The 59,908-nt window shown below is 39.1% G+C and overlaps 1 protein-coding gene across 1 annotated transcript; it reads left to right on the forward strand.

Moving 5' to 3' along the window:
* Positions 1 to 27,509: 27,509 nt before the first annotated feature.
* zhx2a (zinc fingers and homeoboxes 2a) lies at positions 27,510 to 58,563 on the forward strand. Its single transcript, XM_087805598.1, has 12 exons — positions 27,510 to 27,769; positions 46,708 to 47,123; positions 48,136 to 48,798; positions 50,266 to 50,478; positions 51,380 to 51,838; positions 52,537 to 52,621; positions 52,727 to 52,912; positions 54,535 to 54,923; positions 56,020 to 56,254; positions 56,313 to 56,451; positions 56,524 to 56,640; positions 57,748 to 58,563. Exons 2-11 carry the CDS (start codon positions 47,031 to 47,033, stop codon positions 56,636 to 56,638), a joined length of 2,577 nt encoding a protein of 858 aa, XP_087661724.1. The 5' UTR covers positions 27,510 to 27,769; positions 46,708 to 47,030; the 3' UTR covers positions 56,639 to 56,640; positions 57,748 to 58,563.
* The last annotated feature ends 1,345 nt before the right edge of the window (positions 58,564 to 59,908 follow it).

A 59,908-nucleotide genomic window follows, 5' to 3' on the forward strand; every position in this document is an offset into this window, starting at 1 on the left:
AACAAATAGAAACGTCTTAAGATGTTTCTTAAAGGAGTCAGTAGACTCCATCAAGCGCAAAGAGAGAGGAAGATTGTTCCAAAGCTTAGGAGCAACAGCCTGAAAAGATTTCTCTCCTCTGGTCCTGAGCCGTGTGCGTGGAACCATAAGTAGATTCTGATCCACAGACCTCAGAGACCGAGCTGGGGTGTAAGGCTGGATCAGATCAGTGATGTAAGGAGGAGCCTGACCATGAATAGCTCTGAAAGTAAGAACCAGAATTTTAAAGTTGATCCTGAAAGAAACTGGAAGCCAGTGAAGAGTTTTAAGGATCGGAGAAATGTGAGTTCTCCTACTTGAGCGGGTCAGAATTCTCGCTGCAGAGTTCTGAATCAACTGCAGACGAGACAGCTCCTTCTTGTTAAGACATGAAAACAAACTGTTACAATAGTCCAGACGAGAAGAAACAAACGCATGGATTACAAGCTCCAGATCATGTTGTGACACAGGAAACAGTTTCTGGTCAGTTTTCTGCAGTGTTGAACAAGAGACATGTCTTTATCAAATACAACACCCAGGTTTCTCAGGCTCAGTTTGACAGACTGACCTAAGTCACCCAAGTACTGACTCAGCCCTGGAATCTTATCATCAGGAGCAATCACCAGAGTTTCAGTTTTGTCCACATTAAGCTGTAAAGTGTTTTCACTCAGCCATTGTTTGATTTCTAGCAAACAATTGACTAAGCTGTTCAGCCTTTGGGGCTCAGTTGGGTCAAAAGAGCAGTAGAGCTGGATGTCATCAGCAAAAATGTGATAAGAAACATCTGGAAATCTCTGAATGATTTTACCAAGGGGAATCAAGTACAGCAAAAACAATAAATGACCCAGAACAGAACCTTGAGGGACTCCACACAACAGATCTGCCGATTCAGACCTCATTTGATTGGCAGATACACTAAAACTGCGCCCAGAAAGGTAAGATGAGAACCATTCTAACACAGACCCAGACAGTCCCACTTCATCCCTTAGTCTTCTCAGCAGGATCTGGTGATCAACTGTAAGTTGTGAAGAGATGAACACAGATGCTGAAACCAAAACTTTTTCAAAACAAGGTAGAGATAATTAGCTCATTAATCAATGCATCAAGCTTTTATCGGTGATTAGTCGACGAAGGTCATGGACCGCTCACACTGACACGGGTAAGGACGTTGGCCCCTGCATCCCATTCACCCACAAAGACATGTCTCTAGTGAAACACTGCAAAAAACTGACCAAAAACTGAAAACAGTTGAATTTTCCCTTCAACCGAGGGAAATCTCTAAACTCAGGAAAATGGTGTCACAACATGATCTGGATCTTATAAACCATGCATTTATGTCGTTTAGACTATTGTAACAGATTATTTTGTGTCTAAACAAGTAGGATCTGTCTCGCCTACAGTCGGTACAAAACTCTGCAGCAAGAATTCTGAGCCGCTCTAGTAAAAGAACACACATTTCTCCGATCCTTAAAATTCTTCACTGGCTGCAAGTTTCTTTCAGGATCATTTTCAAATTCTGGTTCTTACTTTCAGATCTATTCATGGTCAGACCTTCCATCAGTGATCTGATCCACTAAAAACTACTAACAACTAAACAACTAAAAAGACTGTTAACAGAAGTAGTCTTGCTCCCTGGTATACTCAGGAAACACGTAAATTAAAACAGGTTTCTAGACGACTAGAGAAGAAATGGCGTTCATCAAAACATAATGAATTCTACCAGGACTGGCAGGATAAGTTAAAAATATACAAGGCATCTCTTCGGAAAGCCAGAGCCAGCTACTACTCATCACTTATAGAAGCAAATAAGAATAACCCCAAGTTCTTATTCAGTACTGTTGCCAGGCTGACACGGAGCCATCAGTCCATTGAGCAGTCCATCCCTTCTCATCTTAGTAGCAATGACTTTATGAACTTTTTTAATGAAAAAATTGTAACTATTAGAGGAAAGATTCAAGACCTCCTAGATTCGTCTAATACAACCAGTGCAGCCTCACCGGTCACAGACACTATGACTGATACATACTTTGACTCCTTTCTACCAGTGAGTCCTCGACAGCTGTCCCAGGTTGTTTCCTCCTCAAAGTCCACAACATGTCTTCTCGATCCTATTCCCGAATGGCTACTTAAAGAACTGTTCCCCTTACTTAGCACTTTCATACTTGACATTATTAACTTGTCAATAACATCCGGCTATGTGCCTCAGATTTTTAAAGTTGCAGTAATTAAACCTCTGCTTAAAAAACCCACTCTCGATCCAGAGGTCCTCACTAACTACAGGCCTATCTCTAATCTAGTATTCATTTCAAAACTTCTGGAGAAAGTGGTAACGAGTCAGCTCTGTGATTATCTCCAGGACAATGATCAATTTGAGCTGTTTCAGTATGGTTTTAGGGAACACCACAGCACAGAGACCGCCCTGGTAAAAGTAAGTAACGACCTACTGATGGCCTCTGATCAGGGCCATGTTTCAGTTCTTGTTCTTCTAGATCTCAGTGCTGCATTTGACACTGTCGACCACCAAATCCTTCTACAGAGGCTAGAAAACCATTTAGGCATTCGTGGAACTGCTCTTAACTGGTTTAAATCTTACCTGTCGGATAGAACGCGCTATGTACATGTCAACCACCTCTCATCGACACACACTAAGGTCAGCGATGGTGTCCCACAAGGTTCTGTTCTTGGTCCATTACTATTCACAATCTATATGCTCCCACTAGGGGACTTGATTAGAAGACACTCTATACATTTTCACTGTTATGCTGATGACACCCAACTTTACTTGTCCATGAAGCCAGATGAAAGAAATCAGCTAACACAATTACAGTCCTGTATCACAGATATCAAGTCATGGATGACCAAAAACTTCCTCCTACTGAACTCGGAAAAGACTGAGGTTTTACTAGTTGGTCCGCAACATCTCAGACAATCATTAACTAATGATCTAGCTTTACAAAATGGACTTGGTCCTGCTACTAGCACCACTGTAAAGAATCTGGGTGTATGCTTTGACGAGGACTTCATTTAACTCACACATAAAACAAATCTCACGGACTGCTTACTTCCACCTTCGTAACATTTCAAAAATTAGGCACTTCCTTCCTTTAGATGCTGCTGAGAAGCTCATCCATGCTTTTGTTACCTCCAGGCTGGACTATTGTAACTCTCTTCTGTCAGGCTGTTCTAAAAAGTCTCTCAGAACTCTTCAGCTCATTCAGAACTCTGCAGCTTGTGTCCTGACTAAGACTAAGAGGCGCGAACACATTTCCCCTGTACTGTCTTCCCTACATTGGCTTCCTGTAGAATTTAGAATACAATTTAAAATCCTTCTCCTAACCTATAAAGCCTTACATGGTCTAGCACCAACATACATTAAAGATTTAATCCAAACTTACCAACCCTCAAGGACCTTACGATCCCTAAACTCTGATCTACTAGTTATAGCACAAATCTCTAAATGTAGATTCGGAGCCAGGGCCTTCAGTTTTCAAGCCCCTCTGCTGTGGAACAAACTACCGGCTTCAGTCCGGAGGGCAGACACCCTCTCTATGTTTAAAAATAATCTTAAAACCTTACTTTTCGATAAAGCCTATAATTAACTTGACTGTTTATCTCTAGCTGTCATAACTAACAAAACTGTTTATCTTAGCTGCTATAGGCTGAGAATGCTGGAGGAGTTTTAGTTTTAGTTTTAGTACATGTGATGGGCGGGGCCTCTGCACCTTAGAGACCGTGGACCGCCCATGGAATACTGCTGGCCCCCCAAACCTCATGACATGGCGGAGGTGAGCTGCGGCTGTTGGGGATGGTCTACAGTTCAAAGATTGGGGGCCGTTCCCGGACGGCTGCAGCCCCATTGCCCTCGCCCTGCCCGCACAACCGTGGCCCCCCTGTGACCCGGGGGATCTGGGCCGGTGCCTGGCCATTGCTCCCCCGGGCTCATGCGGTGGCACTCGACCCGGCTACTGGCCGTGTCCGCAGGGTATTGGGGTGGGGCTCCGCCGCCGCTGCTGTGGTGGATCCCTATCTCCTTGACTCGGTCCCCTGCTATGGACTTGGTGGCAGCCTGACGGTCTGGGGGTCCTCCGTGGCCCGGCCTGGCCCCGGGGCTCTATCCCCTGACTGGTTCTTCTGGCTGCCCCTCTGCCCCGGTGCCTGCGCCTGGTGCCTCCCCCTCTCTGCTTCCTCGGTCGTCCTCGCCTGTGCTTGCCCTCTCGCGCCCCCGGTGGTGGTCTGCCTTCTCGCTGGTGTTTGGGGTCGGCTCTGGTGGTTATCTCGCCTGCCGGGTCCTGGTCTCCCGCGGGTTCCTGCCGCGGCTTGGGCCCGTCACCGGAGTCTGTATACCTGTGTATTGTATACATTTGTCCCAAACCCACACCTTTTTATTTCTCTCCCGGAGCCCCAGGGATCCACCTCCAGAGCTGCTGCTGATCCAGGGATCCACCTCCAGAGCTGCTGCTGATCCAGGATATTCACCACGTCATCAGATCCCGAGTTCTCTCCAGCACCCCCATGGACCCTCTTACACTCTCCTCTTTTCTCTCACTATATCCTCCCTCACTCCTCTCCTTATCCATCTGTCTACCCCCCCATCCTTCCTCCCAGCCGGTCAAAGCGGCAGGCCGTCAACAATGAGTCTGGTTCCGCTCGAGGTTTCTGCCTTCTAAAAGGACGTTTTTCCTCGCCATTGCTCACTGTACAGCTCACTGTACAGTGTTTTGTTTCTTGCTCTTTGTTGAATTGCTTGGATCTATTTTTCCTTAATCAACTGTAGTCTTATTTCAACTGTATAGTGTCTTGAGATAACTTTGTTATGATAAGACACTTTAAATAAAATTGAATTGAATTGAATTGAAATCCAGACTTACACCCCAGCTCGGGCTCTGAGGTAAGGTAAGGTAAGGTAAAACTTTATTGGCTCTGAGGACTGTGGATCAGAATCTACTGATGGTTCCTGAACACGCTTCCAGACCAGAGGAGAGACATCCTTCCAGACTGTTGCTCCTGAGCTTTGGAAAGATCTTCCTCTCCGTCATTAATTGATGGAGTCAATAAAACTGCCGTTCTTTTCCAGGAAAAGCTGCTTTTAAGACCTTTAAGGAAATGGTCTTGAGACCAGAACTCAAGCCACTTAAACACTTTAGTCAGCTACTACTTATCTTTATGTTTTTTTAAAAAAAAAGTAATTTATCTATCTGTATGTCTGCCTTTCTGTCCAACTTTCAAGCTCTTTATCTGTCTCTTCTCAAGCGATGACGGGGATGTGGTCCAAACCCAGAAGTGCTGTTGCAACGGTGAACGCTCTGATTGGATGGGTAAACTTAATTGGCAGAAGATTTCATTGTATCTTTGATAATTGGATTCATGTCAACTGTGTTCCAGAGTTGTACTGATTCTTAGCTCTATGTCTTTCTGACGAATCTGATTCCTTTCTACGAGAAGTTTCTGTCGTGCCGAGGGTTTTATTCATGTTGAAAATGCTTGTAAAAAAGGACATTAAAGTAATTGTTTAAACTTCACTCATTTTCTACTCACCCTCACGTCGACTAATGTTGGGATTATTTTCAGAGTAATCTGTTCTTTTGAGGAGTTGTATACAAAAGTGTTTGTTCATTTTAATGTAGCGACTGGAGCTCAGTTGTCTTCGTCTTCATCTTCGTCCAAAAAGACACTTAAAAACATCAAAATACCTCCAAACTGCTTGTCTGTAACGTTCCTCTTGGATTGAAGCCTTGACATGAGAATAATTGTTCAAATAATTAAATAAATCTATATTTTACGCTCGTTTGTGGCAGAAGTTTAAATAATAACAAGCGCTATAGACCGAAAGTAGTCCATATAGTCTACTGTCTACACTGGAAGCGCTTGCGATAGTTCCCCGGAGTACTTCCAAAAAATACAGAGGCTTAAAGTTCAACTAAAGTGTGTATGTGTGTTGTTGTGATGTGTGACTCTATTGTATCATCACTTTGTACAAAACTCTCTTTTCATTGAAATATGGCTATTAGGAAATTATCTTAAGCTCCGCCCACTGAAAAAACTTTTTTTATCTGTAGATGAAATCTTGTTGACCATAACCACACCCACTCTGCTGTGATTGGTCAAGCATGGAGGTTCGTCACGCAGCGTCATCAATCCTTGAAGTCTCCACCTCCAAGGGACTCGTTGTATAATCAAAGCGTGATTACAGCTGGCTGGAGGAGTGAAGCCATTATTACATCATAATGGACTCTCGTAACCTCTCGTTCGTCCAGATTTCAGAGCAACTTTATAAAGTAATAAGTGTAAAACACGGTCATGATGAGGAACTAACTGCATCTTGAAGAACATTCACTACATGTCAGGAGAGTTGAAGTTTAACAGTAGTTGCTCTCTAATGATGATAGTCATTAATTGTCTGTGAATGAGTGGATGAAACAATTGTGTTTGGACCCGAGGTACATTTTTGAAATTTATATTCCAGTCTTCCAGTATCTTGAAAGAGTTCAAGCTTCACTCTGGAAGGCAACACAGAGATGATAGTGAAAATACCTTTTACCACAGTGATATCATGTTTCACTGCTCTTAGAAAAACTCACAAGTCAAGATGGAATAAAATAAATCAAAAAGAGAAAGAGATTCTTTTTATTTCAAAAGAACTTCTTGTTCATATCAGATTCCATCTCTGGATGAATATACTTGATGTGTATCGTTTCATACTTGCATGAATGGAACTTGATATGTGGTACGTGCCAGTCGTCTCTCGTTATCCTCAAGCCTTCATCACTGTTCGTGTCGGTAAAACTCGTCATCACTTGATTTCGTCACAACGACTGCCTTGAGATTATTGTACTTTGGCTCCCTCGCTCCCTCACCACACACTTCTCTAAGCGGGTTGTGTACACATTGCGGTTAAGTGTGTGTGTCACCATCATGTCGCTGGTGAAGGTTTGTGTTATTGCACAAATTCGTCACCATTAGAGTAAAATATACATCCAGGGTGGAGAGAGACTTTTAAAACACTGGAATGTGTTTGAGCTCAAGGCGTGTGTTTTGGAAACGTCTGTGCCGAGAGGTTGAATTAAGGAGAATGTTTTGAAATTCACATTCGATACCATGGAAGTCACAAACAATGACGGATCTAAGTTGACACTTTTGCTCTGAACGGGGAGAGTAAAACAGTATAAACCTGTGAAAATGGGCGATTTGACAAAAGATAAATATTTTTCCCAGAGCTGTGATCGTTGCTGAAATCTGATTAAAGAAACATTTGTCAAGATTTGGCAGCGCATGAATGACCAGACCTGTATTGACTTCATTCCATGTAGCGAGAGAATGTCTGGCAGATATAAACCACAAGAGGGATCCAGAGAAGAAAAAAACTGAGGATTTGGTGCCATGACAGCCCACACAAATGTGGGATTTTTAAATGATTGGAGAAGAAATTCAATTACAGAAACAGGATGAAAATAAAATCTTTACCTCGTTGGGATTTGAACCCATGACTCACTATTCCAGATCTAACTAAAGTGAGTCATCCGTTTGTTATATTTACACAGCCCTCATGAGGTAAATGTATAAATGTGATCTTGTATAAAGGTTTGTGACAGCTAACTTACCATTTGTTGTTCTGCATAATAACATAATGTATTATTATTTCAACTGTGAAAAACGTTTTTATTTTTTTATTTGTGTATTTTAATGATTGTCCTTAAATTGAATTAAATAACAAATCTTAAAATTCGTACGATATGATCACAATATTATTATTTGTAACTATAATTATAAATTCTTAGTAAATGTGTGTTTGTTTAAAGTAATATAACCATTTTATCTGTATTTTGTGTTCATTTAAGGACATTTGTTTTATATATAATCTCTTGAGTTGGATTTAATGAAATTTAATTACCACCAGAGAGAAAATCCCTACAACGTCATTAATGTGTAATAACTTGTCATTTCATTTATGAGTACTGGGTTTATCGACGTGACTCATATGTCACAGTTCATCTCAGTGTTGTTTGTGTTGCAGTCAGTTTTACCCATGAGTGACATAATGTCCTGTAAAATTTTTGTCAGTCTCTCGCTCCACCTTCATCTCTTTATCTTTATTTTCCTCTTGATTCTTCTTAAGTCAAAACTAGGCCTCGGTCCAGATCACGTCCACGCTGTGGTGATTCTACAGAAGTAGTTTAACACGTATATGTCCATAATAAACAGAAAGTCTCGGTGCTGACACACTCAGCTCTACTTATTTCATTAAAATATACAAGTTCACAGAGACACACTTGCATTTACGTCTCACAACAATGGATGTTTTGTTCCTGCTTTTAAGGGAGACTCGATACAACTTTTGTTTATCCCGCGAAGACTTATTTTGGCAGAATTGTTGCTGCTTCTGTATCAATGTTAGTTTTGTGTCCACAAGAAACGGATGTTTTTTAAGCTTGTGTTGTTCCAATAATACGATGACACGGTTGTGTAATCAGGTAATGGTGGGATGATGTTTTGAAGAACTCTCTGACTTGTATTCTTGTTGGGCTAACAATAATGACTTATTGAGTAAACTTGGTCACAAATCAATGGTTGTCCAGACTTCTACCTTCATTTTTGTGGACCACACACACACGTACACAAACACTAATACACACACAAGCAAACCTTTGCAAATTAAGATGTATTAGAAGATTACGAAATGACTGAAGACTTGACAATCAAATGCTTGATATACAATGAAGTAAAAAAAATATATATATTTGAGAATTTTTATTTTTATTTCTCTCTTTCAAACATTCAGTAGATGTTGCCTTCAATCTTGATACAACAACATCACACCTCAGATGACAATATTTAAAGAACATTTTATACTGAATCTGTCAAACAAGTGAAAGATCATAAAACTAGTATAAATAGGTACTGACTATTTATAACACTGTGGCAACAGTTCTGACATAAAAGGTAGTAACACAGTTATATTCTTAATTTAAGTTTATTTTCCATATTCCCCAAATTACTTTTTTTTTATTCTTAAACACATTCAGCACATATTTAAAATAACCATGTAAGAATCAGTGATTTGCAGCGTCATACACAGCGTCACACACACTCAATTTAGTGAGATAGAAAAATGAAAGATTTCTATATGGTGATCTATTAAGATTACTGTGTTTATGATAAATTAAAAAAAAAACAAGATATTATCTAAGTTAACAATTGGAGATGGATGGATGGATGGATGGATGGATGGATGGATGGATGGATGGATGGATGGATGGATGGATGGATGGATGGATGGATGGATGGATGGATGGATGGATGGATGGATGGATGGATGGATGGATGGATGGATGGACAGGCCATTTTTGGTTTAATTTCAACAAGACAGAAATGGTAATAATAGTCAGTATTTATTCAGGAGCTCTTCTGTTATAATACTGTAATGTAATGTAATGTAAAACTTTACATTCACTTCAGTAGAAAATAATTGGCCTGCAGGAATGAACACTAATCAACCTCCTCACTGTATCATTAACAATATTATTGTTATTATTATTATTATTATCTACAATCAGAATTATTGGTCAAAGATCAATGAAGATCATCACAAACATACATTTAAAGTCAACAGTCACTGTCTTGAATGAATTAGCAGCAATCGTGGTGACACTTGACAACATCTGTCTTAAATTACTCGTCCCACCACGGACGCTGACAATTAGCATATTCTGACAACATCACACAATAACCACGATGGGAAAACGTCACATGTCGTCGATGTCAAAGTTTCTTTCAGTCGTGAAATATGCTTTTATGTTGCGCAACAACAGTTAAGACTGATGTTGACACTGTCAATCTGAGATATTCATGGAAGAATAGAATCTGTTTTGTGATATCACTTCATGGCTCATTTTATTGTATTTTAAATATATTTGTTATAATACTTTGTGTCAATGACTACAATTCAACCATCCACATGGACAGAGAAAGTTCTAAATGCTGTGTAACCTTGTAATGGACACACACACACAGACACACACACATCAAGTAGGTTAACTTTAAGCTCTTCTAACTCAGTTAAACTCATATTTTGCAGAGACGCCATCTAGTGGACTCTGAAGATAATGACACTGTTTCATGAAGCTTCATCAACACATCACTACCATCTAGTTGACTCTGAAGATAATGACATTGTTTCATGAAGCTTCATCAACACATCACTACCATCTAGTGGACTCTGAAGATAATGACACTGTTTCATGAAGCTTCATCAACACATCACTACCATCTAGTGGACTCTGATGATAATGACACTGTTAACTAACTAACTATAATACTCCTCCCTAGATGTCACATTTATACAATGTTGGAGGTTGTATTTCAGTGTGTGTTCATGTCATACAATCGTGTGTGCGTAGGTGTGTGTTTGTGTGGGTGTGTGTGTTTGTGTCTGCTGTGCCTCAGTCCACATCACTGAACGACTCTTTTGAAATCCAACAGCTAATTAATATTTGACCTGTAGTTTGACACGAATGTCCTCCTGCTGCTCTCGACGCGACCCTCTGACTCTGCAGGTCAGCAGTTAATTGGATCTAAATATTTGCCCACATTCTTATCACAAGCGCTTGTTTCTCCGATCGTGCCACGATCTGTGCAAACGTCCTCAACAATAACACGTCGCGTTTCGCTTTACAGGTGAAGGATTCTGACGTGAAGTGATTTTTAGTTCGTCGCGCTTGAAGAAAACGATCGACAGTTCGTTAAATAAATTCATGATTTGAACACAGTAGAGATTGGTGGTATTTCGACGGAATCGCCATTGCTGCTCACATACTCTGGTAGGAACGAGAAGAAAGCCTTGATATTATAAAACACACCTTAAACATTGTCTTAAGATAGATTTAGTGGTCAGATTTATTGAAGTGCTATCCCTTGTGTTATCTCAGGGTCAACGTGACCTGAAGGCCCGAAAAAAACATACACAAACACATTTGTTTTCGGGCCTTCGGGTCACGTTGACCCTCAGATTACACAAGGGTTAAAACCCCTCTGAAAACATTTTTTTAATATATATATATATATATATATATATATATATATATATACATACTATTTATTTATTTTGATTGTCTCCTGTGCTGTTTTAGACTTTACACCTAGTTTCAACTAAGTCAACATCTCTACTTCTATTTCCTGTTGCATGATAGGCAAACGGATTCAAACTAGATACAATTGTATGAATCATTTTGCATTTATGTATTGAAATATGTATTGTTTCGTCAAGTTGAATAATTAATTAAAACATAACTTTACCAGTGACAAATAGAAGACTCCGGGGTATAATCATCTTGGGTTGGTCCTGTGGTATCCATGAACGTCAGAATTATTTTTTTGCCATTGTCAGTAGAAGGTTCCACCAATAAAGAATGAAAAAAAACAATCCCAAGAATACATAAAAATACAATTTATCTCACATATTTACATAATTATTCAATATAAAAACAATTATCAAACACCTGAATTTAAAGGTCAGACCAAAAGGATTGTGGGTCAGTCAGTAGTGATGTCAGAGTTCAATTGGATAGAAGCAACCAATGGAGGGGCCCCTCACAAAAGTAACCCCGACATGTCACCCTCAGCATGAAGCCAGTTACTAAACCCAAACACCACTGGGGTTTTAATCAGCGCGAGCACATGACTTGAAAAAAGAAAGCTCAACTCAATGCATTTCTCTCTCTGGAGTCACTGTCGGTGTTGTCAGTCCATGAACTCAGAGAAGTATGTTACCACTTAAAGCCCCTAAACCCTCTGCAGTGCACCGGACTCTCAGTGCAGGCTTTGTTCCGTCTGTGAGTTCTCGTGTCTCAAGCAGACGGGGGGTCCGCTCGGTGGTGGCCTGTTAAGGGAAAAGGCAGTGGGGGACTAGGTACACACATGTGTGCCCCTGAACCGAGTCAGAGCCGCAGATGTGCAGCTCTGGTTTCTCCTCTCGCTAACAAAGGCCGTCTGATCACAACGGCTACTGGAGGTAACTGTGTCAGAGATGTATGGAAGCAGAAGAATGAGGGAGGAGGGAGGAGGGAGGAGGGGATCTAGAAGAGGAAGTTGGTCCTGGAGGGAGCTGCAGGATAATTGCTGCCAAATGGTAAGCAGTGAAGAAGTTGTGTCACCTGGAACTCTGACACATGCGTCTCTGTCTTTAATCACACAATATATGCTTTGGTTGAAGATTGTTTTTTTGGGGAGAAGTTTATGCATTTGTTTGGAACTTTGAGCCAAAAGAAACCTCTACAATTTTTCTTTCACATATTTGACATAGTGATGTGTCGATGAAGCTTCATGAAACATTGTCATGTTGTTCAGAGGTCAGTAGGTGGCGCCATCACTTTAAAAATGATGTTTCATTAGAACACTTTTTCAAAACAAAGGAAAATAGTGCAGAGATGCCATCTAGTGGACTCTAAAAATAATGACACTGTTTCATGAAGCTTCATAAACCCATCACTACCATCTAGTGGACTCTGAAGATAATGACACTGTTTCATGAAGCTTCATCAACACATCACTACCATCTAGTGGACTCTGAAGATAATGACACTGTTTCATGAAGCTTCATCAACACATCACTACCATCTAGTGGACTCGGAACATAATGACATTGTTTCATGAAGCTTCATCAATCACTATTAGAAATCATAAGAGAAAAAAGTCTCTACATTTATGACACTAAAAGAAATAGACTTTTTACAATATGTTGAAAAAATTAACAAAAGCTAATCTAACTTGCTCACAGACCAGCCTTAAACAAATGAATGATAATATATAAATCTTGAATTGCACAGAAAGCTGCAGAAACAACCAACAGGTCTTAAGGAGCAGCTGCCAGCATGGATCGGTTAGATGACGTGTCAGTGAAAGGTTTTTCTAATCCTCCATTGCCTCATGGCAGCAGCTCATCAAAGATGGTTAACTAACGTATGGCAGATGACAGGCAGATCCACTGGATAAACTTCATGTGGCAGGTCCGGCCTGGACGTCAGGCAGGGGCAAGAGGGGGCCTGGCCTCAAACTTACATGTAAGTAAGTAAGTAACAGCACAATGCCCCCTCAAGATTTGTGGCTGCCCCCTCATACATGCCTGTCTAGACCCGGCCCTGCTGGATGTCGTTTTCAAATGTTGAGTCGTAACCCTAAAAGACTGTTCAATCTTCAATCAAAGGTTTGTAGTAGAACCATAATAACAAGAGATGTTACAAATGATGGACAAATGACTCAGTAATGTCGGTTTGATTATGTTTTCTTTTCTTTTTTCACTTTTCTGGAAAAAGACACCCTTCGATTTGCATGGAATTCATATTGGAAGAGTTTAAAAAGTAAGTGAACACCATTCTTTCATTCATCTCTAAAAAGAAATACTAGTGATGTGTTGATAAAGCTTCATGAAACAGTGTCATGCTGTTCAGAGGTCAATAGGTGGCGCCATCAGTTTAAAAATAAAAGGTTTCATTAGAACACTTGTTCAAAACAAATAGTGCAGAGACGCCATCTAGTGGACTATAAACATAATGAGGCTGTTTCATGAAGCTTCATCAACACATCACTAAGAAATACAAAAAAAATAAGAATGGATTGAAACTTTAGTGTCTATCAGGAGGTCTGTCGGTTAATAGAGATAAAAGCCCAGTTTTATTTAAGGCAGATGTGTCCCGTCAACTCACGTACAAACTGAACGAAACCGGGTGGTGTGAAGGTTAAAGAAGATAAGGAAGGAAACTAAAGGTGATAACAGTTTTCTCCATGATGAGCTACAGAAGCTGAGGTCACCTCTTCACCTCCTTTAATCTTTCCATCCTAAAAACGTCAAAACTTCTACACGTAAACATGAGATTAAAAAAATCAACATTGCAATGAAAAATTATGAATTAAGAAGATAATTGAAGACAAAGTTCATCTTTGAACAATTATGTAAAAACATATACATTTTGTATAAAATAATATAGATCTTCTTGTTATGTCTATTTTTACACCAACTACAAGAAAATAAAAAACATAGTTTTAGTCCAAACACATCTGTGAGAGGTAAACATTTTAAAGATGATGATGGATTGCAGCTTATCGTGCTAGGATTTATCTCGATATTTTGTATTTTCGTATACTATCAATAAACTGACCCCGGGTTCCCTTTTTTTTATCCTTAAAATAACGTTATCAGAGTCACTACTTCAAGCCTAGACATGATGGCGCCCAGCGGGTATAAGACTGGGTGCAACGGTAGAGCACTATTTCCATGCAACTTAAAAGAGCGAAGAAGAAGCTTAGTAAATGGTGGCAGGACACGTGAGACCCAGATATCGTGGTGCATCGTGGGTAAAATGTCTTGCTATATGTTGATAGTTACAGACTCGCTGTGTTGTGGTATGCAAAATATCGTAGTAGTATTGTATCATGAGGGTTGTGGATGATACCCAATAATACTGCTCTCGAATACAGGCAGTTTTTTTATACATCTTTTATACTTGAAAAGTGCAGTCGAAGGAATCGTCCTCCTGTTTGTTCGAAGAATGTAATGAAAATCTTAAAACTAGTTCATCTGTGGTTCTACGTCCAGATGTTTGGAGCATGATTCCCACAGTCGCTCCCAGCTGTTCCTCCCCATTGTCTCTATCATTCCCACTGTCTGTGTTTAGTTTCCCCTCACACTGCCATCATCCTCAATCCACTCGATGTCCTGTCACAACCAGTTCTTCCATCCTTGCTCTGCTGGAACGTGTGAGTGGATCCGCCCTGAAAATAATGTGGCGCAAATTATTCTTTGATCTCTCACATCCAAGTGAGATCAGCTGCATGTGACTTTATACAAAACTGCCTCACAGTTCTTTCTGCTCAGCCTCAGGGAAGTTGTTCTCTTGTGATTTTTAATGTGTATTTGAAATGGGTTCAAGGTCACTGGAACGCAGATTAGTGATGAAATAAAGGAATGTAAATGTCCTGGTTTGTTGTCTTAAGAGTAAAAAAAAAAAATTCTAATTAAACTGTACATTTCAGAGGAAATAAAAATGATAAATGAACATCTTAATTGATAGAAAAGAGAATATTTAAAGCTAAGTGTTTGGTTAGATTGAACACATTTTATTCTGGCTCTATAACTGCAAGTGTCTAAAGCAATGCTACTAAGTCTGGAAGTTCTCATCAAATTTTCTGGCTATGAAGCTCATTTCATTTAATTCTGGTTGTACTAACTGACCTTGAATCGATTTAATGTGACCACACCTCAAGGCTTTGTATTATTACTCCGTGGCTCCGTAGTTTTACTTCACGAGATGTTGGTGTAGTACTCCACAAAGCTCAGCAGTATCATAAAAGAGGCTCCTCCTCACAGCGAGGCTTTGCAGTATTACAATGCAAGGCTTCGTATATTACTCCTCAAGGCTCCACCACACCAAGTTTTACTTCATAAGGCCTCGTAGTATTCCTCCACAAGGCTCCAAGGAACAGCGAAGCTTAGTAATATTACAATGCAAGGCTTCGTAGTATTACTCCATAAAGGTCCACCGCACCACAAGGCTTCGTAGTATTACAACGCAAGGCTTCGTAGTATTACTCCATAAAGGTCCACCACACCACGAGGATTAGTAGTATTACAACGCAAGGCTTCGTAGTATTACTCCATAAAGGTCCACCACACCACGAGGCTTTGTAGTATAACAACGCAAGGTTACGTAGTATTACTCCACAAGGCTCCTCTGCACAGCGAGGCTTCGTAGTATTACAACGCAAGGCCACGCCGTTACTTAACAAAGCTTTGTACTAAAACTCAGTGAGACTTTGTTGTTTTACCCCAAAAAAGCCCTGCCACACTGATAGGATTCATGGTATTATTCCACAACGATTTAAAGTATACCTCCAGAAGGGCCAATCACACTACAAGGCTTAGTAGTATTTCTCTGCGAGGCTCTGCTGCACAGTGAGTCTTCATAGTGAGGGCCTCCTGAAGTAATACTCCCAAGCCGCTCTGCTACTATGAGTCAAGGCTATCAGTCACACTGTCTATCAAAATCCACGTTATAATCGATTGTTAGACACAATGCAACTGCCGCCTTTGACCCACAGCTGTCGAGCAGTGAAGTTGTGTAGTCAAGAGCATCAATCAAATGGAAACGACTCAAGATTAATCTTTCATCATCAAAATATCGAGCGTGGCTTTGGCGTTCCTGGGAAAGACTGGATAATAGCTCATGATAATCATGGCCTCTCACTGTATCGACGTGCACGTGTGTGGCACTGAGACGCAACCATTTGAAATGAAACACCACCTACTTACGGAAATCTCTCAATCAAAGCAGCCTCTTCCTCCAGATGCTGCGGGTCTGGGTGAGCGGGTCACCGTCCCTGCGCCGGTGTGCATGTCCAGTGGTTTATATTTCTGGGCCAGAGTGGGAACAGGCTAACCACCCGGCAGTTGACAAATGGTCTTCTGCTTTTATGGAGCGAGGGAAAGGAAATCACCACACCGCTTTACTTCCTCTGGTTGAACCACACACACACTCACACACACTCTGACGCACACGCCACTCAAGACAACTGAATGTGGTTATAGTTACGAGAAGAGCCTGTAGTCTCTTGCAGATTTATGAGGAATAATGTTGCTTTTTTTCCCCAATATCTTAGCGTTTATTTATCATGCACTGAGACCATCTTGGCTTCGTCCTTTATCTGACTTCAGTGACATATTCTTGAGATGTTTCTCAAATACTTCAGTGTGTTAATGACATAGCAGCAACATTTGTTTCATGTTTTCAGAATTATTTATTCTTTTAAAGATTCCTTGATTAAACTCTCAGCACGAGCAAATATGGAGCCTTTCCAGGGTGTCCCCCCTGTTGTGCTTGATGACAGCTGGGATTGGCTCTGGCACCCTACAACCCCGGCATGCCAGGATTAAGCGGTGTGTAATGAATGAATGAATAACACCAGAATGTTACTTTGCTCCAAAACAACGAAAGGAATCAGCATGAAATCAGATATCCCAGTGAACGTCAGGCCGGACTTCAAACAATGTTCCCAGGGTTTAAACAATTTTCCCCCTCAGTGACCACACATCCCTGTGGTCCTGCACTCAGGGACGTCAACAAATGTCCGTGAGCACGGGTCACTCATGACATGACCAGAGTAGATCTGACTGAGTCAAGCTGGAACAAATCCTGCCGTCCAGGTGAGTTCTTTTCAAGTGGACCGGCTCAGACTGGAGTCTCAGCAGTGTCCCCGTCGTCCACTAGTTTGCCGGGACTCGTTCACTTGTAAACAGATGCCATTAGCCTAAAGGCTTGTTAAGCCATTTAAAGCCAATTAACTTTTCTTTTACACGCAAAGGAACGCAGCTGGAAGAATCCTGTTCTTTTTTCTTTTTTTTCCCAAAGAACCAAATGAGAGGAAGGAGCACAAATTGTGGATATGTTACATTTACTTTGACATCGTTTCATCTCGATAACACACTGTTTTTGTGTTAATTACAGAGCGACATGTAAATATCTTGCTACTGATCTGCCAGGGTTTGTGGTGAGGCTGAAATTAAAGGTAACAAATGTGGCCAGAAACTACAAAAGCACTTTGGAAGAACGAAAACAAATATATTGAGTGACGGAGGCACGATGACTGAGAGAAGAAAGATATACGGAGCATAACATGTTGTTTAAAATAATATTATCCATCCTCACTATAACATTTGTCACTGTGGCAAAACACCTGCAGAATGACACACAAGTAAGAGGAAAATTATAGTTCAAAGACCTGTACCAACGAACAACAGTAGATCTCCATGTCCAGCAAAGGTCAAGATGCCAGCAAAAAAAACCATTCACTTCATTTGTATTTAAGATCTGACATGACATGAAATATACTATAGAAGCCATTTATCTCTTTGGTATATTGTATATTCCATTTTGCATTGAACAATTTGAACTGACCATTCTTGCAATATTTTGTATTTTTTTGGTATATTATTAAATTGTTTTATTTCTATCCTGTTTCCTGTGCACACAATATTCAAATTCATAAAGAGTTACTGACAGTGGAAGACAAATTTTAGATATATTGTCAACATTTACTTGGTGAATGAAGCTGTGTCTGATTTGATTCACTATTCGAATTGGTTAAAAATTGTTAAACATTGTTTCAATATCAAAGTTTCCTGACAAAGCTCAACAATATGTTTTTGCTATTTGGATAAGAGTCTGGAATAAATATTGTACATAAAACAAAAGAAAAGAGGCAGCATATACGTGACAAATAGAGTATATATAATTAATTTATATAGTTTTTATATGTTTAAAAGGTAGTTCCAGATTGCGTTATTGCTCTAAATGTGATTTATAATCCAGGAAAGTCTGGTACGCCCATTACCTGCTTACTATGAAATAAAAACAGACTACTTTAAGTGTCATTTTACTCTCTCTTTCTATAAACTTATAAACTCCCAAAAGCACTCTGCAAAATTGCTTGAAATAGCAATATAAATGAGTGTGTAAATGACTGACCTCTCCTTCAGGTCAAGAGAAAGGGCTTGAAGGGCGGCAGAAGACCTCCATGGAAATCCAAATATGTATTTAATTCCATTTAAACAATACACAGTATATTATATTGTAATTGAGGGAGGTTTAATTAAATTCAAAATATTTAAATTTAGTTCAATTCTTACCATTTTGACTGAATATTGAAAAGACGTCAATAAATGCGGCTCCATTCTGCAATTGTAAAGGACATAATCTGCCTTAACCCTTGTGTTATCTCAGGGTCAAGGTGACCCGGTGTAATTGTTCTACCCCTTGTGTTGTTTTGGGTCAAGATGACCTTAACATGAACGTTAACTTACTATGCTCTCCTGACCCTCTCTCTCTAGAGTTTTTAGTTTTATTTGGTTTTAAAATTATTTGAAATTTTTAAAAGTTTAAATATGATATTTATATAGTCAGGTAATAACTATTTATATATATCAGTAATTTGAGTAGTCAGAAATATTAGACGATAAATGAATAGAAGTAAAAGTGCAAACACTGAGTGACCCTGAGATAATATGTGAAAGTGCAAAGAAGAAAACACACATTCTAATCAGGCGTAAATGAACCAACTACGCAGAAAAGTTGTTTATTCCAAATAAGAGAGGAGAGTGAAAAAGAGAAACGTGACTTTAATGACCCAATTAGAAATATATACAGAAGAGAGTGGGAACAGCAGGACGAGAAAACACATTCTCTGATGATTGAGCGTCTTCTTTGTGAGATTAGAACCCTGCAATAAAAACGTGTAAACTGTTGAGTTCTGTATTTACTTATTGTATCCATGACAGTGTTTGCAGCTTTGGCTTCAATCTTCTGCCGGAAGAATGTCAAAATCCCACCATGGCTACACAGGATACACTGAAATGAGAGAGGGTCACTCGCCGTAATGATCCACGTACTCCTGCAGATTACATGCTCTTGATCTGGGAGAGTCTGATTACAGATGAAAAAAAATTGGATGCATCTTTCTTACGTAAACTCGGGAGTTACGGTTAAACACAAGAGAGACCTGGATGTAGTTTGCCTCTTTGCCAATGAAACACAGAGCAAGTGATCATGGAAAATAAATGGGAGACGATGTGTCGTATGCTTCAAGACAAAAGGAGTCTATTGTTGTTTCACAGTCGGTTGGCCGACGCTGATGTCACAACACTGCATTGTTTTATTCTTTCTTGTGCTGGAACTACTACACTTATGGACCTCTGACAGAACTCCCTCACCCTTTGGGAAATGGTGCATTAAAGAAACATCGAAAAGTTGGTTTTCTTCACTTCATGACCTTTTGCCTATTTTTGCAGTTCTTTATTTAGTTTGCAAAAAGGTTTAGCATCTTTAAAATTATCTTTAAATGCTGATGAATAAAATGTAGATGATTATTTCTCAAAATGTGTTTTTGTGTATCTTCATTTTCATGGTTAAGAACAATAACTTTAGTCTTTAATAAGATTTCCAAGGTTTGATGGATAAAAAGATGGATGGATGGATGGACGGATAGATGGAAAAACAGATGGATAGATGGATGGATGGATGGATGGACAGACTGACGGACGGACGGAAAAAAAGGGTGGATGGATGGATGGATGGATGGATGGATGGATGGATGGATGGATGGATGGATGGATGGATGGATGGATGGATGGATGGATGGATGGATGGATGGATGGATGGATGGATGGATGGATGGATGGATGGATGGATGGATGGATGGATGGATGGATGGATGGATGGATGGATGGATGGACGGATGGACGGACGGATAGACGGACCGAAGGATGGATGGATGGATAGATGGAAAAATAGATGATGGTTGAAAGGTTTGATAGATGGATGTATGAAAGATGGAGGGATGGATGGATGGATGGATTAATAAACAAATATATGGATGGATGGATTTATCGATCCTTTATTTATCTTTTCAGCAGCAGCAATAACACATCCATCAATACAAACATCCAGAAATACATGTAAAAACAATCAAAATAAATACATGAATACATACAAACATATGAAAAAAAGAAAAATTAAAAAGTTGCCAACAAAAAGTGCATGTCAAGCATGAGGGAGAGTTCTATTGTAGCATCTTAGGGCAGAAGGAAGAAAGGATGACTTAAAACGTTCTGTTTTGCGGTGTATGGATAGGAGCCTGTTGCTGCGGTAGAGTACGTAAAAGCTTCATATTGCATTTTTATTTTAGCCAAAGCTAGTGATGGACTGTGCTGTGTCTCAAATCGCATACTTCTCTTAGTATACTAGAAGTTAGTATGCATCAGGATAGTGTGCATACTAACTAGTACGCAAATTCTCAACATATGAGAATCAAAATATTTGCGAGATATTAAAGCTGGTATCAGCACCGAAGACGTGTCATCCTCCTGCTGCTGCTGAAAATGCACCTGTAAGTATATGCATACAGTATATATGCATATATATATGACGTAACTTCCGTTTAAAAAGTTATTAAGATGGCGGCCGTTTAGGGTGGTTAGTGTCAATCATACCATTCTCAGTTTTGTGGGCGTTTTAGTACGCCAATTTAGTGTGCATGGAGCACTAAATTTCGCATACTAAGAATTGAGACACACTTACGCACTAAAAATACTAACTTTGAGTACGCTAGTATGCGATTTGAGACACAGCACTGATGAAGCCAGTGTCATGTTGTTCAGAGGTCAGTAGGTGGCGCCATCAGTTTAAAAATGATGTTTCATTAGATCAGTTGTTCAAAACAAAGGAAAATATATCTAGTGGACTCTGAACATAATGACCATCACTAGCCAAAACTTATAAATCATTCTTGATATTGAACATGCAAGGGTTATTTTCTTAACCATATCTGAAGAGTAAATGATTCTAAAAATGTTATTTTCATTGTACATTCATTCGTAGATGTTTTACCATTCAAGTGTAGTATTACTGCTGCAGAAATATAACACAGATGTATGTGTGACTTTTATCTTTCAAAACAATAATCAGGCAGATTGTGGCCCATTTACTCAACACATGTTTTTACCATATCTCTCTATTGTTGACATTATTTCCTGCAGTATTTCTGTTATTCTGTCTTTGATTTACCTTCATCGCGTCCGTCTAACTTCGTCTTATCTCCACACTGTAATGCTGAGCATGTGTGTGAATTAAGGCAACAACTTGTTTCTACTTTGAAGACGGCAACAGTAGACGATACTGAACCCGGATCTGAACTCGAAAAGGAAGCGATTTCAGAAGAGGCTCCCCCTCATTGTGGTACATATTTCAATATTGTGGTTCTATGATGTGACAACGTCAAAACTCTTGTAAAAGTTGGTCTGAAGGGTCTGAAGTTGATGCTTCACAACGTTCTTGAGATAAGACGTCAAACAAATGCACTGAATCAAAGGGAAAGCAGGAGTAAATCTATATTTTCTCAGAAACTCTATTAAAAACATGTGGCGTTGAAGCTTAAGCCCAGTCAAGAACGCTGCTATTAACCCCAGTCCCGTTGGCTTTAAGATATCATTTAGAGGCTACGACGGGGATTTGACTGTTGTTTCAAATGAAAAGCTCCACTGTTAAGAGGCTGAATCACAAACAAGACAGGTTTTCGTTTTTGTTAGGCCTTCACTGACTGTGTTTATGAAACCTTCGAGCAGTGTGAACTTGATTAACCTCCAGGATCTCTGGACATAATTAAGTCTCTTGCTGTCTCTGACGACAATGGTTAGACGCTTGAGTCGAGCGTGCTTCCTCAATATTACATTAAAATCCTTTCTGCAGTCGCTACTCTCGTTAAAGATCACAATCCTTCTTCGATTCCCGTTCTCTCCTCTCCTTCCTGCATCTTCACCCTCCTCCTCTCGGTGTGTTCTATCAAGGTCTTATCAGCCACCTCGTCACGGTTCAACCTAAACGTGGGAAAGGAAGTGGTTTGTTGCTGCTGGGGTGATAACGGGATTTAGAAAGAACCGTTGTGTAAGCTGCACGTAAACACGCTAAAGAGCTACTTTTGTCTGGGACTTTATGAGAGAGAGCAGCAACAGAAAGTGTAAGCACAGTTACGGACGTTTCTTTTCTTTGCCGTCCAGACACTCAGACGTTCTCAAGTCAACAAATGCTTTATTCCTGGTTTTCCATCATTTTGCATCATCTTGGAGCCCTTTGAATGCAATGACGTACTTAAAATTAGATTTTTTTTTAGACATTTCAAAGTATTTCCAGATCACATATTTTAAACGTGACCCAACAAGAAGGATCTGTCGCGCCTGCAGTTCATACAAAACTCTGCAGAGAGAATTCTGAGCCACTCTAGTAGAAGAACTCACATTTCTCTGATCCTTAAAACTCTTCACGGCTGCCAGTTTCTTTCAGGATAATTTTTAAATTCTGGTTCTTACTTTCAGATCTATTCACGGTCAGACCTTCCATCAGCGATCTCATCCAGACTTACACCCCAGCTCGGGCTCTGTGGAGGTCTGTGGATCAGAATCTAATGATAGTTCCTCGCACACGGTTCAGGACCAGAGGAGAGAAATCCTTCCAGACTGTTGCTCCTAAGCTATGGAACGATCTCTGTGTTTGATGATCTACTGACTCCTTCAAGAAACATCTTAAGACGCTTTTATTTGAGCTTTTTATTAACTTTATTGTTGCTGCTGTGTTTGTCTTATGCGTCTTGATCTTTTAAAGTATATATTTTAACAGTGTTTTGTTTTGATTGTTAAAGCGCTTTGTGACCCTGGTCTAGAAAGATCTTTACAAATAACCTTCACTTACTTACTTACTTGCTAGAACCCATTTCATGGTTCAGAGAGGCAAAATTCATCAAGAAAAAAAGGAAGAAATTGGACTAAAGTACAAAATTGTCTCTTCAGTGATATTGTATCATCAGTGTGTGTTTGTACAAAACTCTCTTTTCATTGAAATATTGACATTAGAAAATGATCTTAAGCTCCGCCCACTGAAAACACTTTTTATGGAGATTAAATATTGTTGATCATAACCACGCCCACTCTGCTGTGATTGGAAAGCATGGAGGTTTGTCATCGCGCGTGATCAATCCTGGAAGTCTCCACCTCCAAGGGACTCGTTGTATAAACAAAGCGATGAGTGATCACAGCTGGCTCACAATGGCGTCACAATGGACTCTCGTAACCTCTCGTTCGTCCAGATTTCAGAGCAACTTTATAAAGTAATAAGTGTAAAACATGGTCATGATGAGGAACTTACTGCATATTGGAGAGAAAGACTTCAACATGTCAACTCTGCAGACCTAAACAAAACGACCAAACCCCTGGTAAACTATCATTTCTTTCCGCCTACATAGAAAATATTTTATATTTTTCAGCAAATCAGTTACAGACGTGTACATTACTATAAATTAGGCTCTGTTTGATAGCAAATAATTTAATATAAAAATGTCCTATTTTTTTGTTTTCTGCATCTTTGAAATGCTAATAATAAGTTTTACTGCAGTAAATATAGTACAAGTACATAGTACATAGTAGAGTACAAAACATTGTCATGTTGACTACCCCCTAACTTTAAACCTGCCCTCAGCAGACTCATCTTATTTTATTAAAATGTTACTCCAGTGATAGAGGGAATATTACAAAACCAAGCATAACAAGACTGAACAAATTCTCTTTTTTTAAGTCAGAACTGTGGCATTAGCGAAACCAGTCCTACTTATATTTATTTTAAACAGTTTGAAACTAGAGATGGAAATATGAAAAATTGGAAAAGAATTAGGAAAACTAAAGTAAAGTATACTTGAGGTTTTCCGATGTGATTTATGAAAGTGTTTGGAAGATTCAAAGAACAACAAATTGAGGTGGAGTTCTTGGAGATGTGATGAATTGAGCAGTTGCATGATTGATGAGGGAAGTTTAAAAAAAAAAAAGTTTTTCTTCTCTTAAATATGACCAAGTATTGACGCCGACGCCAACCCCAACAATGGAGCCGGAAACTCATTTCTTGCTTGTTATGTTTGGGAAAATTATGTCAAGGCAAAGAATTTTGGATTCTTTCTTTACATTTTATGTTTGAGTTTTGACAAACAACTCTTGTTGCGTGCCCCACAATTGAACCTATAAACTCTCAAATGAAGGAAAGAAATCACCTCCATTTGTAAGTGCGCAATAAAAGATTACCTCATCAGACGCACACCCAGAAATCTAACCTGCAACCTCAATAAAGATTTGGGTGGAAGCTCATGATATTCAACACGGACCCATGAGCAACAATATAATAGTTCAGTTTGTAAGTATATCAGTGTCATCACGTTATTGAAATAATGAGATTTTACTGAATTAATTAATTCAATACTTTTTAGATCAAAAGATTACATTTTCTTTTAATTAATAATTTCATGAAAAAAAAGAGTGAATATTGTTAAAATGTATGTGTTTTGTGACGTATATTTAATTTAAAAATCGAATATCGAACTCTGTGTGTGGAAAGAAAAAATCACTTTAGAAGTATTTTCGATTTTTCAATTAAATTATATATTAAAACAATTGAATTATTTATAAATAATAATAATAATAATAATCAAGTATAAAGCATCAGTTCATTGAAACGTTTCAATAATGTCGCCAGGCAAGTCAAGCTAGAGGCGGAACTTTAGCACCATCTAGTGGAATCTTTTCCAAACTGCATTTTAGGCGAAATTAGTCATCGCTACGTTTCCCATAAAGATTAAGTGTATATTTATATTTTACCTTTTTTTTGGTGTAACACTTTTTAATATTTTGAGATTTAGATCATTTAATAAAACCTCAACCGCGTAAAGTATAAGTAAGTAAGTAAGTAATTTGTATAAGTATTTCTTTCCATGTCTGCCACTTCCTGGATCTTTTCACCTTATGTGAATATATTTTCATTTCTTAAAATTCATTTGAACAATAACAATTCAACATCAATATGAAAGACCGTTTATATTATATAACATTATATTATATTTGACTGTGATCTGTACGTCATCTTTAGAAAATCCACTATTATTTTATTCCCATTAATTTCATGTCAAAAACATACCAAATTAAAATAAAGAATTGACTTGAGTTTATATAGCCGTCTACAAATAATGCAATATTTTTTTTTATAATTCCCAAATAATGTTAAACCTGCACAGGAACTAAAATATAGGTTTTAGCAGATACTTCACTTCAAATGAAGATGTTTGTCGCAAGTAAATGACATCAGTGTTACAGAGGTAATCACTTATATAGTTCATATATTTTGTCTTTATAACTGCACGTCTTTTTATCTCATCCCTAATAGAATAGTGAAGAAATATTTAAGCTGTAAAATTCCACATGTTAAGAATTTATTTTAAGACATTTTCTCTGACTTACATTTTATTTTTTCATCTGTGTGAAAGTTTTTTCATTTTGTTACTAGAATAAGACATTTGATTATGAAGTCTGTCAATTTTGAGGTCATTTTGAACACAAAATATTGATTACATTTATTATTCCCACAGTGGGGATATACAGTATTAGTTGATTGAGCAGGACATACATTGCTTCCAGTTTCTTTCAGGATCAACTTTAAAATTCTGGTTCTTACTTTCAGAGCTATTCATGGTCAGGCTCCTCCTTACATCACTGATCTGATCCAGCCTTACACCCCAGCTCGGGCTCTGAGGTCTGTGGATCAAAATCTACTTATGGTTCCATGCACACGGCTCAGGACCAGAGGAGAGAAATCTTTTCAGGCTGTTGCTCCTAAGCTTTGGAACGATCTTCCTCTCTCTTTGCGCTTGATGGAGTCTACTGACTCCTTTAAGAAACATCTTAAGACGTTTCTATTTGTTCAGGCTTTTCCTTGAATTTCTCGAACTCCTGTGTTGTTCTCAGTATTATCTTGATCTTTAAAGTATGTGCTTTTTTGATTATTGTTTTGATTGTTTAAGCGCTTTGTGACCCTGGTCTCGAAAAGCGCTATATAAATAAATATTACTTACTTACTTACTTACTTACATTAGGACGCACAGAACACATTCAAAACAACATTAACAAAATGTATCCGTGTGGAACTGAAGGTGCTGTTGGTATGTTCTCACTTGGGTTTACTCCACTTTCCTCCCACAGTCTAAAAGCACATTATGTATAATATTTATAATAATGATAAAATATTATCAACTATAAAAAATATTTGAAAAAAAAGGAAAGATAATTATATCAATAACTATAAAAATACAGTTAGAAAACGATAACTATATCAACAACTATAAAAAGAAAATTAAATAAATAACAATAACTATAATAAAAAAAGCAAAAAACAATGGTAATTAAATCAACAACTATAAACTACTGCAATATGTACATATACACAGTGGTGAGAGAGTTATAAACACTAAATAATACTTTTTATTTTCTTTACTAAATAGCTTGAGTGCAGTTGGAAGAAGAGGAGCGGTAGAATCTCTCCTTCCTGCAGCGTGCATGAACAAGACATTAGCATTAAATAAGGATAAGAGATTAATACATTTAAAAATAAATACATGTGAATTGATAAATAAATAAAATAATAATATACATTATGTACAATACAAAAATATAAATGTGATTAGGATCTCTTGATAAAGACTTAAACAGGGGTTGAGAAAAGTTATTTAGTTACTGATCTGACTGTGTAAAAAACATAAGTTCTTGACATCGAGTGGACTCGATGACCCAGGCCTGACACAGTCCAGCCGCCGGGGGTCGCTGTTTACGCTATCTGTCATATACATCTCAGTCTTTTGAGGACACAAACACCGAGGATCAGCTGACCTCAGACTCACCTCCAGATGTGCGTGTGTGTGTGTGACTCCACATGTGTGTGTGTGTGTGTGTGTGTGTGAGCGTGTAACAGCAGTTTCAAGCGCGTCTCTCTCTGCGTCGCAGCGGCGACTCACATGGCGGCGGTGGGCGGGGCCTGCGCAGGAAACCCACGCCTCTCTCATGACTTCACGTTCAATCAGGTCGAAACGGGGACAAGTTGACGTCCGCGCGCGACGTCACGCATGTCGACGCCGCCAGTTTCGCCCGCCAGCCTCGCGCCTCCAACGCTCGGCACAAACTTTCCCGGATGTGCTCGGACGCCGGCTCGGCCATGCAAATGCGTCCCGTGACGTCGGCGGTCATGTGGCTTTTGGCGTAAGATCCTCCTTGTGATCGTCGGCTCTCCTCGCGTCGCCTGTTGTCTGTCCTGACCCGAGCGCGAGCGCGAGCTTCGCACCTGAGCACCGCGGCGAGCAGGTAAGATTCTTCCGCGGGCGCAACAACAGCCAAAAGTGTCTCAACAACTGTGTGTAGGTTAAGTTGTCCGCGTGAACTTTGGGCTGCGGTGCTGTTGACACCTGCGGGCTGACACCCCCACGCCACGCGCACACGTCACCCCTCCCCCCCCCCCCCCCCGTGTTGCACTTTGACCGCCATACGTCGTGCCGAAAGACGCGGAGGAGCGACGTCGTGTCTACTTTTCCCTCCGCCCCGTGTCGACATAACCAGCAAAACATGGCCGTCCTTTGCCGACATGTTGTTACGTCGCTGGCGAGAAGGGGAGGGGGGGAGGAGGAGGAGAAAGGGGGGGGGGATTCATAGATTCGGGGGTTGTTTTGTATCCCGCTCTCAACCCGCCCGGCTTCCATCCTCGCTCACGCTCAGGTTCTGAGAGCAACTTTTTGGATGTTGTGTTGTTTGTGTATTTGTGTGATGTAGGTGGAACGTTACCCCGGGTGACGCCCCCCCCCCCCCCACCCCACACACACACACACACCCCTTCTCTCTCCCACCACCGCACGAACACACACACACACACACACACACACACACACACACACACACACACACACACACACACACACACACACACACACAGCAGCAGGGCCGGGCACAGGCGTGGTTACAACCCATCATGGCCAGAACTTAAGTTCTGACCCGGTGATCCAAATTCCAACTTCTGTCTGAATAAATAGCAACACAGGTCCAGTCCAGGGATGTAAACATCATGGACGACAGCAGATGATACGTGATGTACTCTTCAAAACTACAATGATTCTGGAATAAACGGGATCCTGGAACTTGTGGGTCTTTATAAAAAACCCGCTGGGATTTCCACTTTCTTAAAATTAAATGGTTAGTTCACTCAACATTCAAACTTCACTCGCATGTCGACTAAGGGAGGAATCTGTTTTTTTTACAGTTATAGACAAATCTTCGTCCAAAATGACAAACAGGAACATTTTAAGACATTTTTATAAGTGCAGGCTTCTCCTTGATTCTCCGAGACTCCTGTGTTTGTCTCTCTGTTATTTTAAGTGTATATTTTATCGGGTATTGTTTTGATTGTTTAAGCGCTTTGTGACGCTGGTCTGGAAATGTGCTCTACACTTACTTACTTACTTACTTACGTGAAATGCCAAATACCTCCGTACTGCTACTTTTTACGTCCGTCCGGTTTTGAAGCACCGACGAGAGAAATCGTCCCGGAATAAAAATCGAATATTTCTATGTGACATATTTATGTGACCCTTACAGAGCCCTTATGTCGATGACCCCTGATCTAGAATGATACATATTTAACAATATTTAAGACAATGACTACACAAAAAGGGCAAAAACGTGTCTAATTTCTCTTGAATACCAAGATGGTCATTGCACTCAAGTTTACGAATAAAAATACGCCTGTGAAAAATAAGTAAAACTTATGATATAAAAAATGATATGGACTCTTTATGTTAATATCGGTGTGATAATATAATGCTGATGTGGCAAAAATAGGTTGCGCACCAACTAGGACTGCCAACGTTGGTTTTTATGCCACCGATGTTTTTTGGTGTGAAGTTTCAGTACCTTATACGTTATTGATACTTGATAATGTAGATTTTTTTGATCAGGAAAAGCTGATGAAAGTGACAGTCTTTTTTTGTACTGGAAATTATTTAGGGTTTTCTTTTTTAATAAAGAGTGGGAATTTACCAAAGCCGAATATTTTTAACGACAGATTTGTTTCTATTTGTTAGATTTAATAGGTATTTCAAAATAGTATAATTAAGGAAGTGTGTGTGTATAACCGATACCCAGCCCTTGAACCACAGATGTAAGGCATCAAAACTTATAGATTGTTAGTGTTACTGGGTGGTTTGTATTACCACAGATTAATCTAATTCAGACATATTATTCACGAGCATGTGGGTATACAATTTAAATTACAGTTATTTATAGATAATTTTACCATAATAAAAGAGAGACCTATAACACCTCGACCACAGGAAGGAATCATTGGTGTCCATATTTATTTGATGTCCTCATAATAGACATATTAAGTAAGTGTTATGGGGAATGTAAAACTGAAGGAACGTCTTCAATTAGGATGATTTGATGTTAAGCAATTTTTGCCCTTATTGATTATGGGTTTAAAATGATTGTGAAAGTTCCATATCCGGACAGTAAGGATGGAGACGGAGAGGGGAACTAATACCTTCTGGCAGCTTCAGCTACTTTCACGTCATATCTTTAAGGAAATACCCTTTTTATTCTAATGATTATACAAAAATGAAATTTTTTTTTTTTTTGCTCCACCAACCGATTCCTGAATAGATCTAAGTGAGTGCGATCAGAGCACATTAACCTGCCTGTCACAGTCCTACCTCGTATTCCTCTGGGTACCAACTTGAATTCACACAAATCTTTGCACTCTTGCTCTTCCCATGTGAACAGAAATTTGTGTTTGTTCTTCACATGTTTTCCACTTGTGAAGTGTCAATATCAGAGATTACGTTATGTAATGTAGAACGACTAGCATCTCGTTTCGTTGGCGATGGAATAATCAAAGACCGTGAGCCCCCCAGTTGATCAAAGGAAACCCTCATTCACGGAGACGCTCAGAAGTCTGTCACGGAGCGTCTTTATTTGAACGACGCCGTACAGTTAGTTTGCAATGACATGGAAAAGATTTTTTTTGTTTATTTATCATAATGAAACTAAATATTTTATTAATCTTGTTGGTGTGGTTGGGAAAATGCATCTTTGAATCTATTTTTATCTTATTTTGGGGAGTGTTTCCTGCTTGCAGGGATTATGGGGATGTACAGATGTCGCATCCTACCTTTGGTAAAACGCAAGGGATTATCCCATCACCACCAAAATTCCCATCGACACGCCAACTTATTTTTGTTATTCCATGCATGGTTTTTTAAAATGTCTCCGTCAATTCTCTGAAATGTAGACTTTCCCATCGTGTCACACACTCTCAATCTAGTGTGACCTCGCATGATATCGCAGCCAAAACGTCCAGCTGTGTGGTGTTGTGATCCACATGTTCCAGAGGCCTTTAGCTGTTTACTCTCGTCAGCTGGTGGAAAGTTAACGTGTCAGAGAAAGCCAGGAGCGGTTTTGAAACTGAATGATATTCAGCTTGAAAAAAAGACATTTAATTTAATCAATTAAGACCTTGTTATGAATTGATTTCGTAAGATTATTGACTATTTATTTCCCATTTTTTTAATTGAAGAATTTCACAGTAAGGTTGTTTTCATGTTGTTCCGGATCCTATTGTTAGGAGTAACACAAGGAAACTGAAATCATTTGAATCTTAGTCCCCTTTATACTCCAGAGGAAGCAGATCTTTTTATACAGATTTACATTATTTTATATCAGATTATAATATGTTACATTTCTAGGGATTATTTGTTATGTTAAGAAAAAGAGGGTTAGGGTTAGGTTTACATGAGATTTATAGGGCTGGTATCGATCAAAAGTTTTTGATACCGATACTGTTATCTTCATTTAGATACCTTCTGGTTCTGGAATGATGCCTTTTCCCACACCAAGATGTTTTCCATGTACACACACGAAAACTGCATCCAATATTTGTTATTTCAAGACCAAACTTGTCTCTGGGAACATGTGATTACAGACGTCCAGGATGAGTCAGAAAGCAACAAACTTGTTTAAGATACGGATTCATAGTGTCATTTGTAATCCTTTATCTTGAGGATCTTAATGACCGATTGGGCCAAATTAATTTCCCTCTTCTTTTTTTTTTTTACATTTCAGAAAGTACTTGACGATTACCTGCCAAGATTAACATCTTCATTCATTTAATGCATTTTACTTGCTAAGAATTTTTTTTTTTTTGCCGTACAAAGTAAGAATCTTGTTTGTCTTTCAGTAAAAAACATTTTCTTCCCTGTGATTTTTGTGGAACGGTCATCCGTTCTCTGCATCACATGTCCAGTCGTGGGCTTGTTTTTTCCCCCGGTAATGACTCGCAGCTTCGGAGGATTGCTGTTGGTGTCAACGCATCCCGTAGAGACACGCTGGTGACGTCACAAACCTCCAAACTCGGCTTTTGTACCAGCGTTCTGGAAACTGGTTTTGCCTGCAGTGTGTTCGCCCTCATCTTAGACAACTTGTTGGGTGACTAAGATAACCCAATGATGAGATCATCGGCTGAAGGTGACGTTCAAAGGGGGGAGGACAATGCACACGAATGAATATCAGCGAGGTTACAGTGGTCCTCTCGTTTATTGCGAGGTTCCGTTCTGAACCCCAACCCTCCCCCACAAATACAAATTCAACTATAACAGCGAAGTATTTACTATTTAATGTTTTTTTACTTGCAAACTCAAAATTGCAGTCAGAGCCATCTCTCTCAACAAACCATTAACAGGGATTTGAACAGATCCCACAATACTTTGCCGCCCAGTCAACCAATCACAACTGTTTCATACATTAATTTAACGCAACTATATTCTTTTTGAATGCTAGAACACACAGTCCTGCCCAAGTCAAACTAGTCAGTGCTCGCTGACTCATCTATCAATTTCTTTCAAATGAAACTTGTGTGTTTAGTGGGATTGTTTGACTGATTTTTGTTATCTCTTTTGGCTTCATAACTTTACATCATCCAAAAGTTTCCCATGTACCATCATTTCGATTTTCATTTTTTTGTAATTTCATTGTGTCATTTCATTCTTGCTTTACTATATAAACATACACTATATGAAGGATGTTTCAAGAATTCTATTTGTGCTTCTCACACTTTGCGTAAATCTGATTGAATTGCACCGTTGTTTCACACGTACCCCATACATCGTCTCTTTGAATCTCACCTGAAGTAGTGTTAGCTTATGCTTATTAAGAGGAGGGGAATGGAGGCGCTCGAGCTCAGTCGAGGTGTTGATGCACCAGAGATTAATTTGTACAGATAGATTAGACGATGCTCTTCGCAGTTATCGATCATTTGTAAGTCGATCCGAACACTTATTTTGTAGATGCTCATTTCTATTCGACAACATCAGCAGTTGAACCCATGAAGACGTAAAGAGATTCAGCTCTTGCATCTCATTTAGGTCACCGCGCCTAACCATGCATAGGAATTGGCTTCTCTCCCCCACTAATTCTCCAAAGTCTCAAGTTTGGAAAAGTGGAGGAGGGAAAGGGTAAACAGAGGACTCACTGACTGAGACTGCACTGCACCACGTCAGCTCCTGGCAAACCCCAGTGGTGCCCCTCCTGCCAGCGCCAGAGTAGTGACGGGGAAGCTGGTGACAATTCACATGCCACCATCACCGCAGGGAAGCTGGAGAATGACAGGTGGGAGCGCTATTAGACACGCAGGAACTCCGTTTCACTGACGCACACAAACATACCTACAGTTTGCCGTGAATTCCTGATAAGAAAATGATGAGACAGTGTCTGTCAGTTTACACCAGATACATCTGCGCTTCTGTTGTGTTGCATCTCAGATACAATATTGGAACTTAACCCCAGATTCGCTTTCGATGGCCAGCAGCTCGCAAAATATGCAATGCTGACAGACACATTCCCTTTGTACTGTACATTTCCATATTGACTAGAATTTTTCTAACGCGTCAAGAGTACATTTTGTTTGGGAAACTCTACAAGTTACTTCACTGTGATTCAAACAAACCACTATCTAGGCCACGGCTATTTAACTCAAGATAGTTCGCGGCCCATTTATCCGTAGAAAATGAATGTTTTAAAAAGCTGCCACTGATCTGCATTGCTTTACGGCAAAGGCCAAAGGCGTTGAATTTGAATAATGCAACATGGCCCCTCCTGGAGCAACGTGCAGTTGACACTAAGGCTGCACGATATCTCGAAAAAATATCGATACCGTGATATTGGCACGTGCGATATGAATATTGAAAATTTGTGCAATTTATAATTTTTTATTCTATAAATGAAGCATTTCTTAAATGTGCACTTCAATCACCAATCACTGTCACATTCTGTAAAGTTGTCAATTTGTACTTCTACACTTCACGTGCACGCAGTTACATTTTTAGGTGAAAGAAAAAAATATTGCATTAATAGAGACACGCACACATTTACAATATCCTGCAGCCTGTATGTGTATCTATTTTCACCCTCACATTCAACAGTAAATGATAGTAGAAGGGTTGAGCGGCCCACAGGCTGGACAAAATCATGACCTCAAGAAGTTAAATATCTCAGCTCGACTTCATAGTTGTTGGGTTTTTTGGCCTAATTAAACAATCTGCACACTTTAAGATAGTCAATGGAATTCTTTAATTATAGATGTTGGACTAAGGGCAAAAAAATAATTATTACTCGGGGTCTACCACACAACATGTCTTCTTTACGTTTCTTTGTGCACTTAAACACACCTTTTTATTTTGTCCATGTGATGATACAAAATGAGCAACTTGTGATCATATATGGCTATCTTAACATCCACATTTTTCTGGTCACAAGGCATCTGATGGTGATCTCAATATAATGTTATTTGCTCTTTCTCCCTCCTCATTAAAAATAAACATAATGTATATATAAAATGTGTCCTTCTTTTGACCAGATGAGTAACTGATTACATAAAATGGTACTATACAATAAACTTAGAGAAATCAGTGGCAGGCCTTGGTTGTTTTTAGTTGTTTTTTTTGATAATGATAAACATTTAAAAAAAACACCCAGTGAAACGAAGTCAGGCAACTTTAACGTTTTGGGAGTTGAACCCAGGACCAGGACGCATCATGTTCATGGTTGTTGTTTAGTTGGTTCCCTGCTCTTCTCTCTTGTGGTTCGCAGCAATATAACCCGCATCCTACTCCACTTTCCAGTTTTCTAGACCAACCACACCCAAAATTACACACTTCTCATTGAGTCTGCGAACTGTTTGAAAAAAAAAAAAAAAAAAATAGCCCCTTTTTCAGTACAAGACTAAATATACCGTTGACCGTGTGGCCCGACACCTCTGCTCCACAGACCATCTGCTTTTCATTCCCACTCGCACCCTGTGGATCAAATGAAGTCAGAGGGACGCGTTGGCCTTCGTCGTAGTGTGTTTGTGTGACAGGGTTGTTCCGTGACCCAGTGTCGAGAAAATATCTGCGCCTGGTGTTCACGGATTTTCTATTTTTGCTGCACTTATAAGAAAAAAATTTGTTTGAATGAAAAAACAATCTCAAGTGTTGCGTAAAACACAGCGTTCTTAGACCCCGGTGTGTCTTTCTTGCTGCCATGACACTGATTGAGCACTGCTGGGTTTTGTTCTGCTGTGTACAAGCTTGCTCAATTATACTCTCACTGTTGTAACCATAGTAATGTAGCCATCAGCTCAAGAGTGGGTGACACTTGGATATTTTTACAGCTTGCCCTCTGTAAGTGTGTGCGAAGGTTTAAATCAGGTCTTTCTACATTGCCGGCGAGCAGGAGAACGGTTTGCAATTGAAGGATCCATGATTGAACACAGTGCATGGTGTATATAGGCCACTGTGCCTCCTACAGTGTTCAGAGACTGAATAAGGTCAAAGCAGTTGCGGATGTTCCAGTAGTCGGAGGAGTTTCAGGAAGAATAAGGCCATGATGTGAAAAAAAATCACACTGAAGCTGCTAAGGGTTAAAACACGGTCAAAAAGGTTAGAGAATTTGCGACTTTAAAAAGGCTGTTACTTGATTAATATTTGACCCACACAGCTCAAATTTAGTTAAAAACCTTCCTTTGTAAGGCCCTAAGTAAAAAATCATCTTAGTCCAGACAAGGATCAGTTCATGGCGGTCATTTTGAGATGGTCTCTGTAGGACTGTGCGAGAACTAAGCATACTCAAGTGAACTTTAGTGATGTAGATAAATCCTTTTTTAAATGTACACTTTTCCCTACTTATTTAGACTATTTCTTCGTCTTGAAACTAACAGTCCATCAAAGAAAATGTAGATGTAATTGTGGTCGTTTGTGCCCAATGGTATAGAATTTTATTTATGTATATAAAAGTAAGGTTATATTTGGAATTTGCTTTCCTCGTGTCATCTTTATTCTTTAATGATGTAACTCTTGCTAGAGTCATAGACGGGTTTGTGGTTATTCAATCGTTACCAATTATTAAAGTTGTTGTATAATTGTAGACATTTTAAACGGGGTTTAACCTTTGCTTTGTGATTTTATTTGATTAAATTTAATGCATATTTTGTCAATTATTGCCCTACATTTTATATTTAAATCTACAGCTTTTTCTTGCATTTGAAGTGTCGTTGCACACGCACAGTAGAACAGTTGGTCCTAAAAGAAATCTCAAACTTGCCTTGACAACTTCTTCTGTACTACAGAGAGTGAGGAATCTACAAATGATTCGTGGATCCAGATGTTTGTCTGGAATTCAAAAAACCAACTAATCTGATTTTATTTTTTTTAAGCTTTTCTATGTTCTGTATTTTTATTCATATCTATTCTTACATCAAATAAGTCGATTCTTCTAAAAGGACAAATTACCCTGATTTTATTCTGTGGTTTTCCTGTTCGCTTCTTCTCGTGGTGTATTCAAAGGAGCTGAGAAGTGGAACTCTTCAAATCTTTTGCTTTGCTTCTCATTTTGAGGTCAATCATTTTGATTATTTAACAGCATCTCTTGATAAAAGAGCTTTTATTCTTTTCTAATTTTGGCCAGTTAAGGAACAATGTATTTTTCTCACCAAACTTAGAAGCGGATCTGTATCAATGCAGTAAATAATTAAAATGAATCTGGAGCTCCCTTGATTTAATGGGGCTAAACCAACAACTTGGATTTGTTCGTTTTTTTTTTTTTGATTTGTTTGGACTATGACTGTGAGATTGCGATGAAAGGTGTAAGATCCAACTGGTGGAGCAAATGTATCCGTTTACTCAACTAATTTGGACATGAATATATTAGAAAGTGTCAGTGAATACCTGTCATAAGATAATAGAGGTGTAAGTGGACTAACAATGTTGATTCTTTAAAAAAGAATATTCAGAATGTAGTTTGAAACATGAAATAATAGTTTAAAATCAAAATTCAAATTGCAATTATTTTTCTACTCACCCTCATGTTGCCTCATGTTGCGATTATTTTCATAGTAATCCGTTCTTTTTAGAGTTAAAGACAAAAATGTTCATTTTAATGTAGCGACTGGAGCTCAGTTGTTTTTTGTTTTTATATTCGTCCAAAAAGACACTTAAAAACATCCAAATGCCTTTTAGATGTAATGTTCTTCTTGTATTGAAGCCTTGACTTGACAAATTGTTCAGAAAATGATATAAAGCGTGCAGAAGCTACAAGACATGCTACATAGGTAAAGGAAACACTCATAAAAAATTGTGTGTATTTGGATGTTTTTAGTGCGTCTTTTTGGACGAGCTGGACGAAGAAAATGAGTGCCATTAGCGACGTTATATGAACATACATTTCTGCCTGTAATTTTTAAAAGACACAGATCACCCTGAAAATAACCCCAACCCTTAGTTGACATGAGGGTGAGTAGAAAATGAGTGAAATTGAATTTTCAGTTAACTATCCCTGCTATAAGAAGAGAAAAAAAAGGTATCGTTGTCTTTAGTTGGTACTGTGGTGAGTTATTCATTGTCCGACAACAATAGCAAGTTAACTCATAGTTGTTGTTTTTGTAGTGCAATATTGAACCTGATAGAAATGTAGGCTGTGCATCTCTGGTTCTATGTGTTTAGGTGATTATTGTTTTGTATCATTTTACAAATGTGAGGATTCTTGACCCTTGCACTACAGATGAAGCTTGAGAGACGTACATTTGATATGTATGTGACGCCGGTGGTTGCGTTGCATCGTCTATCCACGGTTTAGTTCGAACAAGCCAAACTGCTGCTTTTGTTGCTATGCAGAACAAGCCAGGCACTTGAGCGCGGTGCAGCACTTTGCTCCAGAGGAGCCACGTGATGAGATTTAAATTAATTCTGCAACGGTCCGAAATTCTGCCTCGCTCTTCCCTGCTGGGACACGGTGTATAAATGGTACTGGGGCTTCTCTTCCCTTGCACGGATCTTACACAAACACACACATGCACACGCACATTGGCCTCTGCCACGGTTGTCTCTCCCAGTCAAGAAGGGAAGCACAGCCAGTGCAGCACATACAGTCTTGTTTGGAATTGTGGGATGCAGAATAAAAATCATAATAATGTAACAACAAACTCTTGTACAGTAGTTTTTTCTTTAACAGGCAGGTTTGCGCTTCATGCACAGCCTCAAGTGCCAGAGCAGCAGTCCATATCTTTTTTGTTTTCCACACTGGTGCAACTCTAGGCTTCACTCCAACATCCCTGAGCTCCTCATACAGATCATCACAGGCTTATTTTTCATTATTTCACATCATCTATGGTTCATTATTATTAGTGCACGGATCGGGATTCCCCGCGAATCTCAAACCAGCGTTCAACTGCCTCTCCTGGATCGTAGAAACTGTGCCTCTCCTAAACTTATGACCCCCAGTGGTGCTGTTGCTATGGCAACACACGAACAAAGTTGTCTTTATACAATCCTCGGCGTGAACACGCAGGTTGTTGTTGCTTTAAATTTTGTGATTTTTAGTTTCCATCAATAGAAAAGTTGAGAGTATGAAGATGCCGTATTAGGTTTGCCAATTGAGATATTCATACGTGCTAAAATATTTATTCTGAGAAAAAAAAAGTCCAATTCCATCCTCTTTTTAATTCCCTTTATAATAGTTTTTACAGACCCGCCTTTAGGTGATGTCATCCTTTTCTCTTTTGTCAATTCTTTAATGGGTTTTTACTCTATTTTGAAACATTTTTTGACATACTAATCTAACATTCCATCTTATTAACTCAAATTCATCTTGTACAATGTTGTTGTTACTAGTGTGGATTTTCAATCTCCTGTTTTATTTTAAAATTAATGTTTTTTCTATTTCGGTTTTTATGTAACTAGATGTCTGAAAGGTGCTATATATAAATATAATTAATATTATTATCTGTATCAACAATCACCACAGGTTTTGCACTACTGGATATTGGTGCTTAGAAATGTATGTATTAATACTAATGTTAAGTTATTGTGACATCTCCAATGTTTGTACAGGTGTGTATGTATGTATGTATGTATGTATGTATGTATGTATATATTTATATATATATATAAATGTTATTATTTTACTGATGTATACAATCCTTCCATAATAATTGAATATGCCTGAATGACTCGTATTTGATATTTTATGTAGTGGTGTAAGAATATATTGATACACTTCAATGTCTCTTTTTTTCCTCGACAATTTATTGATATTTAACAGAAGTCTACATACTGTATTTTTTTTAAACTAACAAGAAATACTAGCAAAGGAGTATTTGCGTCTCTTCTCAAATACAAATTAATTCAGTAAGCTAATGTTAACATGTAACCATTCTGTGTTTGCATTGACATACAATTTAATTCTTAAAAAAGAAAGCTAATAATATACGTTGTTCCTATAGTATCGCAATATATTGTATTGTTGCCCCTGATATGCATTGTATCTCTGGATTATTGCCAATACACACCTCGTGTGTGTGTGTGTGTGTGTTTGTGTTTTACCCAATTTACACTTCATGCTTCTTGTAAGAATCATTTCAGTCCGTCCTAATATTTCCATCGGGCGCCTCGTACGTGAAGACGTCACACGCTGCAAACACAAACGTATTTTTAAAACTTTTTTAGGAGTGAACTAAACTTTAACTGGACTATTGAATGTCACTTTGTACAAAGTATTGATTTGATCATTTCCTGGTCTGACGACACTTGGGACTTTTTTATTTTTTATGTATTATTTTTTATTGTTTATGAAAAATTGCTGGCTATTGGTAAAAAACAATTTCCCAAAGGAGACCTCCTGAGGGATCAATAAAGTTTTACCTTACCTTACCTTACCTTACTTTCAACCAAACAGGCGGCTGATTTCCTGAAACTTATTTTTCGAAAAATAAATCACCTAGTAGACGTAGTAGTAAATCACTATCAGGGATTAGCAAATAAATGGCTGTTCTAATTTTAGACGTACAAATGTTAAAATTTATTTGGTGTCGTGCCATCTAACCCCGAAATTCCTTTTGGGGGTAAAACTCGTCTTTTTGTTTTTATAAATATGTTATTCTTGGTCGTTCAGTCGAAGTGGCGTCATCACACAGGAAGTGCCCCGACCGACGATGGTACTTGCCCCGTCGCATCACTGTTCAGACCTCATGCTTCAGCAGTGAGGGTGCAGAGATTTCCTTCATCATTCATACGATCGCTTCGGTGTAACGTGTACGGGTCACCCCTGCCACATGAGACCACGTTATTCGCCATTGTTCTTCGAGGAAACTCCTTTTAAAGCCAAGGCTCCACCAGTACAATGCGCCAGTCAGACAGACATCCAGACAATAGCCAAGTGCAGACAGACGGGCAGGCAAGAGGCTGCCAGGCCGACTATTCATACAAGTTTAATGAGCATCCAGACAGTAGGGAGTTACGGCTCCGGTGCGGCGATCCCTCAGCACACAGGCGGAGTAGACGGGGTTAGATACACTCACAAACAGGTGGGAGGCTTCTTTCACTGCGTACACTCTACAATTAGCAAATATTTCCTTTCGCTGGTTAATGAACTAACCAATTCCAGATCATGTCTCAGTTTCCTTCTCAAAAGTGAGAATCCTAGTGAACAAACCTCTGGACTTCCTTCACTTCATGTTTTAAGACATCATGAGATCGTAATGACAAGGACCGACTGTCAACTGGGAGGTTCTGTTCTGTGGTACTGCTCAGTGCTGTAGCCGGGGCTTCTGAGGAACAGCCCCTCCCTCGTCCACGGAACACGGCAGATTAGAGCGGAGGCTGCTGACGGTGGATCCTCAATGTTCGTGTTGTTTTCTCTTTGTTTGAGGCAGAGATGGAGACTTCAACACACCTTAGTCCTACACAAGGAGACATAAGGAGAGGAAACTCTTGCGTCCAGATCTAGAACAGAAGTTTGTCATCGCAACACAGGCAAGAATGTGACGATACAATATATAATTTGATACTTTAAGAACAAGCATATATATTTGTATTACTATCCAAGGACTTTACTTTCAGTGTTGCATGAACATAATTAAACATAAACGACAACAATTTATCATAAATCGGCAGTACCAGTGATGCAACACACAATGTTTAAATCACGCAAACTGAAGTAATCCATGCTATCAGTGGTGTTATTATAAGTGTTGGACACACTTTAACCTCGCAATACTGTATCGATATTTAACATTACTCTGTCGTTGTTATTTGTTGTTGTTCTTTACAGTTTCCATGCAAATATTCACGTTGTTTGTTCCTTTTGTTTGCAATTAAACTTCCGACTGCTAAATTGTAGCAGTCATTACGTCCTTTACACTGAGGACGAGAGGATACAGTGACTCCAGCAGCTTTTAAAGCTGATGTTTGGACATATTTTGGTTGATGAAAATGAAAGCAGTTACGACTTCGTCAAGAGTCATGTGGGCTGTAAATTCTGCAACACCAGAGTCAAGTACTGGACAATACTACACATATATACTTGTTTCTACACTATCAAAACACCAGAGTCGAGTACACTCTATATCACAATATATCATATCCTTGTATCAGGATATGTATCGGCAGATTCCTGACATTTGACGTCTGCCAAATTCCTTTGAAAACTTCCCAAACTTCTCTTCTAGTTCTGGACTTGAAAAGAATCTCCTCCCCCTATGGATCTATCTTTGTAGTCAGTGCCAGTGGGAATCGGGTTTTGCCGTCCGCCTCTTCTGTATGTCCAAAAAAAGTGTTGCGGCTGCGTCAGCAGTGAGGCAGCAGAAGTTCAGCCGGTTATATAAAGTAGCACTTCAGATGCAGCTGACAGATGCATCTTCAGTTTCATCTCTCCGGATACTGCTGGTTTTTTTTGAAAGACAGACAGAAACTGGCGTTTTCCAGTCTGCAGCACCACGACACCACACTTCACTGCAGTCCTTGCACAGTCTGCGTGAATCGGATCAGTCCACACCTCCCCTCGCTGGTGCTCACGATTATTCTGAGAAGTAGAGGTTTTTTTCTTCTCGTGACTGTTCCGTGACCTTCTCTGCCAACAGCGAGAGAAGCTGAGAAAAACCCACCAAGTGATGCTTTGCAGAAAGAGGGTTTTTCAAGCCTGCGTGACACCCTGTCAGCTTTACTGCCAGATTTGTATTTTGTACCTCTTCACCTCAGATCACACTCTCCTTTAGTAGTGTCACTCCTGTGTTTACTGTACATTTACAGTCTCTCCGTCGGTGACACAGATGTAGCACCTACTCTGCTACAGCTCCACTGTTGCTATAGCGACACCATGATAATGAGTCTGCATTTTAATGACGCCGCTGTGGGTCGTTTGAGGAGTTGAGATATCTTGGGACAATGAGAAGACGGAGGAACGACGGCTTTGATGTTACTGGAGGGGATGTTTTTGACGCGACCTTTGAACTGTCATTCCAGAACAGATGAAAGCTCGACGTACAATCACAAGAATTGTGTTTTTAATTCGGTTGAAAAACTGTATTTCTAAACATCTTGGATTGAGATGACCTTGAATGTTTAGCTTCGTTGTCCACCAGTAGAACAGCAGCGGTGGGCAATGGACTCGTCGGGTTGTAACTGAGTATGAAGCTTCAGCACCGGGCCTCTGGAATACCAATCAACTATCCCAGACTGATAAGCCTCCCTCACTCCCCGATCCTGTCCCTTCATAAAACCCGGACAAAGTTCTCTCTCCACGCGGCGTCTTATCTTTCGACAGCGGCAGAGTCGGAGGAAGTATGTCAAGGTGGCGTTGTGCTAATTGGCTAATGGAAAAAGGCTGTCGGAGCAATTCCTGGTTCAGGATGTTGTTCAAAAACAAAAAGACTCATTAACTGATTGCTACTACGAGCGACTACCTTCGTGCTTTGAAGCCCCTGATCTAATGATACCCCCCCAACCACCTCCCCCTGTCACAAAATATAAAATGCTGATCATATTGCTTCAGGAATGTTTTCAGCGTGATACTAGTCTTTATTTCTCAGAGGAGTGACGAAATTATTCGATTATTCTCTTTGAATTTGGCCGGAAAGAAAGTCTGACAAATGAGGTTTGATGACGGTGTGTTACAGATAAGACTGTAATGTTTCAAAGTTAGTGATGTGATCTTGATGGGGCCTCGTGATACAGCATCAGTTTGATAATGTGTCATGATACAGTGTCTGATACAGTGTCTTTTTTTTTAAAGACTGCTGGATGTCACCCTCAGGTTTGAAAACAAAGGGAGGTTTTATTGAGCGAGATCCGAGCCAAAATATTATAATGCAGAGTGACATCTAGTGCTCTTTCAAAATCAAGACACTGTATCATGATTAAAATGTTTGTTGTTGTACTTCCATAGACGAGTACATCAGTGTCATCGTAATATTGAATGGTTGAATTAAACCTTTCAAATGTTAAAAAATGGGTAATTATTATTTTACAATTTAAAGGGTATTTTTAAGCGTATCTATTTAAAGATTGAATTAGTTTTTATCGAAATAATTTAGTTCAATAATTTGTATATTGTTATTTTTATTTGACTGCATACGAGTGATATTTTATGAGCAAAGTAGATTATCTGCTGTGGATAAGATAATATATTCCTTGAGTTCAAAGGAGGAGAATGTTTATGTATTATGTAGTGCAATGTACTGTAATATATATGAAAAAATGATAATGAACTAGTACTTATAAGTACCTGTCGTTGCCCGAGATTTTCATATGTTACAAAACCGCAAAAAGTATTTTAAATTGAAAATGCAAACCTTTTTTTTTAATTTTAATCTTGGCACTTTTAAATTGAGTTAAACAATATTCAGTTGATGATTCGGATAAAATGATGTGGAATCTGCTAAGGGCTAGAAGAAGGACAAACGTTGGTGGACTTTTGACTTTTGAAAAGCTCTAACTTGATTCATATTTGAACAATTTAGTTTAAACCTTCCTTGGATTGAGACGAAGAAAATGAGTATTCCCTCTATTGTACTCATAATAAGGGGTAGTTGGCGAACAACGGTTTATAATAACCTGACCGTAGTGGGCAGGAAGGAGAAAATGGAAAGAACTGTATAAAATGTAAAATGTATAAATAGTATTTTATCCATTTTATGTGACATTGTGATTACACTCCGCAGCCAAATGAGTTTCAACGAATGATTCCAGTCATACTTTTACAACTAAAGCAGTGACCCAGCTTGTGACCGACGCCGAATTCCTTTAGTCCAATGACACATTTAACGCTGCCGGAGCTTTGAAGCTGCTTGTTGTTGTTGCTGCAGAGCAGGAAAGGATTGTGTTTCTGACAAAATCCAGGAGAGTCAGGTGAGCGACGGGGTTCTGCTCCGACCCAAGATGATGGTGATTAGCTTCTCGCTAGAGCCCGCTTCACATGTCAAAGATGTTGTTTTTTTATCTCTGCTCTTTGAATACTTGACTGGAGAATTTAACTGCTAAACCTTGAAACTTGTAATGAAACCATTCATGTTAGAGAGCCATTTAACCTTTTTTTATGCAAGATCAGTGATGGTGAAGTTTGAAGACCTATAAAAACATGATTCACAAGTGCCATCATCTCTTCTTTTTAATCTGGACTTGGATCACCAAATGTCCCTTTCATTCTTTATTTTCCAACCAGAAATGAAATCAATTCAAAGTGTCAACATTAACACGCTGTTATAATATGATCCTCCTGTTGAGATGTTAGAAAAGTACAAGTCACAAGGTCATTTTCAACGTCAGAAGGCTGAAGATTGAATGTATTCTCAGCTGATTGATGAGAGTTGACACGACATTAGGGGGCAGGGGGTGAGAATGATGAGGGATGACAAACTGCAAAGGTCTCTCAGTTGGACGCAAACATTGCTGGGAATGTTTGTTCTGGCCGACACCAGCCAGTTGCCCTTTTTTAACCCTAAAAAAGTAAGTAAGTAAGTAATATTTATTTATATAGTGCTTTTCGAGACCAGGGTCACAAAGCGCTTTAACAATCAAAACAATACTCAAAACAGTACATACTTCAAAGATCAAGACAACACCGAGAACAACACAGGAGTTCGAGAAATTCAAGGAAAAGCCTGAACAAATAGAAACGTCTTAAGATGTTTCTTAAAGGAGTCAGTAGACTCCATCAAGCGCAAAAGTCAAATAAGTCACTTTCATGAAATTAAATCTTTTGTTATAAAGTTCATACAAGGCAAACTACTTTTTTCTTCTCTGGGATGCTTTTTAAAATAAGATGGTTGTACAGTAAAATCATAACAATTCAGATTATAGTTAGTTATTATTTGAAACACTGTGAGAATCAACACGGAGCTTCTTTATTAAAGGGACTTTTGTTAACAGCCGGTTGTTTGTTAGACACACATGTATGTGTTGCATTCATCCAGTCTGTCCTCCTCACTTGTGGTTTGCCAAGCACTTTCATCATTTCTCTTTCTTTTTTACACTCGCTGTGTTTCGTGTTATGTATGTGATTGTTGTAATTCAAATGTGCTCTTTACACAGTATCTCCTGGAGATCAAGTGTTACAGTCATTTACACACTAAACAATATAAATGATTAACATACACAAATAATAAATCATTTCAAGAATGAAATGTTTGTTTTAGTGATAAAGAAAATGGTCCTTTAAAGTTGTGTAGTTGATGTCAGATATTGAATTGATTTTTGTGTGAATCATTTAGTGTATCCTTTTTGATAGAATCTTCAAGTTGTGTGTGTCATCATTAAATGTTGCATATGAATACGACTACTTTTTCCATTAAACTTGATGTTCCTGGCAGTTATAAATATTCGAGCACTTTTTCCGTGGGTTTTTTTGAGAACTAATTTTAGAAAATTGATGACAACGCACACCACTGCCAAGTGCCTCATTTAACATGACTTTATAAAACAAACGTAAAAATAAGATGAATGAAACAGAACTTTATTGTTTCACCTTAAAATAAATTGGGTTTAAACTCACAACATTAAGGTCCAACACACACAAGGTTATAACTTGCAGCTGTTAGCTTTGTCGTTACATGTTCTTTTGTCATTGAGGACCAGAGGTGCATAGAAACCTTCAAAAGATCAATGATCCAAATAGAACCACAAAACGTCAACATATTTTTTTCATAGATCCAGAAATGTGTTTTTGCTAATAAACAAAATATAACCCAGCTATCAAACTGCATCTGTGAAGTAGTGACTATTTAACATTCATTTAAGAACATGTATTTGAATTTACGACATTGCATACAAGGCTTCATCCATCTCAACAACCCACATAGTAACAGTGACCCGAACAGCTCCCATAATGCTTTTCCGCCCAGCCAACCAATCACAGCTGTTTGACATGGGAACATAGATGTAGAATTTAAAAAACGGTATTATAGCGATCAATCAGGGCATCATGGGAGTTCACAGTTTTTTTGGCACTATAAGTCAGGTGGATGTGGTAATTAGTGTCTTCTATTGAGTTCTCTGGTTTAGTTTATTTGCTGTTCAATTAAATCACATGCTTGTAACAAAGTTAAGACGAGTAGCGTTGATGGATCTGAGTGTAGTTTTTTTATACAATATATTTATATTTATAGTACTGTGTGTGCAAAGAAAACTGAGACCAGGAAATGGATAAAATCTGTATATTAAAAATGAACGATACACACATTTTTAAATTATCATAAAATATCAAGCAAACAATAGCCAGTCACAACCAAAAGTGACAGAACTTTTTTTTTTTTTTAATGTAAATTTCAAGGAACCCTCTGATGTGTGCTGAGGGATGTTGTAGTGAAGACTTCTTGACAGCTGCTGAAAACAAGGATGAAGCGGTTGATCAACCAAGCCTCGCTCTTTAAATAAATGCAACTTTCTCTCTTTGCTTTCCAGGAAGCGTCCAGTGAGGAATGTCCAGGAGGTGTGTCTGCACTGGAGCTGACGCTGTCAGCGGGTCCAGCCAGCACGGATACCGTCCCACCTCGAGCACACCTTCACCTTCCGCTGCCCAGATCTCCAACTCCAGGGATTGAGACGTCGCGTCTCATCTCTGACGTTCTACATCCACATATCAGTCACAGATTTAACTCTTGGCCACCTGTCAAACCTGTCTTCACTAGCGTGTCCGTCGACCTCCATCCTTTCACCCCTGGCTAAGTACAGACGGCAAGTCCGGGCATCTGTCCTCCAGGACAAACCCAGTCCTCGCAGTCATCATGTCCAGTCGTCGCAAGGCTTCCACTCCTTGTATGATACGACAAGAGAAGACCCTGGTGGAGCTGGATGATGAAGCCGATGAGACCTTAGAGGTACGTTTGACTGATCATTGTACCTTTGATCATGTCATGAGTCACGATTTAATACTGTATCATGATACAGTATCTTCATTTCGAAAGACCACTAGATGTTACTTCCAGTTTGAAAATAATGCCAGGTTTTATTGAGTTAGGAGATCAGAGACAAACATTATAATACAAAGTGTGACCTTTCAAAATTAAGACACTGCATCATGATACAGCATCAAACCACTTTTCGTATCATAAGTCCTCATCAACACATTACTACTCACTTGTATAACGCCGCGAGGCTCTGTAGTATTAGTTGGTGAGGCTCCGAGTATTACTCCACGAGGCTCTGTAGTATTACTCCGTGAGGCTCTGTAGTATTACCCCATGAGGCTCTGTAGTATTACTCCACGAGGCTCTGTAGTATTACTCCGTGAGGCTCTGTAGTATTACTCCACAGGGCTCCTTAGTATTAATCTGGGATGCTCAGCAGTATTACTCTGGGAGGCTCGGTAGTATTTTTACTGGGAGGCTTTTTAGTATTACTACTGGGTGGATTAAAACTTCAAAGCTGCGCTACAAATGCGCATTACAGTCTGAAAAATATGGTAGCAGCGTCTTGCCGTAAACATGCATGTAACACTGAGTGTATTTCAGTAATATCAGCATTTGTTTTTCTAATTCAATCATTTGACATGTTGTTGTCCCTCATGAGTTAAAAGTAAAACTATAGAATGTGTCAACATAGCAGTTCATTGATAATTTAATTTCTTTTCTTCCTTTTAATCATTTTTAATCATTTTTACCTCACATTAAAGGAAAGAAAAGTGGTTTGAAAGCTCTTCTTCTTCTTCTTCGCACCTGACAGTTTATAATGTAGCCCCTATAGTATTTCTCTCTTGCTCTTGTATGATATTCATTTATTTGAATACTTTGTATGTAACTTTGACAAGTATCACTTTATATCAATCAGTCATTTTCTCCTTGAAGACTCTCAGTTCTTGTCTTTTCAAATTTGACTTTGTTTTGTGTCCAGATCATCAGAGAGAACCATGTGGAGGACTTTGCTATGGAAACGGACCACTCTAGAGAGGCGGAGTCTTCTATGGAACTGGAGCAGAAAGAGAAGACCTCGGAGCCTCTGGTGTCATCAGACAGGTCCACACCTGAAGCATCAGATCCATCCAAGCCTCCGCTCCGGCAGCAGGGGGGGTACGAGTGCAAATACTGCACCTTCTCCACGCAGAACCTCAACACCTTCAAAGAGCACGTGGACACCAACCACCCCAACGTCATCCTCAACCCGCTGTACCTGTGCGCCGTCTGTAACTTCAACACCAAGAAGTTTGACTCATTGACGGAGCACAATGAGAAGTGTCACCCGGGCGAGAGCAACTTCAAGTTCAAGCGTGTCAAGATGAACAACCAGACCGTGTTGGAGCAGACCATCGAGGGCGGCGGCTCCAGGGTCGACGAGCCGGCGTTCAGCAAACCCTCAGCGGTCAAGGCGGGGAAGACCAAAGTGACGGTGGACTCCAAACGGACCGAGTTGAATTGTTTGACCTCTGACCTGACGAAGAAGCCGATCACGGCGGTCAACGTGAACGGGACGGTGATCTTCCCCGAGTCTGCTCTCCTCAACGCTGACAGCCTTTCTCACATCATGCCTTCCCTGCAGCGACCTCTCAACTTCACACAGGTGAGTGTTGTCAAATACATGATGAATGTTTTGCTGTAGGATTATTATTTTTTCACAATACTGAATCTATATTCAACATCACTGGATCTATTTTTATTTATATTTTTATTTTTATTTGCTTCCAAATCATATTTATTTGTATCCTTATTTTGTATGAATTGTGTATAAAATAAAGTTCATTTTTTATTTATAATTAAAATGACAGCATGTTCATTTTTGTGTTGCAATTCAACTCCTGCCACTAGATGGCAGTCATTACGTCCTCCACAGTTGAAGGAACAATTCAATAAGATCCCGGCGTTGACTGAGGACGAAAAGATACTTTTAAAGCTGATATTTGGACATATTTTGGTTTGAAAACAAATGAAAGCAGTAACGACTTCGTCAACAGTCATGTGGTCTGTAAATTCTACAACACCAGAGTCAAGTACTTGACAATACAACACAATACTTATTGTTAAGTATTCCTCTGTTTATCTAGAATCATTTTCATAATATAAAATATTTAGTGATAAAGTTTAATGTTAGGAATAAAGATGTTGAACCATGTCATTGAGGAACATTTTACAAAGTCAAAGTCAAGTCAAAAAAAGAAAGAAAGAAAAAGTTATTGATACTAAAATTTGCAAAAGGGTTTGATACTCATTTGCAAAAGTATGAATACCATCACCCCCGCCAATATTGGCTAATATTTAGATGAGCACAACATATAACCTGAAAATATTATACTTGCTGTTGTTTGTTATTGCAGTTTTTACTACACATATTTAACATGTGTTTCTGTTAATCGTTTCATGAGGTTATTTTTGTATTTTTCTTTAAAAAAAATGTTGGTTTGTTTTTTTCAAATTTGGGGGTATTTTTATTTCATCCTTGTGGTATCTAGAATGTATATATTCCTGAGTATCTGTATACGTGATATAATATTATGTTGTGCAGTATTTTTTTGGCTAAGAAACTGACACATAAGGAGGCAAATTATAATTTAAAATATATATTTTTTTCCATTTAGGCTCCAAAGGTAAATTAATAGGGCGCAGTGGTTAGCTTGATCACCTCACAGCAAGAAGGTTGCTGGTTCGCTTCCAAGCCGAGCCAACTTGTGATCTTTATGTGTGGAGTTTGTATGTTCTCCCTGTGTTTCATGGGTTTACTCCGGGCACTTCGATTTCCTTTACAGTTGAAAAACATACAGAGGTTGATTGAGAACTTGGGGAAATTGTCCGTTTGTATGCGTGTGTGTGCGTGCGTGTGCATGTGTGTGAATGGTTGTGTGTCTTTGTGTGCTCTGAAACAGACTGGCGTCCTGTCCAGGATGTCCCCTGCCTCTCACCCAATGAGTATGGATGAATGAATGAATGAATGTAAATTAATAGTTTATTTATTTATAGTTTTTTTTTTTTTTTAAATGACTGTCATTTTTCCCAATAAACCCATTGACTGTTGTTCTCCACTGTGTTGTGTCAGGTGCCGAAGATCGCCGTGCCCCTCAACACAACCAAATACAACCCCTCCCTGGACGACAACCTGACGCTGATCTCCTCCTTCAACAAGTTTCCATACCCGACGCAGGCGGAGCTGTCCTGGCTCACGGCCGTCTCCAAGCACCCGGAGGAGCAGATCAAAGTGTGGTTCACCACACAGAGGCTGAAGCAGGGAATCAGCTGGTCACCAGAAGAGGTACGAGTGTGTGTGCGGGACATTACAACAACATGTAGACACATGCGCACATGCGCACACACACACACACACACACCCCGTTGTGAGCATGCTGGATTGAAGACCACGCCTCCTACTACTTTTACTCATGTCCAATCACTAAGAGGAGGGGGAGGGCGGGGCAGCAAATGTCGGTTGAGTTTGATTGATCCATCACTGTCTGATTGTTTTTGAATGATTGGACAAGATTTTTACTACTATATAGTAAAGTATATCACTGTCACTAAAATATTGGATGGTTAAATTAAAAATTTCAATTGTTGAATTATTTTTATTGAATTATAGTTTTTTTCAAGTATGTAATTATTTTTTCTAATAATTAAATTAGATAATTTCTATATTTAGAGGTTCATTTTATTTATTTATTTTGAATTTCAATAATTTTTATATTTTTTAAGTTTTTAATTTGTTTGGCCTTTTTTTAAAAATATAGTAGTGATAATAGTTAGTAGTTATAATGGGAATTATTTTTAAATAAATACATTTGTTTTACACATAGATTACATATATTGTTCCAACTTCCGTATATATTGAATTAAAAAAGCTATGGATTAAAAAAATATTGAATTTAGAACACGTGTTTTGTAATCTATGTATAAAAATACTTTTTATTTCTGTTTTTAAATATATCCATTTGGTAACTTATTTACACTATATTATTAAAAAGGAAATGCTTAAATGCTTAAAAAACTACATATCAACTAAATAAATGCTGCGTTAGTGGCACTGGAAAATTGAATGAATTTGTCTTCAACCAGTGAATTAATTGGCTCTTATTTTGGTGAAAAAAAGAAAAAAAAAGTAACACATCTAAGTTCTACTATCATTCTATATGATTGAAACAAGTGCTTATGTGTTCCAGGTGGAAGAAGCCAGGAAGAAAATGTTCAATGGTACAATCGCGTCTGTGCCTCAGTCCTTCACTGTGGTAGCTCCGCCCCTGAAGACCACCTCATCCACGTCCTCGTCCGCTCAGACCTCTAAGTCGTTGCAGCCCACGGCCTCCCTGCTCCAGTCCCTGCCGTGTCAGCTGCTGGGACAGACCAGCCTGGTGCTGACCACCGTGGCCAACGGCTCCACCGTCACCTGTGCACCGCTGGCGCTCACCGTTGCCAACCAGGTCGCACAGTCACTCAAGCGGCCGCTGGCGTCTCCTGCCGTCACGCCGGAAAGCAAGAGGCCGTCGATCATCCAGACCATTTCTGCGCCCATGCCCACGTCCAAGGTGCTGAATTTCACCGTCGACCCCAACAAAACAGCCGAGCAACTATCGGTGCTGAGGTCCAGCTACTCGCACTGTTCCTTCCCTGAGGAGGACGAGGTGAGATTCACCAGCACAGAGAGTAATGTACGGATCACAGGAGGTGACATGAAGGACACTGTTCATTATCTTGTCATATCAGTATCACAGGTCTCGTGGTATTAGTATCTTCTGATATTTATATATTGTGTAATTTATCATGATATGAATATAATAAGATACTAATACTACAAGATATTACTATCTCGTGATATAAGTTTCTTAGGATATTTTTATCTCGTGGTATTAGATCTTATGGTATTCATGTCTCTCGATATTAGTATCTCATGGTATTCATATCTCGTGATACAAGTTTTTTATGATATTCACATCTCTTGGTATTAGTATTTCATGATATTTTTATCTTACGGTATTTGTATCTCATGGTACAGATATTTGTATCACAAGATATTAGTATATGTGGTATTTATTAATATTTTTTGATATTCACATCTCGTTATATTTATTGTTATATCCTGATATTTGTATCTCATGATATTTGCATCACACCAACACTTAAGCTTCAGTGGACCAGTGATCTTCTCCAGTAGTGATGGTCGAAACGGTACATCTAGTATCTCCAGATACAAATACCTCGAGATACTAAAATCTTAACAAAAGTTTACCTCGATATGATTATAATACGTTTAAAAACAACAACAGCTCATGTCACCTCTTTGGTAAAATGAACAGCTTTAATCTTCCTCATGTGCTCACAGATCTACAGTCTCATTGAGACCACTGGACTGTCCCGAGGAGAGATCAAGAAGTGGTTCATCGAACAAAGACTCCTGAATCTCAAAGGTATCACTTTTCACTGGTCCACAGTAATTATTGCTCATGTTTCCCGAGACAAGATGAGCTTTTTTCTACATCTGAGACGATTCTTTCTTCCTCCAAACGCTCCAGGAGTTCCTCCTCCTCCTGTGCTGGTGAAGGCAGAAGTAACACCGGTGTCCAGAGACATCCCCGTTAAGAAGACGGTGCCGACACACTTCCCCCTGCTGGAGAGAATGAAGGGCAAGTCCGCGGAGCAGCTGAAGGCGCTGGAGGAGAGCTTTCAAAGAGTCAGCTCTCCCACCGAGGCCGAGCTAGGTAACCACATCTTCACCGGTCTTTGATATGAAGAGCTTAGAAACCACACAAGCTAGAGAGAGGCCTGGTGACACCAGCGTTCCGGCCCAATTCATCTGTTCAGGTCATGGAGAAGCTGCTGCTTTGTCTGCAGCGACGATGACGTAGGACAGTTTGAAGGCATCAGGACGTCCTTGTCTGCCTCCCTGGTTGTTGAGAGTGAATGAGTTTATTTCAAACGCGTGGAAAATATGAAATTATTAGTAAATAAAACAACACCGTAGTTAGAAAAAGAAGTAAGATGATGGTATAATGTAAATTTCAGACATATTTTTAAAAATAATAAAATTAAACTGAGTTCATATCCTTGTAAAAATTAATATAAAATGACACAATATAAAATTATAGTATAATAGATAGCAAATGTCAGGATTTTCATTTTTCATTTTACAAACTATTCCTTCAAATAGACTCACAGACTTTATAAGGTTTTATTAAAAATGCTTTGATTAAGAACGTCATAAGCACCAAGTATTGAAGCACAGCCGATAAAAAGACATTTTATTTTGCCTGTAGAATCTGCAATAATATCATTGTCATCCCAATATTGAATTGTTCATTCAAGTTTCAACATTTAAAATGTTGAAACTTTGATTCCTTTTCTTAAGCATTCATTTTTTAATTAATTCAATTCGATAGTTTGTAAATAAAACATTTTTTTAGATAATTGAACTTTAAATATCTAATCTTTTCAAAAATAAATGATTTATTTTGTACTGATAGTTTGATATTATAATTTGAATAATTAAATTATTATTTTTTTATAATTGTTGTTATAATTGTGCTACAGGAGGAAATTGAATTTAAACGGCTAAAAATTAATCAATATTGAATTTGGAAAATGTATTTTTGGAATTATACTAAATAAAGAAAACTAATTAAAACATATTTAAAAAAAGAATCCAACTATAATATATATATATATATATATATATATAGTTAAACCTTTTAATATAGAAATGTTTGAATTCAATTATTAACAAAATATGCTTAAAATGTATATATATTTTATTGCCGGAATAGATTTAGTCATAGCTTCAGATATTTAAGTAAAAATAAAACTATTTTACCTTTTAAATAAAAATTAGACTAATTTAGGAGGAATTAATTTTAGTCTGACATCTTTAATACGTCAAGAATATATCTCAAATATATTAAAATTAATAGAAATTCCTTTGATAATAATATCCCATCCCCAGAAATCCAACTCATAAAAAGATAATTTCATCAAAGAAAACAGTTTTTTATTGAATCCATTTATTTTCAATGAATTTCTCTCTCTACTACTAGTTTGTTCTTTGATGGTAGATTTCTGCACCGTCGTAGAACTTTCACTCTACTTTCAAACTTCAACTCTGCCGGAGAGTTTTAAGTTGCAGGGAAGTCGTCAGTGTTTCATTAACTGGAGATCATCCAGCTCTGGCCCTCAAACCCTGAGATGCCTCTGGAGGTTCTCGTTCACGACAGAAAGGCTGTTTTAATGAGTCTTCTGTTAGGAAAAGGAAATCCCTAAGTTTCCGAGAAAGTCTTCCACCTGTCAGTGAAGCGGCACATGTGACCCGGTCTCCTCTGTTGTGCTGCAGACCAGCTGGCCCAGGAGACGCGTCTGTCCAAGACTGAGGTGGACTGTTGGTTTCTGGAGCGCCGGGCACTGAGGGACAACATGGAGAAGGCGTTGCTCACCATGGCCTCCAAGAACAGCGACGACCGAGGCGACCGACCCGTCGTGCTGCTCAACGGCTCGGCGCACGAAGGGAAACCTCCCCGCGGTTCTCCTCACCCGCCCGTCCTCTCCTCGTCCTCCTCCCCCCCTGTCCTGGCCGTCTCCTCCCCTCTCCCCCCCACCCTGTCGTGCTCCGCCTCTCCCCCGATCCTCACGTCGTCCACCTCCTCCTCGCCTCTTCCTCCCATCCTCTCCATCTCCAACAGCCCGGTCCCCATAACCAGCCGCTCCCTCGCTCTGCTCAGAGAGGTCAGTTGTTCACTCTTTTAACAAACGAAAGATAAAAGATAAACATAAAGATTCAGAACAATTAGTCAGTCAGCATTGGATCTGGAGCTTCTATTACTTCAGTCCATGAACATGTGTGTAGTTCAAGTGCAGAGTTACTTGTTTATTGGGGGGATACACTCTGAAAAACTTAAAAATTCAACATTGCATATAAGATGTCATCTCTCACAAAACCATCTTCGTAAAGGTGACCTGAACAGCTCCCATAATGCTTTGCCGCCCAGCCGACCAATCACTTTTGAGATGTCAACATGGACATATCATTTAAATGCAGTATTTAAGCAACCAATCAGAGCAGAGCAGTGTGTAGAAAGGCATCATGGGAGTTAATTTTAGAGGTCTATATATGTTGATATAGATAGAGCAGCAACCATAAAAGGAATTGTGATATATAGTGATAGTGTAGTAACAACGATATATGTGTAGTATTGTTGAGTACTTGACTCTGGTGTTGTGATAGTGTAATAACAAGGATATATGTGTAGATTGTCGGGTACTTGACTCTGGTGTTGTGATAGTGTAGTAACAAGAATATATGTGTAGTATTGTCGAGTACTTGACTCTGGTGTTGTGATAGTGTAGTAACAAGGATATATGTGTAGTATTGTCCAGTACTTGACTCTGGTGTTGTGATAGTGTAGTGACAAGTATATATGTGTAGTATTGTCCAGTACTTGACTCTGGTGTTGTAGAATTTACAGACCACATGACAAAGTTGTAACTGCTTTCATTTGTTTTCAAACCAAAATATGTCCAAACATCAGCTTTAAAAGCTGCTGGACTCACTGTATCCTCTGGTCCTCAGATCTTGCCAGAATATGTTCTTCCTTTAGCAGCTGAGGACGTAATGCTGCCATCTAGCGGCAGGAAAGTTTAATTGTGACACCAAAAGTGAAAAGAACTTTAAATACTACTGTCAATATTTGTATGTTAATGTTAAATAAAAAAAATAATTATTTTATTTAAAAACTTTATTGAAATAGGATATGACGAGGATACACTGAAGACTGAACTTCATATAATTCTTCCGGGTCTGACCCGTCCACTTTCCCTCCAGATGTTCTGTCGGACCCAGTGGCCGTCCCCGGAGGAGTACTGTCAGCTGGAGGTCCAGACCAGTCTGGGCCGCACCGACATTGTGCGTTGGTTCAAAGAGCACCGCTCGGCGCTGAAGAGCGGCGAGAATCTGGACTGGATGGAGGCGCATCAATACCAGAAGTCCAACCCGGAACAGAGGAAGCCGAGCTGCGAGAACAACCACAGCGCGTCGGCGGACGTCAAGAGCGAGAAGGGTGAGTCGGAGGATGATTTTCTATTTGCTCAGATTCTCACTTTTGTCTGTGGATCTAGAGACGGCTGAGAAGACGGCGGTCGTCAAAGAGTACTACAAGCTGTCCGACCAGGACAAGGTCCAGTGGTTGACCAACAGACTCGCCCACAGCGTGTCCAATCTGGACCAGAACAACTCGAACGGTGTGGACAAAGGCCGGTGGGTTCAAGGTCAACAGGATGGTGTCTTTGTCTTGACGTCACGTGTTGATCCTTCTCTTGTGCTGCTCAGGTGGGTGAAGGTCACTGTGGCGGTCGGGCAGGAGAGCGAGGGAATCGAGCGACAGAAGCTTGCGAGCAACACCGAGGTTCTAAACATGGAGCAGCCCGGGAGGGTCACAGGCTGAAGGTAATTAAAGTCTTGTGTATATCGAGGTTGACTTGTTTATGCTTTTTTTATTTACTGTACACTTTACACAAAGGATTTCACAAACACATTTGTTTTCAGAACTTTGGGTCATCTTAACCCAGAGACAACACAAGGGATACCAAAAACACATTTGTTTTCAGACCTTTGGGTCATCTTAACCCAGAGACAACACAAGGGATACCAAAAACAGATTTTTTTTCAGACCTTTGGGTCATCTTAAACCAGAGACAACACAAGGGATACCAAAAACACATTTGTTTTAAGGTCTTCGGGTCACCTTGACCCAGATACAACACACGGGATACCAAAAACACATTTGTTTCAGGGCCTTTGGGTCACCTTGACCAAGAGGCAACACAAGGGATACCAAAAACACATTTGTTTTAAGGCCTTCGGGTCACCTTGACCCAGATACAACACAAGGGATACCAAAAACATATTTGTTTTCAGGCCTTTGGGTCACCTTGACCAAGAGACGAAACAAGGGATACTCTATGTGTAAAAGAAAATTGCGTTCATTTAGAAAATATTTCAATATTTTTATTATTTTAATTATCAAAGAAAAAATATTCATCTATTAAATGTGCAAATGATGGAATTAACTATTTAAAGAAACAATCTCTTATAAAAACTTTTTAAATTTAAAACATCTTTAAAAATATTCATTTTGCAAATATTATTAATATAATAATAATATATAATGAATAATTATAAGCTTTGCAAAATATATTCAGCTTTAAAATATACAAATTTTCAAGTTAAGTTTTTGAAAAAACACAATTCAATGCTGGGCAAAAAAAAAAGTTTTAACATTTAAAAAATGAAAAAAAAAAAGTCCTTCCTGTTTTCCTTCCAGACTAAAACTTCTTCCTGTTTCCCTTCCAGAGTAAAACTCTTTCCTGTTTTCCTTCAGAGTAAAACTCTTTCCTGTTTTCCTTCAGAGTAAAACTCTTTCCTGTTTTCCTTCCAGAGTAAAACTCTTTCCTGTTTTCCTTCCAAACTAAAACTCTTTCCTGTTCTCCTTCCAGACTAAAACTCTTTCCTGTTTTCCTTCCAGACTAAAACTCTTTCCTGTTTTGCTTCCAGAGTAAAACTCCTTCCTGTGGCGTCACGGAGGCAGCGGAGGCTCGGACCTGAGCTGCCGTGTTGAGAGAAGTGCCGAAGCTGGACTTGACACCGTTCTCAAGAGACTTTTTTAAAAGAGGGACCTTTTGTAAATAAGTGTGGACAAGAGTAAAGTTTGTATAGTTTAACTGGAGGACGTTTTGTTAAAAAAAGAAAAGACTCTCGAATGTTCTGTTGCTGTTTTGGAAAAGGACCTGTAAATGACTTGTTTGCTAAAAAAAAAAAGTACTTTTTTTATCATTTGCCATTACTCACTGTACGAGTAACACTTGGTGGCACTTGTTTGTTTTTCGTTGTAGTTCTTTCTTCTGCTCGGCTCAATCACTTCTCTTTCTACCATCACTTTTCTTTCCCGAGCCGCTCACAGAGCAACTCTGCACCACAGCCAACAAATGAATGTGTCTACGTCGACCGACTCTGGTGGATCAGCACCTGGGGGGGGGGGCGACGGATGAGAGCGGAGAAGCAGCGGGACGCGTTCAAATAACACGCTTTGTTTGATCAAAAAACAGAAACGCGTTCGTCGACAATAACAGTTTCTACGTCTCAACTCTCAAGACTTTACTCGATGTACAGTCGATCTTCTCGCGGTGTCTCACGCCATGACGTGCACTCGGCCATTTATTTTCAACCTTATTTTGAAGGGACGTTTTATCGCTGCTTTATTTCAAAGCTATCTGGGAGATTGTACGTGTGCATTAAGTATGAAACAAACGCTTGCATTATTTTCATTTTCTACTCTCGATCCCGCTGTAACTCAATAAATATACGATTATATTGGTGTGTGTGTGTGTGTGTGTGTGTCTTTGACGGGAACTAGAATATGATGAATTGTCCGCATTGGTTCAGATTGAACTACGTCATCTCAAGTAAAATAACAAAAAAAAAAAACTCCTGACATGTAAGTGTTGAAGTCTTTCTCTCCAAGATGCAGTAAGTCACTCATCATGACCATGTTTTACACGTATTACTTTATAAAGTTGCTCTGAAATCTGGGCGAACGAGAGGTTACGAGAGTCCATTATGGCGTAATAATGGCTTCACTCCTCCAGCTGTAATCATGCTTTGTTTATACAAGGAGTCCCTTGAAGTTGGAGACTTACGTGAGATTGACGACGCGGTGAAAAACCTCCATGTTCGACCAATCAAGGCAGAGTGGGTGTGGTTATGGTCAACAAGATTTAATCTCCATAAAAACAGTGTTTTCAGTGGGTGGAGCTTAAGATAATTTTCTAATGTCAATATTTCAATGAAAAGAGTTTTGTATAAACACACTGATGATACAATAGAGTCACACATCACAACAACACACACATACTGATAATACAATGGAGTCACACATAGCAATAACACACACACACACTGATGATACAATTGAGTCACACATCACATCAACACACACACACTGATGATACAATAGAGTCACACATCACAACAACACACACACACTGATGATACAATAGAGTCACACATCACAACAACACACACACTGATGATACAATAGAGTCACACATCACATCAACACACACACACTGATTATACAATAGAGTCACACATCACAACAACACACACACACTGATGATACAATTGAGTCACACATCACATCAACACACACACACTGATGATACAATAGAATCACACATCACAACAACACACACACACTGATGATACAATAGTCACACATCACAACACACACACACTGATTATACAATAGAGTCACACATGAGAACAACACACACACACTGATGACACAATAGAGTCACACATCACAACAACACACACACACACACACACTGATGATACAATAGTCACACATCACAACAACACACACACACGGATGATACAATAGAGTCACACATCACAACAACACACACACACTGATGATACAATAGTCACACATCACAACAACACACACACACTGATGATACAATAGAGTCACACATCACAACAACACACACACACACTGATGATACAATAGTCACACATCACAACAACACACACACACTGATGATACAATAGAGTCACACATCACAACAACACACACACACTGATGATACAATAGTCACACATCACAACAACACACACACACTGATGATACAATAAAGTCACACATCACAACAAC

The sequence above is a fragment of the Callionymus lyra genome, chromosome 13 (assembly GCF_982586985.1).
Source record: "Callionymus lyra chromosome 13, fCalLyr1.hap1.1, whole genome shotgun sequence".
NCBI classification, from domain to species: Eukaryota; Metazoa; Chordata; class Actinopteri; order Syngnathiformes; family Callionymidae; genus Callionymus; species Callionymus lyra.

Excerpts from the sequence above, each read along its gene's own strand:
- zhx2a (XM_087805598.1), top strand. The coding sequence starts at position 47,031 with ATGTCCAGTCGTCGCAAGGCTTCCACTCCTTGTATGATACGACAAGAG. Across the intron at positions 52,622-52,726 it reads AAGACTCCTGAATCTCAAAG|GAGTTCCTCCTCCTCCTGTG; the intron begins GTATCACTTTTC and ends CAAACGCTCCAG. Across the intron at positions 56,452-56,523 it reads AACGGTGTGGACAAAGGCCG|GTGGGTGAAGGTCACTGTGG; the intron begins GTGGGTTCAAGG and ends TGTGCTGCTCAG.